This window comes from Triticum urartu, chromosome 4A (assembly GCF_056163025.1).
Source record: "Triticum urartu cultivar PI428250 chromosome 4A, HENAU_Tu73, whole genome shotgun sequence".
In the NCBI taxonomy this organism is placed as follows: Eukaryota; Viridiplantae; Streptophyta; class Magnoliopsida; order Poales; family Poaceae; genus Triticum; species Triticum urartu.
The window spans coordinates 518484007-518555258 of NC_141876.1; the positions used below are offsets into that span (position 1 = coordinate 518484007).

Sequence of the window (71252 nt, forward strand, 5' to 3'; positions counted from 1 at the left end):
AAAACCACATCTAAACAGAGGCTAGATGAAATATTTATTACTAAACATGAATAAAAAAGCAAGGAACAAAAATAAAATTGGGTTGCCTCCCAACAAGCGCTATCGTTTAACGCCCCTAGCTAGGCATGATGATTTCAATGATGCTCACATAAAAGATAAGAATTGTAACATAAAGAGAGCATCATGAAGAATGTTACTAGCACATTTAAGTCTAACCCACTTCCTATGCATAGGTATTTTGTGATCAAACAACTTGTGGGAGCAATAATCAACTAGCATAGCGAGGCAAAACAAGCATAACTTCAAAACTTTAAGCACATAGAGAGGAAACTTGATATTATTGCAATTCCTACAAGCATATGTTCCTCCCTCATAATAATTTTCAGTAGGACCATGAATGAATTCAACAATATAACCATCACATAGAGCATTCTTATCATGATCTATAAGCATAGAAAATTTACTACTCTCCACATAAGCAAAGTTCTTCTCATGAATAATAGTGGGAGCAAACTCAACAAAATAATTATCATGTGTGGCATAATCCAATTGAAAACTAAAATCATGATGACAAGTTTCATGGATATCATTATTCTTTATAGCATACAAGTCATCACAATAATCATCATAGATAGCAACTTTGTTCTCATAATCAATTGCAACATCTTCCGGAATAGTGGATTCATCACAAAATAAAGTCATGACCTCTCCAAATCCACTTGCATCAATATAATCATCATAAATAGGAGGCATGCTTTCATAATAATAAATTTGCTCATCAAAACTTGGGGGACAAAAAATATCATCTTCATCAAACATAGATTCCCCAAGCTTGTGGCTTTGCATATCATTAGCATCATGGATATTCAAGGAATTCATACTAACAACATTGCAATCATGCTCATCATTCAAATATTTAGTGCCAAACATTTTAATGCATTCTTCTTCTAACACTTTGGCACAATTTTCCTTTCCATCATACTCACGAAAGATATTAAAAAGATGAAGCGTATGAGGCAAACTCAATTCCATTTTTTTGTAGTTTTCTTTTATAAACTAAACTAGTGCTAAAACAAGAAACAAAAAGATTCGATTGCAAGAACTAAAGATATACCTTCAAGCGCTAACCTCCCCGGCAACGGTGCCAGAAAAGAGCTTGATGTCTACTACACAACCTTCTTCTTGTAGACGTTGTTGGGCCTACAAGTGCAGAGGTTTGTAGGACAGTAGCAAATTTCCCTCAAGTGGATGACCTAAGGTTTATCAATCCGTAGGAGGCGTAGGACGAAGATGGTCTCTCTCAAGCAACCCTGCAACCAAATAACAAAGAGTCTATTGTGTCCCCAACACACCCAATACAATGGTAGATTGTATAGGTGCACTAGTTCGGTGAAGAGATGGTGATACAAGTGCAATATGGATAGTAGATAAAGATTTTTGTAATCTGAAATTACAAAAACAGCAAGGTAACTAATGATAAAAGTGAGCGTAAACGGTATTGTAATGCTAGGAATCAAGGCCTAGGGTTCATACTTTCACTAGTGCAAGTTCTCTCAAAAATAATAACATAATTGGATCATATAACTAGCCCTCAACATGCAACAAAGAGTCACTCCAAAGTCACTAATAGCGTAGAACAAATGAAGAAATTATGGTGGGGTACGAAACCACCTCAAAGTTATCCTTTCTGATCGATCTATTCAAGAGTCCGTAGTAAAATAACATGAAGCTATTCTTTCCATTCAATCTATCATAGAGTTCGTACTAGAATAACACCTTAAGACACAAATCAACCAAAACCCTAATGTCACCTAGATACTCCAATGTCACCACAAGTATCCATGGGTATGATTATATGATATGCATCACACAATCTCAGATTCATCTATTCAACCAACACAAAGAACTTCAAAGAGTGCCCCAAAGTTTCTACCGGAGAGTCAAGACGAAAAAGTGTGCCAACCCCTATGCATAGTTTCATGGGCGAAACCCGCAAGTTGATCACCAAAACATACATCAAGTGGATCAATAGAATACCCCATTGTCACCACGGGTATCCCACGCAAGACATACATCAAGTGTTCTCAAATCCTTAAAGACTCAATCCTATAAGATAACTTCAAAGGGAAAACTCAATAGCAAAGCTCACGATACATCAAGATTGTACCACCTCAAGAACACGAGAGAGAGAGAGAGAGAGATCAAACACATAGCTACTGGTACATACCCTCAGCCCCGAGGGAGAACTACTCCCTCATCGTCATGGAGAGCACCGGGATGATGAAGATGGCCACTGGAGAAGGATTCCCCCTCCGGCAGTGTGCCGGAACGGGTCTAGATTGGTTTTCGGTGGCTACGGAGGCTTCTGGCGGTGGAACTCCTGATCTATTGTGCTCCTCGAAGTTTTTAGGTTATATGGGTATATATGGGAGGAAGAAGTACGTCGATGGACCTCCGGGCTGTCCATGAGGCAGGGGGCGCCCCCCCCCCCACCCTCGTGGGAAGCCCGGGACTCTCCTGGTCCATCTCCGATACTCCGTGGGCTTCTTCTGGTCCAAAAATAAGTTTCGTGAAGTTTCAGGTCAATTGGACTCCGTTTGATTTTCCGTTTCTGCAATACTCTAAAACAAGGAAAAAATAGAAACTGGCACTGGGCTCTGGGTTAATACGTTAGTCCCAAAAAATATAAAAGTGTTTAATAAAGCCCATAAACAGCCAAAACAGATAATATAATAGCATGGAACAATCAAAAATTATAGATACGTTGGAGACGTATCAGTAGGTATGGTGGCTATTTGAGGAAGGTATATGGTGGGTGTATGATACAGGCGAAAGGTGCACGGTATTAGAGAGGCTAGAAATGGTGGAAGGTTGAGTGTGCGTTTAATCCATGGACTCAACATTAGTCAAAAAGAACTCACATACTTATTGCAAAAATCTATTAGTTATCGAAACAAAGTACTACGCGCATGCTCCTAGGGGGATAGATTGGTAGGAAAAGACTATCACTCGTCCCTGACCGCCACTCATAAGGAAGACAATCAATAAATAAATCATGTTCCGACTTCATCACATAACGGTTCACCATACGTGCATGCTATGGGAATCACAAAATTTAACACAAGTATCTCTCAAATTCACAACTACTCAACTAGCATGACTCTAATATCACCATCTTCATATCTCAAAATAATCATAAGGAATCAAACTTCTCATAATATTCAATGCACTTTATATGATAGTTTTTATTATACCTATCTTGGATGCTCATCATATTAGGACTAATTTTATAGCCAAAGAAAATTGACATGCTGTTCTAAAAGACTCTCAAAATAATATAAGTGAAGCATGAGAGATCAATAATTTCTATAAAATAAAACCACCACCATGCTCTAGAAAGATATAAGTGAAGCACTAGAGCAAAATTATCTAGCTCAAAAGATATAAGTGAAGCACATAGAGCATTCTAATAAATTCCGATTCATGTGTGTCTCTCCTAAAAGGTGTGTACAGCAAGGATTATTGTGGTAAACTAAAAAGCAAAGACTCAAATCATACAAGATGCTCCAAGCAAAACACATATCATGTGGTGAATAAAAATATAGCCTCAGGTAAAGTTACCGATAGACGAAGACGAAAGAGGGGATGCCTTCCGGGGCATCCCCAAGCTTAGGCTTTTGGTTGTCCTTGAATTTTACCTTGGGGTGCCTTGGGCATACCCAAGCTTAGGATCTTGCCACTCCTTATTCCAAAATCCATCAAATCTTTACCCCAAAACTTGAATACTTCACAACACAAAACTTAATCAGAAAATCTCATGAGCTTCGTTAGTGTAAGAAAACAAACTACCACTTTAAGGTACTATAATGAACTCATTATTTGTTTATATTGGTGTTAAACCTACTATATTCCAACTTATACATGGTTCATACCCCCGATACTAGCCATAGATTCATCAAAATAAGCAAACAACACACGAAAAACAGAATCAGTCAAAAACAGAACAGTCTGTAGTAATCTGGAGGTTTCGAATACTTCTGTAACTCCAAATATTCTGAAAAATTAGGACATCCTAAATAATTTTTATATTGATCTACTTCAGTTGGAATTCGTATTTTATCGCTCTCTGGTAAAAAAATGAAAATTATTCTCGTGAGCGCATACTTTATGTTTTTTCAGCAAGATCAAATAACAGTCACCCAAGAAGATCCTAAAGGCTTTACTTGGCACAAACACTAATTAAAACATAAAAAACACAATCATAACAGAGGATAGATGATTTATTTATTACTAAACAGGAACAAAAATAAAATTGGGATGCCTCCCAACAAGCGCTATCGTTTAACGCCCCTAGCTAGGCATAGAGATTTCAATGATGCTCACATGAAAGACAAGAATTGAAGCACAAAGAGAGCATCATAAAACACATGACAAACACATCTAAGTCTAACATACTTCCTATGCCTAGGCATCTTATAGGCAAACAAATTATCAAGGCAAGCAAAAACTAGCATATGCAAGGAAGCAGAAAGAAACAATAGCAATCTCAACATAACGAGGGGTAATTTACTAACATGAAAATTTCTACAACCATGTTTTCCTCTCTCATAATAATTACATGTAGGATCATAATCAAATTAAACAATATAGCTATCACAACAAATATTTTCAACACGATCCACATGCATGTGAAGTTGTCACTCTTCTAAAATAGTGGGATTAACATTAACTAAAGTCATGACCTCTCCAAACCCACTTTTCTCAAAAATTGCATAGGATGGAACATTCTCCAAATATGTGGGATCTAAAGTTGACACTCTTCCAAACCCACTTTAAATAATATTGCAAACACTATTATTAATCTCATATTCATCATGGGGCTTAAATAAATTTTCGAGATCATAAGAAGCACTATCACCACAATCATGATCATTGCAACAAGTAGAGGACATAGCAAAACTAGCATCACCAAGCTTAGGGTTTTGCATATTATTAGCACAATTTACATCAATAGAATTTATAATAAAATCATTTCAATCATGCTTTTTATTCAAAGATCTATCGTGAATCGCTTCATAAAGTAATTCATCACACTTTTTAGATTCACGAATTTCAAGCAAAACCTCATAAAGATAATCTAGTGCAGTCAACTCACTAGCAATAGGTCCATCATAATTGGATATCTTAAAGAGATTAGCAAGTGGATGAGTATCCATAAACTTTTAGCAAGCAAAGATGCAAGCAAAAAGAAGGTACACGGTAACACAAGCAAACAAAAGATCGAACGGAAGAAGGGCGAAGAAAAGGGCAAAGGTGAAGTGGGGGAGAGGAAAACGAGAGGTGAATGGAAAATATTGTAATGCGAGGGAGAAGAGTTTGTGATGGGTACTTGGTATGTCTTGACTTGAGCGTAGATATCCCTGGCAACGGCGCCAGAAATCCTTCTTGCTACCTCTTGAGCATCCGTTGGTTTTCCCTTGAAGAGGAAAGGGTGATGCAGCAAAGTAGTGTAAGTATTTCCCTCAGTTTTTGAGAACCAAGGTATCAATCCAGTAGGAGACTACACGCAAATCGCCTAGTACCTGCACAAACAATCAAGAACCTTGCAACCAACATGATAAAGGGGTTGTCAATCCCTTCACATCCACTTGCAAAAGTGAGATCTGATAAAGATAATAAGATAAATATTTTTGGTATTTTTGTTGTATAGATTGGAAAATAAAGATTGCAAAATAAATAAATAAATAGTAAACTAGAATTATAGATCGGAAACTTATATGATGTAAAGTAGACCCGAGGGCCATAGGTTTCACTAGTGGCTTCTCTCATGATAGCATATATTACGGTGGGTGAACAAATTACTACTGAGCAATTGATAGAATAGCACATAGTTATGAGAATATCTAGGCATGATCATGAACATATGCATCACGTTCGTGTCAAGTAGACCAAAACGATTCTGCATATACTAATATTACTCCACACATCGACCACTATCCAGCATGCATCTAGAGTATTAAGTTCATAAGAACAGAGTAACGCATTAAGCAAGATGAAATGATGTAGAGGGATAAACTCAAGCAATATGATATAGACCCCATCTTTTTATCCTCGATGGCAACAATACAATACGTGTCGGTTCCCTTTCTGTCACTGGGATCGAGCACCGCAAGATTGAACCCAAAGCTAAGCACTTCTCCCATTGCAAGAAAGATCAATCTAGTAGGCCAAACCAAACTGATAATTCGAAGAGACTTGCAAAGATATCAAATCATGCATATAAGAATTCACAGAAGAATCAAATATTGCTCATAGATAATCTTGATCATAAACCCACAATTCGTCGTATCTTGGCAAACACACCACAAAAAGTATTACATCGAATAGATCTCCAAGAACATCGAGGAGAACTTTGTATTGAGAACCAAAGAGAGAGAAGAAGCCATCTAGCTAATAACTATGGACCCGAAGGTCTGCGGTAAACTACTCACGCTTCATCGCAGAGGCTATGGTGTTGATGTAGAAGCCCTCCATGATCGAATCCCCCTTCGGTAGATCGCCGAAAAAGGCCCCAAGATGGGATCTCATGGGTACAGAAGGTTGCGGCGGTGGAAAAGTGGTTTCGTGGCTCCCTTGGATGTTTTCAGGGTATAAGAGTATATATAGGAGAAAGAAGTAGGTCGGTGGAGCTACGAGGGGCCCACGAGGGTGGGGGTGCACCTACCCCCTGGGCGCGCCCTCCGGCCTCGTGGCCGCCTCGTTGCGTCTCTGACCTCCACTCCAAGTCTCCTGGATTGCGTTCGTTCCAAGAAAGATCCTCGCGAAGGTTTCGTTCCGTTTGATATTTCTTTTCTGCGAAACACTAAAATAGGCAAAAAAAAACAGCAACTGGCACTGGGCCTCCGGTTAATAGGTTAGTCCCAAAAACAATATAAAAGAGCATATTAAGGCTCATTAAACATCCAAAACAAATAATATAATAGCATGGAATGATCAAAAATTATAGATACGTTGGAGACATATCACCGAAGGACTGGGGGGTACGGCCCCCACGGAGACCGGCGACGGGGGCCCCGGTCAATCCGACCCACGGCCGCATACTACTCCGGAGACCCAAACGGCTCCGGAGTCTAGTGAGCGACTCCCTGCAGGGGTAGGGGGAGCGGCGTCCTCTGTTAATCCAAAGGCGCCAAATATCATGGCGGACGTTCTACAAAGCGCATCCGTCCTGGACGAGCACCGCATCCTGATGGGTACGGTGGCTGATAAGATTCAATTTGCCAAGAGCGGGCTGAACGAGGCCTTATCCAGCCTATTAGCAGGCTTCGACGTACACAATGTAATATTTTTGATCATTTTTTACGAGAAATATGCATGTATATAGATAGTAGCACCTGAGACTCTGTTCAGTTTTTTTGAAAGAAAAGCGAGCAGAGGATCAATAGTCGGTTGTCAGGTGGTAACATGCTATTTTATTTGGATTAAAACATGCCTCCCTGTTAGCGGCGACTGCCCAGTCAAGGGAAATTTCCGAACTCAAACAAAAACTAGAGAGAGCTGATGAGGACCTAGTCCTTGTTAACAAACAACTCGACCAGGCGCAAGGTATAAAATATTCTTATTTTATGCCTATTTATGTCCATATTCTATGGGATTTCCAAAGCTGCAATGTGCGTGTTTTGTGCAGATGGTGCCGCCGCGGTGAAACCCTCAGGGGTGAGCTTACCCAAGCCAAGGAGCAAGCTAGGGTAAGCAACGCGGCCGCTGATAAAGCGGCTGCGGACTTGACGGCTGAACAGGCCGCTCGGCGCCGTTTTGAGGAACGGGTGACCGATGTGGAGCAGAAGCTCGAGGACACCGCCCACAAGTACGAGTCCTTAGAAGAGGAAAATAAGGCAAAGGGGTCTGAACTCGCCAAGGCCCTTCAAGACACCAAGGAGGCGCGGTCTGAGTCCCGCGCGGTGCGCGAGGAAATCCGTCAAGCCGGACAGATAGCGGCTGGTAAGCCCTTTCCGTTATAGGCTAAACTTGGGGATCGGGGGTATGCCTTGCTTAATCGACTATGGAGTTCTCCAGACGCATATGTGGATCTGCCGAAGAGTGCTGCGGACGCCGCCCAATTCTTCCGGGCCCAGGAGGGGTATGCAACGGAGAAGTTGTTCTGGTCGCAGTTTGCAGGGCAGGAGCGTCCCGCACTGTTAAATGACCAGATGGCACAATTGGCGGAGCTACACAAGATGTCTAGCGTGGCCATGAAGGACGTAATAGTCTGGTTGTAGCCGACCGAAGCCGTTCCGGACAGCTACTTCAGCCTTGTGCAGCGTCTCGTCGATGCGCTACCCCAAATTAACGCCGTCAAGAAGTGGTCCTGCATAGAAGGAGCGCGAATGGCCTTAGCCCGTGTTAAGATGCACTAGGTGAAGATGAAGGCCGAAAAGGTGGTAGTTGAGGGTCCGCCCGAAAGCAAGGACCACTGCACACCGGAGCGCTATTTTGAGGACTTAAAAGGTGCCCGCCTTGTAGAAGGCCAATGCTCGAAGGATGTAGTGTTCGAGTGAACGAGTTCGAACTATTCAGGAGTTTGTATTATGAACTAAGGCTTTTGTAATATATTTGTGCCTTTATGAAGGGTTGTATCCTCCTGTGCGGCCGTTTTTTATATCTGAGAGTTCCCAGTCGTTGACTTCCACCCCCATGTAGATACTACTAGGGTGTTCGGAATTGCGCATGGCTACACTTATACCAACGTCTTGGTCCATGAAGGAGGTGTCAGCGCGGTGAACCAGGCAATCAGACTATGCAGTTTTATTGCTCTCACTTAGCCATAGGAGTTTGACAATGGGTCTACAAAGTAGCCCCTGGTGTGTACGCAGCCATCCCAATGCGGATGCATTGCATATGTGACCGGAGAACGGTCCTTCGTGTAATACGGAAACAATCGCTAAGGATTTTAATAAGTCGTCGAGTGGCTGACCAGCTCTCGCCACATCATGACAGTCAGTTTTTGGCTTTCTCTACTAAGGTGCTTAACAGGACGAACCGGAAACACAATCGTAGTAGTTCTCCATTTACTACCCTAGACAATCAGATAGAACATAAGGTAGCAAACACAGGAGCCGGGCAACCCAACTATTGACCAAAGACATGATTCGGAGCCGATGCATATACTGCTGAGTTCGGGACGCCGAATTGTGCTATGAAACTGTTCGGACTTTTTGTTTGGCAACATATGTGTTGCCATATAGAGCCCATGGCAATTTGTGACGAGGTGTGTGCGTGAGACAACTAAAAATACAGAATAAAGTCTATAAGTAAAGACGATACCGAAGAAGAATCTGGTTTACTAGAATCTAGTTGATACGTCAAAACATAATCTTACAGAGGGTACCATAATCACCAAGGTCATTTTACATGCCGGGGGTCTAAGGCTAAAGAAAAAGCTTTATACATGTTCTTGAGTGAAGTTGTCATCTACAAAGTCCTTTGCACCTTCCTGTCACATGTCTGCGCCACTTACGTCTGAGTAAGAAAAGATTCCTTGAGAGGAATGGTTTTCAACTATTTGTACGGAACCAGGCTCGGAGAGAGTCCTTATGAGTCCGTAGGATGAGCGGGTCTTAATGCACCTATGGTAAAAGATAAAAATAATTAAAGAAAAGGGGAATGCCATATAGGGCAAAGCCGTACTGTAGGCCTGTTCGTATTGTGCCTCCGCTAATGCCCAAGGTACTTTGAGTGCGTAATTATGCACGCGCGGTACGGCTTTCACAGATATACATGGAGATCGACAGAGGCAAAGCTGCTAATCCAGCTCTGGAATTGCCGAGCTATTAGTATGCGGAATTGGCCGGCCTTGTGTAATAGAGTCCAGCGGCTTAATAGCCCAGTCAGCGGCCCGCCTCTTAGGGATATGTGTGATATATCATATTCACTGTTTTTACCTCAGGGGAAATTGCTTATGTCCCCCTGTGTTCGGTTGACGAGGCTCTTGGTCATCGTCGTCGCTAGGCGACCCTTTCCCCTTGTGTTCGGCATTGAGTTTGTCGGCCTGTTTAAAGACCCAACCATTTCTGTTGGTGTGATTGGCGGGCTTATCGGGGGTGCCATGAATCTGGCAAGGCCGATCAAGTATACGGTCTAAGCTGGATGGGCCATCTCTATTTGCCTTGAATGGCTTCTTGCGTTGACCGGGTTTGGAGCCACTGAATCCGGCGTTGACCGCCGTGTCTTGGTTCCTTCGTTATTGTTTCGATGCTTGTGCTTGTTGCGTCGTGGCTTGCCATTGCCGTCCCTGGGTTTGGAGGTACCAGGGTCGCTGGTGCTATTGCTTCTACGAGCAAGCCAGCTATCCTCTCCCGCGCAAAAGCGGGTCATAAGTGTGGTAAGGGCTGCCATGGACTTCGGCTTTTCTTGGCCGAGGTGTCGGGCGATCCATTCATCTCGGACGTTGTGTTTGAAGGCCGCGAGGGCTTCGGTGTCCGAAAAATCCACAAACTGGTTCTTTTTGATTAAGAACCTGGTCCGGAGTTGTCGGGCTGATTCTCCGGTTGCTGGATTATGTGACTAAGATCATCGGCATCTGGGGGCCGAACATAGGTACCTTGGAAGTTGTCTCTGAATGCATCCTCCAAGTCTTCCCAGCTACCAATAGAGTTTTCTGGTAGGCTGTTCAGCCAGTGCCGTGCTAGCCCATTGAGTTTTAGGGGGAGGTACTTGATGGCATGTAGATCATCACCGCGTGCCATGTGAATGTGGAGAAAAAAAAATCTTCAATCCATACTGCAGGATCTGTTGTGCCATCGTATGATTCGATGTTGATGGGTTTAAACCCTTCTAGGAACTGGTGCTCCCTTACCTCATCCATGAAGCGTAGGGGGTGTGCGGAGCCTCTGTATCGGGCAACATCACGGCGTAGTTCGGATGAAGTTCGTATGCGGTTTTCGGCCCTGGTGGGGTTGTGTTTGTCACACCAGGCCTGATGGACGTCTTCTCGCACTTGGGCATGCCCCCTTGATCCATAGATTGACCTGGTCTGGCCAGCTCTATTGTCTAGGTCCTAACGTAGGTCATAAGTGTATCCCCAAGCTGTTGTTTCTCTGCTTTTATGGCGAGGTGGTGCGAGCTGGTATTCGGCTTGAGTTGTCGTTCTGTCCCGGCCACGTGGTGGTCGGTCAGGTCCGTCAGCTGCGTTACGCGCGGGTGGTATGGGCTCCCGCGCCTCATCGTCGAATTGGGGTAGCAGTTTGCGCTTCGGGGACTCTTTGTTGGGCGTTCGAGGCCGTATTCCTCAGCTGCCAGGACATTAGTCCATCTGTCGTTGAGCAGATCTTGATCAGCTTGAAGCTGCTGCTGCTTTTTCTTTAGGCTTCTTGCAGTAGCTATTAGCTGGCGCTTAAAGCGCTCTTGTTCGAGGGGTTCCTCTGGCACGATGAAATCTTCATCGCCGAGGCTCACGTCGTCCTCGGAGAGTGGTAGATAGTTGCTATCCTCCGAGTCTTCGTTCCCTGCTTGATCGTCAGGGTCAATTTGCCCGTCCTCCCGATCATCTTGTTCGGATGTTGGTTCAATGGGGTCTTCTTGGTCTTTGGCGTTTTCCGGAGTGTCATCGTCTCCGGTGCCGGTATTGATGTCTTTTCCACGACGCGATTTAGAGCGGCGCCTCTCACGTTGACGCTTTGGTGGTATCTCGGGAGGTTCGTCCTCGACGGGATCCTTTTCATCATCGCCATCACCTGCTTTAGGTGTGCCCACCATGTACACGTCGTATGAGGAAGTGGCCGTCTAGCGTCCAGTGAACAGCGGGTTTTGGACCTACTCCTCTCTGGCATCGTCGTCCATACCGTCGATGCCTCGGAGGCATAGTCGAGCATGTAGGTTAGATCGTCGATAGTGGCTATGAAGTGGGCGGTGGGTGGTAAGTAAAGTTCCCTATTTTCATCCCCTAGTCCGGGTTGGGCATAATTTGGAAGCGGTTCCTCTATGATAGCAAGGGATCACATTAAGTCCAAAGCCTCGTTCAAGAGCGAGGTTTGGATGGGGACAGAAGTTCCTGGGCCGAGCTTGCATGACACGGACTTCAAGGATTCAGAGCCAGTGTCCGGAGAAGAGTTCGGTCTTGAGATGGCCACCGGTGACACTATTCTCTCCGATTCTCCAGTGTTGAGCTCTATGGCCGTAGAGGGTCCGGCGGGCTCTAGGCTCCCGTCTTCAGACCTGGTGACGCGCTCTGGATCTGAGGCCGGAGCGGCGGCTGGGGCCGTGAATCATTGGAAGATCAAGTCTCCTCGGATATCAGCGACATAGTTCAAATTTCCAAAACTGATCCGGTGACCAGGGGTGTAGCTGTCGATCTGCTCTAGGTGATCAACCGAGTTGGCGTGCAGTGCGAAGCCGCCGAATACGAAGATCTGGCCAATGAAAGCACCAATGTCGGTGTCAAAACCGGCAGATCTCGGGTAGGGGGTCCCGAACTGTGCATCTAAGGATCTAGGGTAATAAGAGGCATGGGACATGATGTTTACCCAGGTTCGGGCCCTCTTGATGGAGTTAATACCCTACGTCCCGCTTGATTGACTTTGATGAGTATAGGGGTTACAAGAGTTGATCTACCACGAGATCGTAATGGCTAAACCCTAGATGTCTAGCCTGTATGATTATGACTGCCTCTACGGACTAAACCCTCCGGTTTATATAGACACCGGAGGGGGCTAGGGTTGTACAGAGTCGGTTTACAGAGAAAGGAATATTCATATCCGCACGCCAAGCTTGCCTTCCACACAAAGGACAGTCCCATCCGGACACGGGGGAAAGTCTTCTATCTTGTATCTTCGCAGCCCATTAGTCCGGCCCAGGTTACACAGCCCGAACGCCCAAGGACCCCCTAAACCAGGACTCCCTCAATGTGCAACACCGAGAGGGCCTAGAGATACCTCTCCGATACTCGGAGTGACAAATCCTAATCTTGATCTATGCCAACTCAACAAACACCATCGGAGACACGTGTAGAGCATCTTTATAATCACCCAGTTACGTTGTGACGTTTGATAGCACACAAGGTGTTCCTCTGGTATTCCGGAGTTGCATAATCTCATAGTCAGAGGAACATGTATAAGTCATGAAGAAAGCAATAGCAATAAAACTAAATGATCATTATGCTAAGCTAACGGATGGGTCTTTTCCATCACATCATTCTCTAATGATGTGATCCCGTTCATCAAATGACAACACATGTCTATGGTCAGGAAACTTAGCCATCTTTGATTAGTGAGCTAGTCTATAGAGGCATACTAGGGACACTCTGTTTGTCTATGTACTCACACATGTACTAAGTTTCCAGTTAATACAATTCTAGCATGAATAATAAACATTTATCATGATGTAAGGAAATATAAATAACAACTTTATTATTGCCTCTAGGGCATATTTCCTTTAGTAATACCCCTTCTCCCCGCTGTAATCTCTACTTAAACATGGTGCTCAATGCTATATATTATTTCCCAATGATGTATGGCTATCCTATGATGTTTGATTAGATCCGTTTTGTCCTATGGGTTAATTGATAATCGTGATTGGTTTGAGTTGCATGTTTTATTATTGGTGATGTCCTATGGTGCTCTCCGTGTCACGCAAGCGTGAGGGATCCCCGTTCTAGGGTTTGCAATATGTTCATGATTTTCTTATGGTGGGTTGCTAGAGTGACAAAAGCTTAAACCCAAATAAGTGGGTTGTTTGCGTATGGGAGTAAAGAGGACTTGATACTTTAATGTTATGGTTGGGTTTTACCTTAATGATCTTTAATAGTTACGGATGTTTGCTAGAGTTCCAATCATAAGTGCATATGATCCAAGGAGAGAAATTATGTTAACTTATGCCTCTCCCTCATATAAAAGTGCAATAACGATTACCGGTCTAATTATTGATTGCCTAGGGACAAATAACTTTCTTATGACAAAAAGCTCTGTACTAAAACTAACTTAGTTGTTTCTTTATCTAAACAGCCCCCAGTTTTTATTTACCTGCTCTTTATTATCTTGCAAACCTATCCTACAACACCTACAAAGTACTTCTAATTTCATACTTGTTCTAGGTAAAGTGAACGTCAAGCGTGCGTAGAGTTGTATCAGTGGTCGATAGAACTTGAGGGAATATTTGTTCTACCTTTAGCTTCTCGTTGGGTTCGACACTCTTACTTATTGAAAGAGGCTACAACTGATCCCCTATACTTGTGGGTTATCAACAGCCCTGTTGACTTCTAACGCCATGCTGATGTCATACTGATGCAGTAAATGAATTTTTGAATTCAATTAAATCTGTTAACTCCAGAAATTGTTTAAAACTTTGAAAATTAATATAAAATAATATGTAACTCGGATGAAAATACTTTATACATGAAAGTTGCTCAGAAAAACGTGGTGATTCCAAATACGCACTCTGTTCGTTTGCCACATGTCCCTAGCATAGCGAACATGGAACCGCCCCCTCCGTTTCACCTGTCCGAAAATGCCAAACTCCGGGAATAATTTCCCGGATGTTTTCCCCCTTCGCCGTATCACCTAATACTGCATTAGGTCACACCTAGCACCGCTTATTGCCATGTCATGCATCGCAATGCATCTGTTTGCATTCTATTCATTGTTTCTTCCCCCTATTCTCTCTGGTAGACTTTGAGACTGACGTCGATGCTCCTAACGTTGACTACACCCCTGACGACCCGTCCTTCTCCGCAGAGCTTCCAGGCAAGCAAAACCTCCTTGATCATCCTGATACCACCTACTCCTTCTCTCTACTGCTTGCATTAGAGTAGTGTAGTTGTTACTGTTTCATCGGTTTGATCCTATACTACTGCATAGCCTGTCTTTGCTACTACTGTTGATACTTTTACTTGCAATCCTAAATACTTAGTATAGGATGCTAGTATTCCATCAGTGGCCCTATATTCTTGTTCGTATGCCATGCTATATTATCGGGTCATGATCACGGCGGGTATTGATCACGGGTATATACCATTGGGTAACGCAGTAATTTAAAAAAAATCCTACGCACACGCAAGATCATGGTGATGCATAGCAACGAGAGGGAAGAGTGTTGTCCACGTACCCTCGTAGACCGTAAGCGGAAGCGTTATGACAACACAGTTGATGTAGTCGTACGTCTTCACGATCGACCGATCCTAGTATTGAAAGTACGACACCTCCGCGATCTGCACAAGTTCAGCTCGGTGACGTCCCATGAACTCATGATCTAGCAGAGTGTCGAGGGAGAGCTTCATCAGCACGACGGCGTGATGACGGTGATGATGATACTACCGGAACAGGGCTTCGCCTAAGCACCGCTACGATATGACCGAGGTGGATTATGGTGGAGGGGGCACCGCACATGGCTGGAAACAATCAACTTGTGTTTCCTAGGGTGCCCCTTGACCCCGTATATAAAGGAGCAAGGGGGGAGACCGGCCGGCCCTAGTGGCGTGCCAAGGGAAGAGGAATCCTCCTCCTAGTAGGAGTAGGATTCCTCCTTTCCTAGTCCTACTAGGAGGAGAAGGGGAAGGAAGGAAGGAAGGAAGAGGAGAAGGAGAAGGAAAGGGGGGCGCACCCCCTCCCTAGTCCAATTCAGACTCCCTAGAGGGAGGGGGCGCGGTTTCCCCTTGTGGGCTGCCTCCCCTCTTCCCTATGGCCCATGAAGGCCCAACTTTCCCCGGGGGGTTCCGGTAACCCTCCGGCACTCCGGTTTTCTCCGAAATCGCCCGGAACACTTCCGGTGTCCGAATATAGCCGTCCAATATATCAATATTTTTGTCTCGACCATTTCGAGACTCCTCGTCATGTCTGTGATCATATCCGGGACTCCGAACTACCTTCGGTACATCAAAACACATAAACTCATAATACCGATCATCACCGAACGTTAAGCGTGCGGACCCTACGGGTTCGAGAACTATGTAGACATGACCGAGACACGTCTTCGGTCAATAACCAATAGCAGAACCTGGATGTTCATATTGGCTCCCGCATATTCTATGAAGATCTTTATCGGTCAAACCGCATAACGATATACGTTGTTCCCTTTGTCATCGGTATGTTACTTGCCCGAGATTCGATTGTCGGTATCCCAATACCTAGTTTAATCTCGTTACCGGCAAGTCTCTTTACTCGTTTCGTAATGCATCATCCCGCAACTAACTCATTAGTCATATTGCTTGCAAGGCTTATAGTGATGTGCATTACCGAGAGGGCCCAGAGATACCTCTCCGATACTCGGAGTGACAAATCCTAATCTCGATCTATGCCAACTCAACAAACACCATCGGAGACACCTGTAGAGCATCTTTATAGTCACCCAGTTACGTTGTGACATTTGATAGCACACAAAGCGTTCCTTCGGTATTCGGGAGTTGCACGATCTCATAGTCATAGGAACATGTATAAGTTATGGAGAAAGCAATAGCAAAAAACTAAATGATCATCGTGCTAAGCTAATGGATGGATCAAGTCAATCACATCATTCTCTAATGATGTGATCCCGTTAATCAAATGACAACTCATGTCTATGGCCAGGAAACATAACCATCATTGATTCAACGAGCTAGTCAAGTAGAGGCATACTAGTGGCACTTTGTTTGTCTATGTATTCACACATGTACTAAGTTTCCGGTTAATACAATTCTAGCATGAATAATAAAAATTTATCATGATATAAGGAAATATAAATAACAACTTTATTATTGCCTCTAGGGCATATTTCCTTCATATACATATATACTCATTACACATGATACAATGTTGTGACTAAAGTTGGTCGGCTCGTAGAGTACCCGCGAGTGATTCACGGACTGGGGACTGAAAGGACTTGTTTCCCGACGACCCTTCGAGTGGATCTTTGTGGCGGAGCGATGGGGCAGGGTGAGACCACCCAGGAGAGAGGTGGGCCTGGTCCCTGGTCGTTGTCCGCAGTTACTTCAAAATAACCCGCCTAACGAGTTTGGATATTTGATCCAAGTTGGTCGTTGACCTATACACACTAACTACCACGCGGGGCAAGATATGGGAAACCGGCATCGTAGTATCAGCCAAAGCTTTCCAGACGTCAGTGACTGAGCGACACGCTCCCGGGTGGTCCCCGTAAGCACCTGCCTTGTAAAGGAGGTTGCCATAACTGATCCCGGTCGCCCACGCAACATGCAAGAGTGCAAATGATGATGGGCCCAAGACCCCTGCACGCTTATGATGTAGACCGGCGTGCTGGCCTCTCTGTTGAGCCTAGGTAGGGTTGCGACGTGTTGATCTTTCAAGGTCGGGCATGACCCAGGAAAGTGTGTGCGGCCAGAGTGATCAAGCGTGTTGGGTAATGTGGTGCGACCCTGCAGGGAAGTTAATCTATTCGAATAGTCGTGTCCACAGTAACAGGACGACTTGGAGTTGTATTCCGACCTCTTACAACTAAAATCGAATACTTAATAAAACACACCTAGTTGAGTTCCAGATACAACCCGACGATCGCTCTCTCACAAGGTGACGAGGAGAAGATCGTCGGGTAGGATTATGCTATACGACGTTACTTGTTACTACCTCAGCTACTCTCTTCTATATGCTTCAAGATGAAGGCTGTCAGAAGTGTAGTCTTTGATAGGACTAGCTTCTCCCCCCTTCTTATTCCAGCATTCTGCAGTTCAGTCCACAAATACTACGCCTTTATTGATACCGATGCATATGTAGTGTAGATCTGATGTCAATCTTGCGAGTACTTTGGATGAGTACTCACGGCTGCTTGGCCACCTCTTTTCCCTCTATACCCGGTTGCTGCAATCAGTTGGCAGATCCCAGGAGCCAGACGCCACCGACGACGATTACCACTGCTTCGACGGTGCCTACTACTACGTGCAGACCGCCGATGACCAGGAGTAGTTTAAGAGGATCCCAGACAGGAGGCCTACGCCTCTTCGATCTGTATCCCTGTTTGTGCTAGCCATCTTATGGCACCTTGTTTAACTTATATATGTACTCAGATATTGTTGCTTTCGTTGACTCGTTGGTATCGAGCTTTTGTATTCGAGCTCTCGAGGCCCTTGGCTTGTAATATGAAGCTTGTATGACTTTTATTTGTGTTTAGAGTTCTGTTATGATATCTTTCCGTGAGTCTCTGATCTTAATCTTACACGTTTGTATGATTAGTGTATGATTGAATCGGGGACGTCACAAGTCCGGACTCTCGCTAAGCTCCCCCACGTTTGTTTTCGGTTTGCGAGAGAAATCGCGTCCGGATCGCGCCGCGGAGCGACACAGGCGCGCGTTGTATAGCTTCCGCAGTCCCAACAAGTATGGAAGGGTTGTGTGTCCGTCTTGAAGATGTCCTAATCCCTATGTCAGCCCATTAAGTCTTCGCGAAGTCTCAGTCGACTGAGTCCTAGACAGACCTTTAAATTTTATACCGTCGGCAATAGTTGCAGAAGTCGAACTTTCCATTCATATAGTACATACTAACCTAGGCTTCTGGTTTGGGTGGAATGTAATGACACCAGCCGGTAATTTTACCGTAGTCGACGCAAGCTTCTTCTCCACCGTTGGCAACACGGTTGATGGAGAGAGCCGCCACCCAGCTAGCACCGACGGCGAGCTCACACGCAAGCGACCACTGGCGCGCGCGCACAAGTATTCAGACCAAAAAGCAATCACCAGATCAACTTATCAGCAGGAAAATTATTCGGGAGTGCTTGGCCCGGCGACCGGCGTAGCTCAGGCCGTCCTTGGTGGCCTAGCTTGTCCTCGGTCGAGACATAAAATAAAATGCATGGCGCGTGCACCACTCTCACTGTCACCGCTACTCTGACCGACCTCCGCAACCTAACTTTCCCACGGGTTCCATCGTCCCTCTCCTTCCTTCCTCGGTGCAGCTCCTTTCCACACAGACGTCTTCTTCTTCCCCCGGGAAAAGGAGGTCGATGGAATGCGTAAACTAGGGGTGGCACGAAGGCGACGCAGGCGGGCGGGCCATCATCCCCCGGGAAAAGAAGCGGGCCAGGCTTTCCATTGCTGACCTCTTTTATTCAGAGAGAGAGAGAGAGAGAGAGAAGGCCTCCTAGTGACTAGTGAGTGACCTATATCCTCGACTTGTATACTGGTGAACGCACACCGCACCACCGCGCTCCCGCTGCAGCCGGAACTTTTCCTGGCCGGCGAGCCGCCAATGGCGCGGTGACACGGCGGACGGGGCGCCGGTGCGCGGCCCGGTGTACGGCGGCGACACGCGCGGGCCTGTGCTGGCCACGCGGCCCGCGACTAAACAAGGATTTTCTCCTAGCTATTGCGACTCCGACCTGGACTCCAGAGCTAGCGAAAAAGGCAGCGGGAATCCAACGGACCCTCGAGCCGTCGCGCGACCGCAAGTACGCGCGCGTGAATCGTGCCTCCGGCCGTCCTCTCACGGCGCTTATTAATAGGGGCCACGAGCCAGGGTGGAGCAGCAGCCAGTAGCTCCCTGCACTCAGCGCCCAAGAGTGCAAGTGGAACCAAAGACACACACGGCCAGCTAGCTCGGCACCCAGTCGCCGGCCGCTTCGCCACTTCAGGCCAGAGGTACGCAAGCGCATGCTTTGATATGGCTTCTGTCTCTGCTTCTGCTTGATCGTTCTTACAGGTAGCTAGATCATCGATCGCATGTCGATATAGTGCTCTTCGGACGGGAGCTCGACCAATCGTAAGAACATAGCTAGCTAATGTCTTCGAGGCATGGCTGAGCCGAGCCCAAGCATAGTGATCGACGGTGACGTGTTGCACGGCAGGCCGTGATGCGTAGTTCTCAATGTACCGACGTTTTAGCTAGAGTAGGTGATCGTTAAACGTAACCAACCATCCGAGCAAGTGCAAGTGTTTTCCTAACCACAAATTGGCCCGGTCGAGAGGTGTCTCTGTCCACGGTGTACGCTTCGACTGTGATCGATCGTTGCACTACAAGAAGCTAGGATACTAGACTAATCAACCACTCTACACACATGCAGTCGCTCTATGAGGTGGATTACTGTCTTTTTTTGGCGAAGATATGCGGTGGATTACCACGCAGGAGTAGAACTTGGTTGTATCCTTCTGCGCACTCTGCATGAGTCTGCCACGTACTACGTAGTTGACCAAACAATAATGCATATATATTGATATATGCACACATAAATCAGAAGTAAAAGCCATGCAAAGCTGCATTTCCGGGAATATAGATGCTGTGCCAGAGAAGCTTAACCGATTGATAGCCATATTATTCGCGCGTTTATCTGCACCTTTAAATCTTCTTTTTCACGCTCCGTCGGGTAGTGGTTTTCTAAAGTTGGCCGGCACCAGTCCAAAGCTGGCCTGGTTGCTGTTACACAAGAAAGAGCGATCAGGGTAACCACACGTCAGTAGATTCAGATATCGTAGACGCCTTTTTTGTTGCTCCATTTCAACCAAGCACTCCAAAGCTGGCAGGCACCACCTATCAGCATGGTATTAGTCTCCGAAAGCTGCTTAACTTGCCGATGACGCAGCTCGCATTCCACTCCCCTTTTGTTGGATACATTTATAAACAGTTCGATCGGGATATATATAATGTGACATTTCTTGGCTTTTTTGCTTTTAGAGTGGCCAACATTCGGGATAAAACCATCTGATCAAGCATTGCTTATTTGTTTGTCTGCTAGTGATAATACTCAAATGTACGGACTACGGATGCAGAAGATGATAAGAGCGGAGTATATGTGACTGGTCAAATACGCACTAGACAGAACACTTGTAGTTTTGTTACTGCAGTTGTTTTCTCGGTGTGTTGATTGGTTTTATACAGAAATTTTTCAAATTCATGGATACTGTTTCGGGCTATTTTGTTCACTGTGATTGTGATAGCTGGGCCAACTCGTGTCTTTTTAGTAGTACACTTTTTTGCAGTCACAACAAACAAGATTTAGTAAAAACATACAGAATATATACAAATATGCAACAAACACAATACAACTATGATTGTCATGCATAAGAGGAACTTGGTGATACTTTGTACCAGAAGCTTTAAGAATATAGGAATTATAAAAAAATAGTCATGCATATAAGAGGAACTTGGTGAGCATGATGATCAAACCCTGGCTGGCCCAACATAGATGGTGCTAGCCAGTAAGCCCTAACTTTATTTTGGAATCACCAGGTATGACAAGTTTTGTCGAGCATTAGTATCACATCTTATGCTATGCATTCTCCCCCAGAATTGTTTGTTGTGGAGCTTCAATTCAATGGTCACATCTGTCTATTTCTAGCCTTATCCTTGAAGCACTATCTTGGGCAAGATATTCTTGAGGAAACTTATAGTGAGACTGAATGCCAGGTATTTGAGTTAAATTTGATTATCACAAAAAAGAAGTTAATTTTTTAGCAGTCTATTTTAACACATTCTCTGGAGTCTGAATCGTCTGTCGCAACTCTCAGATGTATCTAAGCATAGGGCATAGAAACACCGCAACTTCGATATGACATTGTTATCCATGAAAACAAAGTCTCGCACTACCGTGTTCTTTATTTCTGGTACAGATGGTTGGCTTCTCTTGTTGTAGTTAACCATGCCACCTGAAGATGGCACAAAAGGATAGCAATGTAGCCGTAGAGAATTTTGTTTCAAGAACAATATTGGTATAGTACATGATTATTTTCTCTTTATTCAATGTTGTTGTTTCTTCCATCCTTTCATTCTAATGCTTAGACCTTTTCACACTCCCTTGACTCTCGAACCGGTCTTTGTTCTCAACGCCACTAAAAATTTCTAACGTGATACGACAAACGATATGCTGACACCATACTATCGTACATGTCGTACACTAAATTTGCTTTTATCACTGAGTCGTTTGCCTTTTGAGTTTTGTCAACATACAATTAGATGACTCCAACCTGATACACAAATTATGGTCAAAAGGAGCAAGGTTACTTTGCTAGCCAATCAAAAGTAGAAAGAGCAACGTACCAACTTATATATGTATGATTGGAATTATTTATGTAAGTGGTCAGTCCAAACTGCTAGTGGCACATCAGCAACATAATCACAGCACCAATACATATTTATGTTTGATGTTTTTGTGGCTTAAGATCAGATTGCTTTTCATAAAGGTTGGCGATGAACTATGTTTGATGTTTTGTGGCTTAGTTGCCACGGGGTACACTAAATGGTTGTAGTATATTTAATACTCCCTCCGTCTCAAAATAAGTGTCTCAACTCTAGTACAACTTTGTACTAACGTGAGACACTTGTTTTGGGACGAAGGGAGTATGTGAATCTAGCCAAGTCATTTTCCTGAAAAGGACATGGACCAGAAATGTAGAAAGTAAATTTGGCACTTAGTTGCCACTACACAACACATATTTTCGCTGTTCAATACTTTCCCAAGTTTCCAAAAATTGTGAAAAAAATGGTGAATGCAAGTTAGCTAACTGTTCAACACAAAAAGAAACGAATAGTGTGCGAGTTATCTAACCAAAAAACATTCTTTTTTGTACTCCCTCTGTAAACAAATATAAGAGCGTTTAGATCACTAACATGTCATGTGAGTCAAACTTTTTGATTAATGTGTGTCAGTCCACACGGCATAGCATGACTTACTACATGCACACATTATTTCACACTATGCATACGACACCTTTGCGTCCGATTTTCATACAAAACTGCGATCGATGGTTGCAGCCCATGAAGCGATGGTCATGGATGACTGTTAACATGTGTTGTAAAGAATAGAGAGAAGTGCATATTTCAACCCTGAACTTTTACCCTAGTCTAATTTACAACCCTGAACTTTAATACCGTTTAAATTACAACCCCCAAGTCTCAAAACCGGTCAGGATTCAACCCTCTCCTCCCTGTTGACCGGTTTTGACCTAGGGTGACCAGTTTTGACTAGTCAACGGGTCCAATCAGCATGCCACATCAGATTTTTTTTTCAAAATTTCAAGAAAAACTAAATAAAAATCTATAAGATCAGGGAAAATATAAAAAGGCAAAATTCCGAAAAAATTATTCGCGAAAAAAGCTAGGGAAAATAAAAAATGATTTTTTTCTGGAATTTGAGTTTTTGGGTTTTTTCTGGATTTTTTTTTGGAAATTCGTTCTTTTTTTTTCCGTGTTTTTCGGAAATTGGATTTCTTATTTCTTTTCCTGGATTTTCTTCGATTTTACAGGTTGTTTCCTTGGAAATTTTGCATTTTTTGCTGATGTGGCATGCTGACTGGACCTGTCAACAGAGAGGGGAGGGTTGAATCCTGGCCGGTTTTGAGAGTTGGGGGTTGTAATTTAGATGGTATTGGAGTTCGGGGTTGTAAATTAGACTAGGGCAAAAGTTGAAGGTTGAAATATGCACTTCTCTCTAAAGAATATCGGATAGAAAGAGTCATATGTTAGGGGTGCTCATTTCACAATTTTTTTGGAAACTTGGAGATTTGTTTTTGAATAATTAAATGTAGTGGCAACTAGTTGCGCAAAAATTCACTCTCGAAAATGAAGCGATGGAGGCGCAAACTTATGGCATACTAAAAGCCTCACATATATTGTAGCTTTCCTGAGGGGACTGCATTATATTTACTCGCTTGCCATTGATGAGGAATAATCCAGAATCTTGTGTTACCATTTGGTATATTCAAGTGTCATTTTAGTTCTACAGATGTTTGGAGTATAGTTCACTCCATTGAATGCATATTCGCCTCTCCTTTCCCCAATGCTAGATGGGGGAAATTGCCTATAAAAACATGATGACAAGTAGTCTCAGCGATATATCCAAATAAGATGGGAGGGACTCCTGTCATCTTTCTCATTGGAAAGAGTGAAGAGAGAAATAGCCACGAGTAGTTGGGAAACCAAGATGGCTGCCCCTTTTCGTCTTCCCACCTTGAAGAGGAGGAAGATTCTAGTATAAACAGGGCAAAAAGCAGACTAGAATGGGGTGGCTAAGGAACGCAATTGGAAAACCACTACCCTAGTTCTTCAAAGCCAAACAACCATGCATGTGATATGTAAAAAAAAATGCTACTTCTAAATTACTAGTGGGTAACCCATAAGCATGCACTATCTTGTAACCAAAATTATAGTGAACTTGATGTTAGAATGGCCCAAACTACACTAGAATCGCTATACATCTGTAGTTTGAGTACTACCTTTAGTAAGATGATCTTTCACTGCACGGACATAATTTGTTACATGAGCATGGATGCAAGAAATTAATTCGTGACAGTAGTAAAATTACTATGTTGCATATCTAGAGTAATATATAATATCACATCATTTGCTTTGTATGCTTTAAGGTAGTCTTCCCGGTGTGAAAAAAGAGAGTTGGTAGCTCTCTCATCGTCTAGGTCTCGAGCTAGTTGTTCCCCTGCCATACTCAAAACGGGCGTTTATCCAAACATTCGAGATCCCCTCTGCGAGAATCGTCACGCTGAAGCTTCATCATGATCTTTAGGCGTCCTACAAGTGGTCAGGGTGTTGGGCGAGACCCCCAAAATCCTCAGCTTTTTGCCATGCCGCCTTGCCGCGGCCCATTGTTGATCCGAATCTCTATCATGTTACTTGCATCGCACCGGACGACGCGGCACGTGGGAAATTAACCATTGGCGTGCAACTACTGGCCCATCGCATGCGACACTGTTGTTCGATGGGCGAAGCAAACTAAAGCATGCCATTGCCGTACGAGAGATGAGGGGGGGGGGGGGGGGGGGGGGGGGGGGTTCCGATAACAGAAACTCTTTCCGGCCGGTCGAGACGATGATCGATCGCCCATGCCGCCTACGCCGGCCGGCGAGGCCGTACCGTACGTATCGCCGAGGCCATCCCAACGGTGGTACGTATGGCAGTTGCCGGGACGGCACTGACGGGTCGACGACGGCACCGCTGGGTCGATCGCCATGTCCACTAGCTTGTGCGTTCGATCACGCAACGTAACGGCACCAACCAATACCACGCCCGGCCGGAACCCCGGCCAGCCCGGCGCGGCGGCGTCCCGCACACGCATCCCGTCACGCGTTCCGGCTGCATCACGTCGACCCCTCGGCTCGCCGGGCACTCGGCGATCGGAGCGTTCCCGGCGGCCGGCCCTGGAGCACGGGCGTTCCGCTCCATTCTCGTCGGCAGGAGCATGCACCTCGTGCAGCTCGCCGTTGCCTCGCCGCACGCGTCGCCAGCCGGCCGTAACGCCCGGCCATGTCGCGTTGCGCCCCGGCCCGGTCGTCACGGCGGCCGGTCGCTTTCCTGCTCTTGTAACGAAAAAAACTCCGATTCCTTTCTGTTTTCGCCTTTGCTTGCGCTGCATGCACACACACACACTGACCACACGCACACATAACCGCACGCACGGCACGAGCTGATTCCTTCCTCCATGTCAGCTGATTTATCTATCTTTTTTGTTGTTGAGAAAAGCTGATGTATTTCTTGTGAGAAACATTTCACCGTTGGAGCACGTCGCCACATCTGAGGGACTGGCTGACACGCCCTGCCCCCGTTCGCCTTTCCATGTGACAGCTGCTGATCGGTTTCCGTATAAGTAGGGGCGAGCTGCCGCTTCTCCTTGTGCTCTCATCCCTCCTCTCACGCACAGTCCTCTGCGCGAGCACGTATACCCTGAACGAGCGAGCCATCAGTCAGTCTCAGGCAAGCATCATACCTCTGTGTATGGAGGAGGGCGCGGCGGCGAGCATGGCCGTGGGGGAGAAGCGGGTGGCCGTCGACGTTCCCGCAGACGCTGCCGCGGCGGCGAACGGGCACGGCCCGGAGGAGAAGGCCGTGGAGGAGCTGCCGGCGCCGTCTGCATTGTCCGGCTGGCCCAGGACGACAGGGATGTACCTCTTCGTCATGAACATCAGGTTCGCCCTCGTCCCATGCATCTCGTCGATTTCCTTCCACCTTAGCGCCCGAGTACGTCTGTCTTGGGAGTGCTCGTGTTCCTCACGTCTGATGTGCTTAACTGTAACCTGTCGCAGGAGCGTCTTCAAGCTCGACGAGCTCGGGTCAGAGGTGCTGCGCATTGCGGTGCCGGCGTCGCTTGCCTTGGCCGCCGATCCCCTCGCCTCCTTGGTGGACACAGCATTCATCGGCCGTCTAGGTAAATACATATCACCATACAATCAACCTATCTATCTATCTGTTCATTACGCAATGAAGAAGAAACATCTATGAGTCGCTGTTGCTGCACCATCTTGACTTGTGCCGCGACCTCGCGGCGTTCGCGTCTTGCGGAATTTCCGCGGGATAGATGGAGCTTCTCAATAAATTTTCACCACGGATAGGGCTTCTCAATTAATTTTCACCGGCAGTCCTGATTTTAGGCAGTCGTACAAGGGAATTTCCCGATATGTGCCACCTTTGCTGTTTCTGTCAGTGGATAGTCCCTACTTCAGTTTCCGGTTTGTCAGTTTGGCAAAGTAACCGACTTTGCTCTACAGTACCGATCGCTTGATTTGGACATGTAACTGGCTCATTTGGCGCCAAAAAACCCTCCACGAAGTGCGCGCTGGAGAATTTTTAACCTTTGCCGACAATTGCGCTCACCTTCTTTTTCTGTTTTTTGCTAATGGTCATGGCTGATAAATTGCTCGTTTCTTTCCTTTGATTCGGTTACATTGGTGTTTTTATATACTTATATAAAAGATCTAAAGTAACAGTATTTTCGCTTTTTATTTGTTCTTTTGTGCATCACAAGGGCCTCTGTTCCGAATATTCCTTTGCGTGCCACTAGCAATTTCTCGTTACACAATTGGTTAGCCAGGCACATGCTGAGCTCATTCTCTTCATTTTGTTACCTTGAAATAACCATTCGTCCGTTTCATTTCTTGTCGAGAGGCGTCACCGCAGCCCCATTTTGATTTTTTTCCGTTTTGAGTGTGTTCCCCCATTTACACACAAAAAAGTATGATTCTTTTGAAAGATATTCTCATTTTTTCTGTATTTTTAGTATGCCAGGTCCTTGGCTTTAGTTTTCAGTTGCAAGCAAGTCACAAAAAAAATCTGTAATCTTTCAGACATCTGTTCTCATAGTTGTCTCACATTACTTTGTGTGTTGTAAGAGATAGGCTGCTGCTACTGCTCTGAGATTTAACGCAGTAAATATGTGCACGATTTTTCAATGATCAGGTTCGGTGGAGATAGCAGCTGTTGGTGTTTCTATTGCCATATTTAACCAAGTCTCCAAAGTCTGCATCTACCCGCTCGTTAGCGTAACAACATCATTCGTCGCTGAAGAAGATGCCATCATTAGCAAATACCTAGAAGAAAATAACAGCAAGGACCTTGAGAAAGCCGCTCATGTGCATTCAGATGCTTGCAATGTGCCCGCATCTGGTACCGATTTCTCGCAATACACCTGGTTTCATATAATTCCTAAACGGTAATTTGGTTTGACCTCAGGACTGAAGTATTCTTCATGAATCCCTATGTGGAACTCTGTTTTACAGGTGGTGAGACGCCGGTGTGCGCTAATTCTTGTATACCCACAGAGTGTGCTGATCTCTCCAATCAAGGGTGCAAGAGAAGGTACATACCTTCTGTGACATCGGCTCTAATTGTTGGCTCATTTCTCGGGCTAGTCCAGGCCGTGTTCCTCATCTTTTCGGCGAAAGTTGTGTTGGGCATCATGGGTGTGAAACATGTAGGTGTTGTTACCTTCTCTATCTGTCCAAGTTTATCTTACTTCTGTAGTTTCTTGCTATCCATGATGATGATTCATATTTTCATCTGCATCACACTATTCCAGGACTCACCAATGCTAGAACCTGCGGTTCGATACCTAACGATCAGATCACTTGGCGCTCCCGCTGTTCTCCTGTCTCTGGCAATGCAGGGTGTTTTCCGAGGCTTCAAAGACACAAAGACACCGTTGTATGCTACCGGTAAGAATATCTGGCGATGATTTACATTCTTTCAGCTGGAATATGGATATCTGTTTTCAAGGAAAAATATCTGAAGCGTTACTAACATTTCCTTGCAATTTCTTTTGCAGTGGTTGGAGATGCAACAAATATCATCCTAGACCCAATTTTGATGTTTGTTTGCCACATGGGTGTCACTGGTGCAGCAGTTGCTCATGTCATTTCCCAGTAGGTTTCACCACTATACCAGTAGCATCTAGAGCCTATGTGTTTCAGTCCGTCCTAACAACTCCCCATCCATCTTTTTCTTCAGGTACCTGATAACCATGATCTTGATATGTCGGCTCGTCCAGCAAGTTGATGTTATCCCACCGAGCCTTAAATCCCTGAAATTTGGGCGGTTTCTTGGGTGTGGTGAGATACAGTTGGAACCCTGGAACTGGATAACATCTCTCATTGTCACTGATCCCCTGGAAATGGCTCTGAAAGTGCTCTGTTTTCTTCAGGATTCCTGCTGCTCGCGAGGGTGGTAGCGGTGACATTCTGCGTCACTCTGGCGTCGTCGCTGGCAGCCCGCGACGGACCAACCATCATGGCGGCCTTCCAGATCTGCTGCCAGCTCTGGCTCGCGACGTCGCTTCTCGCCGATGGGTTGGCCGTTGCTGGACAGGTCAGATTGCCATGTCATATTCCCATAGATTAATTAGTCCATGAGAAGCAGCTTCAGTAGAGACTAGATAGAGAGTGTGCTAAACTGGGGCGTGTTGTGGATGAGTTCTTGCAGGCAGTGCTCGCAAGCGCGTTCGCCAAGAACGATACCAAGAAGGTGATTGCCGCGACCTCTCGTGTTCTGCAGGTTTGTCACAGTTGATTCTTGCCACTTCTCCCTTTTTTCCCCCTAGAACACGCAAAAGGTTCGCATTTCGGTTCATCGAGAAGAAGAGGCTAATGGCGATCTCTTTTCGCCTTGCAGCTGAGCATTGTTCTGGGGATGGGCCTCACGGTGGTGCTTGGTCTCTTCATGAAGTTCGGCGCCGGCGTTTTCACAAAGGACGCCGCTGTGATCGACGTCATCCACAAAGGCATCCCGGTAAGAGCCTTGCTGTTCAAAACATGAGAACTCCATACGAGAGATGACTATTTCCCAGGATTCGGGCACTGAATATAGCTGCTCTGTTTGGGATGTTCAGTTCGTCGCCGGCACGCAGACGATAAACGCCCTGGCGTTCGTGTTCGACGGCATCAACTTCGGAGCACAAGACTACACCTACTCTGCATACTCCATGGTACCGTAGATCCTTCCACAGCAGCATCAAAATTTTTAGCTCTGAAACTTGTCCCGAGACTGAAATTGGATCCCATGGAAACCTTCAGGTTGGGGTGGCGTCCATATCCATACCGTGCCTGGTGTACCTCTCTGCGCACAAGGGATTCATCGGCATATGGGTCGCATTGACCATCTACATGAGCCTCAGGACCGTAGCCAGCACCTGGAGGTATGAACGATACTATGCTCCACCCTACCCCCCCTCCTCATCACTTCATCAGTACCTCCATTTCTACGGTATCCCCGGCCCTTTTCTAGTGCCGTTCACAGGAGGAATGTTTTCAAATCCTGCTGAAAATTGAACTGTTCTCTGTGAAATCCTTGCAAAATATGTGTTCCATAATCTTTCAGCTATGGCTCATCAAGGCTTTGTGACTGATGTCTGCAGGATGGGGGCAGCGAGAGGGCCATGGGCTTTCCTCCGGAAGTGATGGATCGGCTCCCGAGATTGATGGCGGCTTGTCTACAGTGCAGGGCTGGTAGATAGCCATATGCATACGCTCGTTCCATGTAATTAGAATAAGTGTAGTACTGTGTTGCTGTTTTAAGCTTGGGGTATTGGAGTTAGATGGGGCTTATTGCTTTGCTTCGCGGCCGTCTGCCTTTTGTTGGGGGAGAGAGAGGCTACTCTGATCTTGTGATTCATGTCCTTGTTCTGTGCCGGAGATGGCGATTTAATTGGACCAGTGCTCTGTAAAAATCATACTACATTGATACATTGGTCTATCCCTAGTTATGTCATTTTTCCTCTCTTAATCCTTGTATCGAATGTACCCGAGACCATTCTTCTTGCCGAAGATGAGGTTTTGTTTTCGAGCTGGGAAATAAAATTGTCTTCACGGAAAAAAGATTGTCAAACAAACATCCAAGCTGAAAATGAGTAATACAGTAGTACTCCTACTTATGTTGTTATGCGCCACTTTCAAGGCATTCTACACTCTTAGGTCGGAACAGAGGCTGGGGGCTGAATGCATTGCCTGCCGCCATTTCCTACTTCAGCCAGTGAATGTAATAAACGTTTTAATAATAACTAGCCGCAGGGCTGAAAGCAGTTACAACTGGATACTACACTTTGGTCTGCCTGCCACAACTCACAACTGCAGTTGCAGGAACTCAAGCTCTTAAAGTATGTGCATTCTGTCTGAGAAGGCATTATTTGTTACCTTTGTGTTTGGGCTATGTTGCCTATGTTGATGGGATTACAATCTTAGGCAAAGAACTATCCAAGATTACACACACAAAAAAAAAGTACTAAATTGCAATGTTGCAAGAACTTCATATCGCATACATCATACGTGGCACACCAATTTCAGTATAAGTGCTACAGGTATACATCAGCAATTTATGTCACGACTTATGTCAAAATTGGGAGTACAAACAGCATGCGTACCAGGCACCTGCAGAAATTTTGGGTCCACTGGAAGTCTGAAACAATGAAATTTGGGTGTCCACAGATAACATTTACGAGTCTGAAACTACGCTTCTAGCATTGCTCGAGTTTATAGCCTGACAGCGAACAATGGAGACATCAGGCTCCAGATGTGAATGGGCTGCATATCATGCGATCCTTATCGTCCAATCATCTACAACACGAACATTGGGCCTCCTGACTGTTGGCGCAACAGACTTTGAACCACTCCTTAAACTAATCGGTCCCAGATCAATTTCCACTTCTTGGTTCCCAGGTTCAATGATAGCCTTCTTTGCTCCCGATGATAACCCAAGCACTATAATTCTTTCAATCACACACTCAGTTGAATACACCTTCTTGCCCAGACTATCAGGCGCAATATTGATTGAAGTTAGTTTATTGTCTGCAAATACAAAACGCCGATGGATGAATGCCCCTTGCTGATAATCATAACTTTTCCCATCATCCACATAAAGTTCACCTTCTGCAGAACCCGAGCTATTGAGGGCTATCACCTGATCATTGCAAACATACAGAGTTAAATAGTCTACTTCAGAGAATAAACCACACTAGTATGTAGCTAGTAGCTACATCAACCAAACAGATTTGCATGGTCATATATTTAGCTAGTTTTGCGTTTGCAGAAGTAATGCATGTGCCCAATGCTCAATTCTAGCGATGAAATCACAGCAACCCCTATCCAACAGACCAATGAGCCTAATAATTTAACAAGCATTGCAATATGATGTATAGTTGATCCTCATAACTACATCGACTAATCTGGAAGGAGCTAGCTAAGGTTCACAAGCAACATGTCTTTAGTAAAGAAAAAGGTTCACATGCAACGTCTTTAGTAAAGAAAAAGGTTCACATGCAACTTTTCATTGGTAAAAAATATTATGAAATACCAGGTAGATATTAACACTTTTAATGACTATTTGCACATCACCAAGAGAACTATTAAATGGGATTATGAGTTACCAAATAGCAAGATGTTTACACAGGCAAACATGTTTGACATACCAGGGTGTATGGATCGTTCACCATCTGAGTAGAACTGCGCCTGAATCTATCCTTTCTTGGCACAATTGTGCCTGACCTTTGGAAGCTTGGTATGCTATCTTCTGAAACTTGCAGCTTGTGTGACACACTTCCCTTGTATGGTGATCCATTTCTCAAGTCATACCATAACTCCGTTCCAGGAAGGTAAACCGACACTGATTTCTGGCCCTGCATGAAGTTATTATATTAAAATGCATGCTGCATTTTCCAGCAAAATATGAGTGATTTAGAAAAAAAATGCAGTATCACTACTCACCTCTTCGTAAATTCCTTGGGCCAAAATGCTTGGCCCAACCATAAAAGCCTCACCATTATTATATGTTTCCTTGTCATCAGGAAATTCCAACCACAAAGGACGCATAACAGGAACACCAGTTACACTAGCCTCTTGGAACAGAGTGTAATAGTAGGGCAACAATGAATACCGCATATGTATTGCCTCCCTCATGAGGGCAGTTCTTCGCTCTCTGTAGTAAGTACAATGAGTATGTTAGCCTTGAAACAAATATCAATTATAATCTACTTTTCCAAACTAAGTTATCAGCTTAAATTTTCTAGATGATAGTGTGAAGTCACGTCATGGTAATAAATTTTCCTCAATTATCAGCCAGTTCTTTAATATATTTTCTCAGAGGGGATTACCAGCCATGTTGAGAATTTCCAAGATAAACAAAACTCTACAAATTTAATTATTTGTGGCATTACCCAAATAACCATGGCTCCCGCCTCTTGGTGTCATGGTGAGCATGACCTCTAAAGAAAGGATAAAAAGCTCCTACTTGGTACCAACGCACCAATAGGTCAGGCTCAGGATTGCCAAAGAATCCACCAACATCCGCACCTGTCAAAGGTTCACATGTTAGTAAGGCTTTTAACATCAGGATTATGAGGTGAAGTTGTAATATAGGTCCACCTACCAGAGAAGGTCATGCCAGTAAGACCAAGAGTTAAAACCATCGGAATAGAAGATTTAAGGTGATCCCAATCTGCAGTGTTGTCACCGGTCCAAACTGCCCCATACCGTTGACTTCCAGCAAAGAAGGCCCTTGACAAAACAAAGGGCCTGTCTTTACCCTCACCTCGCTTGAGAAGCCCATCTGATGTAGCCATATGGAAGTAGTACCCATATGCATTGTGCAGTTCTCGATGTTCAACATCACCATTATGTAATGCATCCCTAGGCATGGTGACCTATTGAAGAAGATTGATTCATGCATAAAATGTTTCAGTTTTTCTGTAAACCTCGCCTTCACAAGATAATGCATAGGCATATTGCAATTCAGAAACATACCTCAGGGCCGTTGAAGACTGATGGCTCGTTCATGTCATTCCAAATGTACAGCGTTGGAGTTGATCCCTTGTAGTTTTGATAGGAGAACTTGTCAGCCCACCAGTCCCGTATTTCAGGATTCAACATGTCAGGATATGATGATGACCCAGGCCAGCACCACCCATCGTAGTCCTTCCCGCTTGCATCTTTAACATAGTAACCTTTGGCAGTAGCTTCCTCATGGATGTGGTAACCACTGTCCCTCTTCATATGTGGGTCTACAATAGTTACCATCTTCCTCCCCTTATCTGCTATCTTCCGCTGCATCTCCTCTGGGTTCGGGAATGTGGAACGGTCCCATGTGAAATATCGCTTGCCATCAGTGTGTTCAATGTCGAGCCAGAGCACGTCATATGGAATATCATGCTCATCAAACCCAGCATCCACTCCAGCAACATCCTCCTCGTCCCTGTAGTTCCACCGGCACTGGTGATATGCCACTGCAAACTGCTGTGGCATGGAGGGCGTACCTGTAACACTGATGTACTGCTTGATCACATCCTTCGGCTCGGAACCAACAAAGAAGAACGCATCAACCACACCAGCCTCAGCCATCCACAGCGTGTCAATTCTCCCATTCTCCGTTGATGCTGCGCCATCCCACCCTGGTGCAAGCACATCAATCTGCATCTCCGCGGCATTAAGCCAGAAGAATCCTGAAGATGCACTTGCACCATGTGCAATCATGAAGGGGATCGACCCATACAGCCCAAAGGGCGATTCGTGGAGATACTCGAACACATCGAGGTTGAAGAGGCGGTAAGGCTCGGACTCCTCAACCCCCGGGCCGCGTGTGGGACGGAGGGCGAGCGATGTGGAGCCGTGCTCGGGGAGGCCATACACGAAGTCGGCACCATAGAAGGAGACGTCGAAGGTGATCGACTGCGGGCCGCGGGGGCGCGTGTCGGTGTGGCTCCTCAACTGCTCCTCCCAGGTCTCGCCCTCGGGCTTTGACTCCTGCAGCGGCTCGAAGTCGAAGAGGCCGTGGGAGTTGAAGGAGAGCACGGGGTCGCCCGAGCCAGCTCGGCGGACGGTCAGCTCGAAGGGATCGTGCTTGACGACGACGTCGAGGTCGGAGGAGAGCGCGACGGTGGAGGCGCCGCCGACGGTCTTGGGCTTGGAGAGGTGGAGCGCGCGGGAGTCGACGTCGGGGAGGAGGACGTCGGGGACGTGGAAGCGGCGGCTGGGCGGGGTGTTGGCCGAGTAGTCCTCGTCGATCTGGAGGCGGAGGGCGTGCGGGGGCAGCGCGGAGAGGCGGAGGAGGAGCGGGCGGGGGCGGGAGGGGTGGGAGAGCTCGGCGGTGAGGGAGCCCTCGGGGGAGACGGCGAGGGAGCCGGCGACGAGGGAGAGCGGCGCGTCGAGGGAGTGCGGGGCGCGGGTGCGGGCGCGCTTGCAGAAGGGGGTCTGGTTGCAGTTGCGGAACTCGTCCCTCTTCCAGGCGAGCGCGGCGGGGGAGGCGAGCAGGAGGAGGAGGAGGGGGACGGCGAGGGGGAGGGCGCGCGGCCGCGGCGGGGGATCCATGGCCGCGGCGTCGGATCTGGTCTGGACTGTGGAGCAGCGAACTCCCTCTGCCCCTTTGCTCCCTCGGCCGGAGTCTTTGCAGGACTGGGGGTGGGGGGATGACTCGCCGTTCGTCGATGGGCCAGCCGCCGAATTGGGAGCGTAGCGGGCCTTGTAGGGGCCGTGTGGTAGATTTTGTGCGTCTTGGCAGGCCTCCGGAGCAACAGCGCTCTCATTCCTTTCTCGTCGTGCTCGCGAAATCAAGAGATAAGAGAAAGATGTTTCTATAAGGCTTTACAGAGTTCAGTGATTCTCGGCCGTTGGATCGCTATGCTTGATGGATTTTGGGCCGTTGGATCGAGAGGTGGGAGGATCTGGGCCGTCCGATCTGGAAGAAACACTGCTGTAATGAATAGTAATGGCAACAGAATGTAAATACCATGCCCCCATCAGGGCATTTTGGTCATTTTGCGTGGTGGGGGTATAAAAGGGCCGGGCGCTCCTGTGACGGAGACCTAGCCGCCGCCTCCTCCTCCCGCACCCGCTCGTCCCTCCCCCTCCTCCTCTACGCCTCCTCCACCCTAACCCTAGCAGCACCCCACGCCGCCGCCGTCTCCTTCGCCGAGCCCGCCAGACCCCCGCCGCCCACCTCCCCTGCGCCGTCGCCGTCGTCCACCACCACCGCCACCGCGGCCCCATCCTCTTTCCATCCCCGCCGGCCCCAATCCCCTCACCTTCTCTCCCGTGGCCAATGGATTCGCCCCTTGGGGGGTCGATTCCTCCGAGCCGACGGTCTGCAGGGCCGGCCGAGAGCGGCACGTACCCCGTCAGCGCGTCGGTGGCGACGGCCCCGCGGGTCGAGGCTGGCCCCCAACGGCGCTGGCGCTGCGTCGGGTACTTCCTTTGCCGGCGCCACACTCCACCCCTTCTCCTCCGTGTTCCTCTCACTGCCTATGCCGCAGGTTCCTCTCCCTTTCCCTCCCTCACTCTCTCTCTCTCTCTCTCTTTCTCTCTCTCTCTCTCAAGGCTGACTTGCGGCTTGATCTTGTTTTTTAGGTTGCTGCTCGCGGTTGGTTGCAAGGATAGGTGTTGCCGTGGTCAATTTCTCCTAGGAAGGTTTGTCTTCAACCTCTGAAGGTTTGTCTTCGACTATGCTCCGAGAGGTGTGACGGTCTGAGAGGATATAATGGGATGGCTCCATATGCTAGAGTGCTTGGTAGCCTGTTGTTAACTCCTGCTCATAACTCATCAATTTGTTTTATATGTGTGCATATGGACAAATTAGTGGGCATGATTTATATGTGTGCATATGGCCAAATTCGCTAGGAACAGAGTGACCCCTTTCCTTTCCTTCCGTTTGGTTTCACTTCGTGCCATCATTTGATTTGTCGACGGGCACAGAAAGAAAGGGAGGACAGAGTGCTTCTTGCCTAAGTTAGTGTTATATTTTTTTGTCTGAATTTTAGTTTACATGACACGACACCCAGTGGCATATAGGATGTTTTCAACTGTTTTTCGGGGCAAATGACAATTATAATAATTAAAATGACCCCATTGGTAATATCTGTTATCTCTTTAATTAAGCCTTAGAAATCAAGACATGTGATAGATGATGTGCGGGTTTTATTTCAGAATATTGTTAGCCCAACATGCATGATATTCGTGAATTAGCCACATGTATATTAGTCCCAACTCCCAAAATGACCTCTTTTGACTATAGATGGTACCACTAAAATATTTTGAACAACATCTAAATTTCTCATTTGCTTCTCTGTTTACATGACCCACGATGCACTTGATTTTCAAACTAATAGATTTGGAAACAATAATAGTTTTGGTTTGTTTTTATTCAACAGCAGTTGCATATTCTTGCTATAATATGTGATATAGTCTGTTCTGACTATCATGCTTCTTAATTTCCAACATATTAATCCAACAATTACAACATAGCCTGATAGAGATTCTTATCTTTCACTCATTCTTTGGTTTAATTTTTAACTTGGCTGTTTTCATGGTTTGTTTGTGCAGCCATGCATCTACAGGATGGTCTGCCCATTGCTTACACATGTGAAAAGCGAGTGACGCATGTCAAGCTGCTGGGAGCTCAGGGCACGTTCATCAGCTTCAGCTGCATCAGTGCAACTGTAAGTATCTTTGAATTTGTAGTCAACTGAATACAAAATCTCAAGTGTATATTTTTCTTCTGACATGTTTATTTCGGTTGTGTGTGCTTTTGGCTTCTAGGAAAATGCAGCGCTGGTCGATGGTCCTGCTGCCCTCTTGTCCGACATACATTTATTTATGTATTTGACGCACCTGGTTAGTTCATGTTGTTATGATGTTCAAGAACAACCAGATACTGTAGTTAGTATTCTACTCTACGTAGCCTCTTTGTCCTGGATAGTACTGAGGACGAATGGTAAATCTATATATGTGAGCTCAGGGTCTTCATGGTGATGCATGTGTTTGCTGCTATTTGGCTTTTGCATTTATTACTTCTGTTTGTGATTCATCTAGGTGATGTGCACTCTACATACGATTTAGACCAACCGATGTGGACTCTACATGCATCATGAAGCCATTCTTTTGCATGCACATGATGTAGATGTTTAGGCTCTCCGCGGTTTGGGAAGTTCTTTAACAGACCTCTGGTAGATTTTCTGATGTTTAGCAACACATTTCTGCAGGGTTCCACATGCTAACCTCGGCAAGCACATACAACAGGGTCGTCTTCCTCTCTGGCCGCTTCCACACCGTCATGGATGTCGCAGATCTCATCCTCGAGAAGCTCCTCTACCAGGTACAAACATTCAGATTCACGCCGTCTCCCTCTCCCTCTGCATCTCTGTAAAAATAGGGTTAACATTTCGTCAGAAATACACTCTGTTAACTGATTTGGTTCCTTCTGTATTGACCTGCGCAAAATAGGATCAATGAAACCATTGATAGTAATCAAGAGTATAACTATATGCTCGCTTCATGGTGCTTTACCTCAAGATGTTTGATATATTCTCATATTGTACGTTTAGCTTTTTGGTAATTACCGAATTGTTTTCTTTTTCAGTGTTCTGCGGTGATGGAAGAGGTTCTAATGATCTTCCAGCCAGGGAGGAAGTGAACTCACAAAAATATGAGGCAGGTGACATGATCCGCTTGCAGCAAATCTTACTTGCTCCCTATCGGGAATTTTTCTTTTCACATGTTGTTGAGTAATGGGAAAAAAGTAACGATGCAAGTTGAGTGATTGATAATTAGTATATTATAGGTCCTGATTTCATTGTTTAAAGTCACAATGCAGTCATGCTTGAGGTGGATGTGTATAAAATTCTGTAACGACTGTATGTTGCTGCCAACATGTGCTTGAGTTGCTCATGTTATCCTAAATGGCACTCCTTAGGATTTCTTGAGCTGGTAAAATTATAGCGGCTGTCCAGCATATACGGTTGGTCGCCTTGGCCTCAAAATGTGCAGGTCAGGCATCTCCCCCTTTTAGATAAAAGCAATAATACCAACTTCATTAAGCTTTTGAGGTCGATTCGCCTTTGCCAAAACAGGAGTGAAATATTTCTAAAAACAAAATAGAAGTATAATTAGTTCAGCCTAAAAACTACTGTGCAAAAGGGGCTTTCAGCGGGTGTCATCATCCTCAGATTGGTGCGACAGAGCCACGCAGTCGAGTCAGGCCAGTCATAAGTCATAACCCATGGCCATTATCGAGGCGTAGCTGAGTTGGGGTAGTCGAATAGATCTGGCCTTTGCTTATTCGGATATCATCCTCTCCTCCCCTTTGCCTATTCTTATTTTTCATTTGATTTGCGCGTGCATGCATGAGGTCTCGTCTCATCTCTGCTTGTGTGCAGGAAGGCCATGGAGTAGCTGCTTGGTTCAAGGGCATGCCGTGGCTGCTCCCTATGTAGAGCGCGTGGACGGAGGAGCTGACCCTCCTCACGCAGCCAGGCCAGATGCAGCGATGGGTATGATTCATGGCTGCCTACTACTGCCCTCCCTCCCTCCCTCTCCCACTCAGATGTGAGTCGGATTCACCTTGCAACTGTACAGGCAGTATGAACTGCAAGTAAAATTGATGGTTCAACTTAAATTTGACCAAAACTGCAACATCCTCCATCATCCCCCTTTGGATGTTCAGCATACAGAGAGTTCATTGGCACACGGATTGCTGAATTTGAATACCGTCATTGTAATCAACTTTATGTAGCAAATTTAATCGTCCCTGTTATGTTACCCTACAACACCCTCATTGTTGTCATGTTACCTTGCAAAGTCCTCTCATTTTAGTCCCAACGTCTCTTCATAGTGATTTAACTGACAGATATTTGAGCTGGGCTTTTTACTATACTTCTGGTAGCTGATTCTCTTCACCAATTTTCATCAGGTCTGTACTCTGAGGGTTACTTTCATTTGCGTTGAAAGCTATGTGGGTCATTTGTCACGGCCACAGATGCGGCCCCGGAGCTGTCGGGTTAAGGTGGAGGCCTGAGTAGCCGACATCTACTGCGTCCTCTTCGACGCCGTGCCCAACGCCAAGTCTGCCATGTAAGGGGCCCTCATGCACGCTCCATATCAGTACTTCTCTTTAGCTACTAGCCTGTTGTTTGCCGTGTTTGGGAGTGGCGGGTTCGGGTGTGAGAGATGGGCTTCAGGGTTTGGTAGTTCCTGCGGAGATCGGATATTCTGTAAAGGGATATGTGTTGTAGTCTGGTAGTTCTTGGTATCTTTTCCAAGGGATATTGTTGATAGTTGCAGTCTGGTGATAGTTGCAGTCTGGTGATTGTTTTTATCTTTTAGAAGGGATATTACTTCTACAGAAAATGGCCAAGAGAAGTTCAGTTCAAGCTAAGCATACAATTTCTGAATTAGATAAAGCTGCAGATAGAAAAAATACCACTTCTCATGCACCAAGTGATCCCCAGAAGGTAGGTTATAGTGTTCTACTGCATGACAGGCTGTGTATTTTCCTTTATAAGGAGTAAAGTTTTCCTAACATAATTCATGCACGTGGCTCTGCGATTTTGAAGTATCCTCTGTTCTGTTTCTTGTAGAGCTGGTTACATTCCACCTAAGGTCTATTCAGCAAACATGTTTGGGTTTGTAATGTCTGATTTAATTCTACAAGATAGTTTCATGGAAGTTGATTCGCCTGTGATAGATTACGCTCTGTACCAGTTCGGCACCAGCGGCGCCGTCGTCGCCGTCGCCACCACCGTTACGCATCCGCTCGGTCAGTCAATTGCGCAGGGTTTTTAAAAAAGGTTGTCCATCTTGAACCGTAATCTGTTCGACAGTGTTTTTCTAATTCCCTAGGAAATTATTAGTCATTTTTGTGTTTGGAGATACACTGTTAAGGTGACTAATAAACTTTCCTCCTTTTACAATGTACAGTTCATATATAAGTTCATATATTGTTTTGTTCACATGTATATGAGATGCACGGTTATGCCTAATACCTGAAACATATGAACTGAGAGACGTTCTTTTCTTCCTGGACATGTTGTTATCTATCTCCTTTGGTATGGCATCTCCTTTTATATTATTTAACAAAATTCTTTGCTACCAGTGAAATATCCTAAACAATCTGGAAAATGTATAGCTCAAATGGATATATATATATATATTATTGTGCTGCTGATCTATTTACTTGATTGGCTCTTCGACGGACGTCTCCTTCACATGTGTCTTTCTTCTACCTTTTTTGCTGACCGGTTGTTCTCGCTACTCCTTTTCAGTTCTTCATGTGTACAGGAAGAATAGGAAGCAAAAAAGGGAGGTGAGGAGGACTTGTGTACACATGATTAGGTCGGTCATGGATTTGTGTAGCTAGCTAGCTAGCATAGCTAATCTTATGTGGCTGATGCACAAATAGATCGAGTGGCACTTTAAATTTTCTCCACCTAATGATTTTCTTGTTATTTCCTTCTGAATACTTAGCCAAGCACTGTTTCATTCATGTGAAACTCAAGATTTGATAGTGGCAACCTCAAAGAGATAGTGGTGCATGTACATATCTCACAATTTGACAAATAGTTAAATTCCCTATATTTTAGTATTTCTTTCTTATTCCTATTTCTGGTGACTAAACTGAATTTCTATCCTTTTGCTCCCTGAGTTCTTGATGGAATCAACACTCAGTTACACGAATCTGTTTTAATTTGTACGGATTTGAAGGAGCTTTTATCATTTCCATCTATTTTAACTGCAAGTATATTCAGCTGTATTTTTTATTTCGGTTTGCAAAAACTGGCGTCGGTCATGCTCTTGAAATCATTACCACGAGTTATATTTGTTGATTTCTTATAGTTTATGTATTTCTCAGAGCTTGTTACCTATTTATCTTAAATGTTACCTTGCTTTGGCATTTCAGAAACATTGTAGTTGCTTATTTGTATTCTATACTTTTGGGTGATTTTACCAGTACCTTGCTTATGTTTGTACAGTACTATTGGATATCTGATGGAGCTTTCATTGTTGTACTGCTTATTCCACCCCTGGCTTTGCTTTCCCCTTTTCTGGCTGGTCTCGATGCACTTTTCAGCCGAGGACCCAAAAGATATCCCGTGCCCCATATTTCTACACTTGTAATACTACTTCTGTCCCTGTCGAGTTCGATATGGATATGCCCCAAAATGTATTTTTATTTTGTTAAACAGTTTAACGCAACTTAGTGATAAAATATGTCTTCTATTTATGTACTCTTCCTCTCAATCACCAATATGGTCCCAGTTATCCATGTTTATGCACGTGTTGTCTGCAGGTGGTTATGCTGGTTTTATCTTTCGATTGGTTGTTAGCCCCCTACAAGAGTTGCCACAATATGAAAAGGCTCCAAAAGGTGTCACGGTCAGGAATCTTTTTTCCAGGCATCCAGTGATGATCAGGTAACCAAACCATATCACAGGATGTGTGTTTGTGTGATCTGGCAAAGTAATGCTCTTCTTTTGTGGTATGTGGAAAGTAATGCTCTCTTTGTTTATTCATTTTTGGAGCCATTAAATATTTTTGCCCTCATAGTAGTTTTAGATGTTATGCCTTAGCATATTATATCAATGAGAAGTGAATGTGTTTTAGCTCGTATCTTCTAAATTAGTGTCTTCCACCGCATATCAGAAATTAATGGTTCATATCATGTTTTGTATTTCTGTTATATCATGTACTTCTTCAAAATTTGTATCTCAACCTAGCCTTCTTAGTGATAATTTTAGTGGAAGAAATTATATTTCTTTTCGAGTATGAGGACTGTTATTTATTAACAACAAGTATTTATCACCTTTAAAAAAATTAGTCTCCTTATTAACAAAAATACACTGATCCTATTCTATCACTATAATTTAGTTCATGTGCTGTAGGCATCACTGTCATTGCAATTCCTAAAGATATGGAATTCTCATACTAATGCCGCTAATATATTTGCTCAAGAGGTCTCAAATTGAAAGCTAGGCATACTCTTCTTCATAAATCGTGTTTTATAACCAGATCAACAAAGTTTTTGTATTTCATGATTGATAGATGAAGTCATGTTTGCCAATGTCACCCAAAAATACACTAATTATTTTCCATCCTGAGCTCATTTCCATGCCTGCTCTGGAATATTTTCCTACGGAGAAGATGGCCACAATACCAATTGGGCAGACTTTGTCAAGGCGGCAGGAATAGAAGAATAACATATACTCAGATAAGGATCTTCGCCTTCAAGATTATAAGGGGAAATTATTGCTCACTGTCCTGTCCATATGCTTTAGAAGGAAATCACAAGTGTATTTTCTATACAAAACCATCATGTGGTCATCTATATTACAAACTATTCACACCATATTCATATGGAATGGCACTTATGGCGGTAGTTGAATCAAAGCTATCTATCAGCACGCCTAACTATGGCTTTGTAGTTTTAGCGCATCCACTGCCACTGTGTTGGCATTTGCTCTCTAATGTTCCTGCTTGTACTACTAAACTTAATGTCAACTAATTAGCTTTTGCAATCTCATGGCTGCATTGAGCTTGATGTTGCCTTACTTTTGGGGCCGGTTAGTTTTTATAATCTCATGACTTTGTTGAACTCGATGATGTTACACTTCTAAAATGTTTGTTCTTTTCCATGAACCAGAAAATCGGTTGTTTTGTTACATGTGCTATACTTGCCTTCCTACTAATGCATCATGTAATTTGATCTTCCGCTGTTTGGCCATGTTGGTTGGACCGGCACCCTCGCGCCAAGGCGCGTTGTCGATCTAGTTAAAAGTAGGCTGCACCGAACAGCTGCAGTCTTCGCCTTCAAAGAAAACTAAACATGTCTGCCTCAGGTTTCTTTTCTCTTTAATCTCTCCTAATAATAATAATATATTATATATATAAACATATAAAAATAATAATATATAATAATATATAATAATAATAATAATAATAATAATAAAGCACGGATTGAGTCTTTGGATTCACCGTCGCGTCATTTTTTTGAAAAAAACCCTGTGTTTTACTGTAATTAACCCGCGCTACAGTTTTAATGCTAATAAACAGAGAAAACGTTTCGTGTGTTGGGCTTGGGCCTCGGCTCGGCCTTTAGGGTGAAAAAAAGAAGAAGAGCACGAACGAACCGGTACGGACGAGGGAAAAAACGCACGCCCCGTCTCGACCTCCAACGCGCCGCCGGCCCCCTGCCACGCTGCTGCGCACCGCCGGTCCCCGACACGCCGCCGTGCGCCGCTGCAGCCGACCCCCGCCACGCCGCTGAGCGCCGCCACCGCCTCTACGCCGTCCGCCGCCCCCACCCCTGCGGCTTTCCATCACCGGAGACACACGATGCCGGCGCCACACCATCCCCCAACTCCTCCCCCCTCCTCCTCTGCCTCCACCGCTCTTCAGCCGACCAACTCCCTACTGAGGGAGCCATGGAACTGGTTGGCCATGCCCTCGAGGTGCTCCCCGTCATCCCGTCGCCGGCTGCTGCTCCGGGCCCGCCTCCTCTCAGCTGACATCGCTGGAAATTGGCGGCACCGCCAGATCCCCCGTCTGAAAGTCCCCAAGTACCAGGTGCTTGCTCCCAGATCCGCACTATATACCCAATTTTTGCTTGATTGTGCAGATTTGTAAAAATTTCGATTTGGAGACGAGTTAGAATAACCTTGTGAATTATTGCTAACCTTGCAAGAGGCAGACAAGGAGGGTCTGATTGTTGCTGAGCCGAGCTCGTAAACGTCTCACTCATGTGGTTTTGTGCTATTCTGAATCTTCTTCTCTAAAGTGTGTTGTTTCAGTTTCAGACACAAATGTGTTGCGCTTGCAGTGCATACCAATGCATAGTTTACCGATGTGCATGCGTGTTCATTTGATTTCACTCCAGTTTACCGATGTGCATACGTGTTCATTTTATTGCACTTCAGTTTACCAATTCTTTTTACTAATCCAAGTTCAACATAATGTCTGTATTGTGCCCTCCAGACCTGAAAATTCCTACTTTTGGTTAATAAATCATGTTGTTCTCAAGACTCAACTATGGATGATCAGAACATTAGCAACCTTGAAGTAGCAGTTCTGTTATGTTCAGAATTTACTTAAAATTGAAATTTGAAAAGAGCATGAGTTTTGGGCTTTATTATTCACCAGGATCTTTTAGCGTGTGCCTGCAACCATAGCTTCCATCGTCATTACCTTAGGTTTTTCTTTTTTCCATATGTTCGGCAAAGAAAAGTCTTCTAGCGTCATTGCCTTAGTTTCTTTTCCATATGTATGGCAAGTAAAAGTGACATGCATTTTAAATCGTTGGAAGTAAGCTTTGATGTGTTGTGATAACAATTAATCATGTACCTTCATCTGCATGAAGAGATAAGATTTTTCATGATTTTGTATATCCTTCAGTTTCTTGTTGTAACCTGAAGAATTCACAAGCATTCATATGTAGAAGTGAGTAGAATTCATATGTAGCAGCGAGTCATGTTTGTATGTTTATACATTAGAGGTGTTTGTGCATGAGTCAATTGGTTGTAGCAGCAGGTAGCAAGTCTTCTCCAGAGTTGACAAAAAATATATTATTAGTGATTACTGCAACTCTTTTTTATTATTACAATTGATTTTCGCATTATCTGATTACTCCATCAATGAATCGCCATTTAATCGTATCTTTACATAAGGTTAAACTTCTATTTTTGTTTCCCTCAAGCATACCAGGTCAAGCATGGTAGAAAAGTTGAATGTTTAATACTTGTTAGATAAGCTCAGGTTCAGCAGTTTCAGAACATTTTCGATATACAAATAGTGCTTCAGTTCAAGAAGACGTGTTAGTTTTGAATTCTCCTTGTGAACACCTCTTTACTTCAGAGCATCTAAATAGTGATGTACCCACTGTAGTTAGGACTTAAGATGTATCAGAACTTTTAAAGACATTTTTCTATAGTTAGGTTAAGAGATATATGATGGTGATGCCAGTGGTTGTGCCTGCCTTATCCAAAAGCCATATATTTTTGCAAAATAGATTATTACTTGATGAGTTATTTCGAATTTGACCTCAAAAGTAAAGTAATGATGAATCAGGAACTTCATCTAATCGTCACCCTAAAGAGCATACTCCTTATGTTACTATTTCTTTCCCTAATGATGAACCAGGACCTCCATTTAATTCTGACCCTAGATAGCATGCTCCCTCCGCTACTATTGTTTATTTAATGGCTGGCCAAATGAGCTGCAGGAGCAAGAATTGCAGGATCAAAACAAAAAACCGGGGAAGAATATAATGTCAGTGTGATTTGTTGCCAACGGCAATTCTCCACTGGAGCTCTATGTACAGCAACAGAAAGTATGACTTCTTCATGAAAACATCTTGATCCTTATTTTTTCGTACTACTATTCTATAGTAACAAAACACACCATCAAGTTAGGATATCTTGGTCATTTTTCTGTTCTGTAAAACAAAACATGTTTAAAGGATTATCAATTGTGGCTGAAAACCTGTACATCCTTTGCTCCTCTAGAAAATGGAGTTTAGCCTTACAAAGAAGAAGCAGAAAAGAAACTCGGAAGTCCACCTTATGCGCCTCTGCCTGTATGTTTACAACTTCCAAGTGGCCAGATTTTATCAGTTGTTGATAGATGAAAGACCAACCAATTTATGCCTAACATTTGTGTCTCTACATTTATGCACTACCATTATAGAGCTCAAGGCATCAGCTGCAGCACCAAGCATGCCAAGAAGTTTGCCTATGGTGAGTGCATGTTGGGTTATGTGTTCGTGGCTTTCGCCACGGTCATTTTGTCCGTCATCCTGTAGTGTTGAAGGTGTTCTGGAGACACTGGTTGGCGTGGCGTTCACCAGTTAACGGTACACCACACCGTCACCGCCACCGATGGCATCACCAATGTCCGTCGGTCGAGGTTCACGGCATTGTAACATTGAAGACAGAGTTGTGTGCTCTGGTTTGTACATTGGAGTGGCCCATGACTACATTGGTCAGATTGTCCTTCTTTGCATATACGTACTTCTCAAGCAGATACGGCCCAATCAAGGGCTCCTCTTTGATGAAAGGAGAAGGATGAAGAAGTCAAGCTATTGGAGAGGTCAATTGAGGAGCTCGAAAGTACTTTATTTGCTCTCAAAAGTAGCTTTATTCAGTTTGAGTGAATTTTGTGGCCTAAGTGTTGTAGCTATTCATTTTTCCATGCATTCTGAATGTTAGTACACATCCATGTTGGTATAGAACTCGTGTTGTTATGCCTGCGTTATCACAACAACTTTCCCAGTTTTTGTGCATAAACATACATATGTGGACTAAACTCTTTCCCTTATTTTTTGTTACTTGCTCAGCCAATACATATGTATGCTAATATAGTTATTTTCGTATACTTCTAATCCCAGAAAACACAATACAAATCCTAAAAGAAGTTATTTTTTGTAATTAAAATTGCTAGCAATGACCTCTGTGTTATACGTTATGAAACATCCTATGATCTGAACATCATGAGCCTGCCTGGAAACACACATTAGCATTGACCATGAAAGAATTTTTCACTAAGAAAAGAGAGACTGATTCTTGGGCATTTTTCTCCTGTTGCAACGCACGGGCCCTTTTGCTAGTACCCTCTAAATCGATTCAAGAGATATTGTCCGTACGTCATGAACTGATGACATTGCACAGATTGCAGATTCAATCTAAAAATATATACTAAAACCGTTGGGATGATACACATGCATGTAGTGTATATGTACGAAAGATCCAGGGTGAGTAAAAACAAGCCATTCATACATCAGAGGAGAGAACGGGTTCTCCATGTGGCTCTTGCATTTAATTTGGAGCTGTGGCAACACGCGGTCCTCCAACCCCGGCCGTTTCAACCTAGTCTTGGCACTACATTAGAGGAGAGGACAAGTGCTACATGCGGCATTTACGGTCCGATTTGGAGCTATGGCAAGGCGTTGTCCTCCAAACCCTGTCGTTTCAGCCTAGTGCACTACAAATTTAGTGCGGCCATCATTGGCACCACATGCTTCCTCCCACCTCCACGCAGACGTGTGTTCCTCAAGTCGAACCCAGACATCTTGAGCTCAAATTCTGCAACACACATCAGAACCTGCAGGTGATGGAAGCGGCCCTGAGGGAGCATTGTATATGTTACCACATGTCCTAGCCTTTATAGGATCTTAAAGTTAGGCACGCGTGCTGTTTCTTAGGGACTTTAGTTGACCCCTCTCATAGCAGGAACTCTGTGGCACTAAGTACTGAGATCAATACAGATATAACTCAACTTAATTAGGCCACCACCACAAGGAGGCCCTGGACATCAGGGTTGAATACCAAAAGCAGTTTAGGCCAAAGCTCAAGTACCTATTGCCGGTAGAACGCATACACTTGGATGCTTCTTCTTCCATTGGTCGCTTCCCGCCATGGGTCTGCCTCATGCCAAGGAACCACGATGGCGTTGGATTCACAGCAGCAGCGTTGCCCTCCTCAAAATCGCCAACGTCGAGCCTCAGGTCGACGGCCTCAAGGATGCGTCCCCTGGGCGCGCCATGGCACGCGAGGCCCAGTAGCAGGAGCCACTCTGCGTCCTCCTCATTGAACTCGCCGGCGCCAAGCCTCTGGTTGACTGCCTCATCCCGCGCCCGCAAGGTAGAGCTTACGCCTGCCCTCCAATAGCTGGTTGCACCTTGCCGATTTGAAGGACTTCAATCTGATTGGTTTCTGTCTCGTGGTTGCATGCGAGCAGGAAATCGAGCCAGGGTTTTGTGAGAAGGAAATCGAGGGGATTGGATTTACCGTGCCATCCTCATTAAAAGAGGGGAAGGATTCAACCAAAGAAAGGGAAGGAGATCGGGTTGGATCAAATAGGAAGAGGAAGGAGATCGACAAGGGAGAAGGAAGAACGGAATCGGAGCGATGGAGAAAATCGGGTAGACCCCGACATCGTGCAAATACGGTTTGTTTAGGAAAGATTGTGCTCTTCTCGTTTATTTTAAATCTAAGCCAATCTTCATAATTAACGCAAAATCGAAGAATATAAAGGGGTGATGTATGGATAATAATGAAAGCCTCTGTCCTTTATTATTAGGTAAAGATAGGGGATTCCACCTACTCCCGGTGAGTGATGATATTGCGTATGGGGTTTACCATGTATTGTGCACCCCCACCAAACCCAGCCTAGCCCACACGGTGGCATCTAGGTCCTTTCGTGTTCAGCATATTTCATCATTGTTGCACTTTGATCCTATGTGCTTGAGGTGTCCGGAGGAGGAAACTGAGGATACGGTACAATGTATGCTAACTAACAGAGCCCTAGACTAGATGGTTCTAATGGTACGTTTCTGAAGGAAAAAATGGTGGTGATTTGTCAAAGATTAATTCATCCAATTGCACAAGGACCTTTACAAGGGAAACCTTAATACTGGGAGTATTAGCACTACATTTGTCACTCTCGTTCCTAAGAAAAGCAATCGGAAACTACCTCAAATTATAGGCCCGATACGTCCATTTTGCATCATGTTTTTATATTGATATTTAATGCATTGTGGGCTGTTATTAAACATTATATCACAATACTTATGCCCATTCTCTCTTATTTTACAAGGTTTACATGAAGAGAGAGAATGCCGGCAGCTGGAATTCTGGACTACAAAAGGAGCAAATATTAGAGACCTATTCTGCACAACTCCAAAAGTCCTGAAACTTCACGGAGCACGTTTTTGGAATAAATAAAAAATATTGGACGAAGAAAGTACCAGAGGGGGGCCACCAGCCAGCCACAAGGGTGGAGGGCGCCCCCCGACCTTGTGGGCCCCTGGCAGGCCTTCGGTGCCCATCTTTGTCTATATGGTGTCTTTCACCCTGGAAAAAAATCAAGAAGAAGCTTTCGGGACAAAGCACCGCCGTCTCGAGGCAGAACCAATCTAGGGCTCCGACGGAGCTATTTTGCCAGGGAAACATCCCTCTAGGAGGGGGAAATCGTCGCCATCGTCATCACCATCGATCCTCTCATCGAGAGGGGGTCAATCTCCATCAACATCTTCACCAGCACCATCTCCTCTCAAAACCTAGTTCATCTCTTGTATTCGATCTTGGTCCCAAAACCTCAGATTGGTACCTATGGGTTGCTAGTAGTGTTGATTACTCCTTGTAGTTGATGCTAGTTGGTTTATCCGGTGGAAGATTATATTTTCAGTTCCTTAATGATAATTAATACTCCTCTAATTATGATTATGAATATGCTTTGTGAGTAGTTACGTTTGTTCCTAAGGACATGAAGTCTTGTTATAAGTAATCATGTGAATTTGGTATTCGTTTGATATTTTGATGAGATGTATGTTGTCTCTCCTCTAGTGGTGTTATGTGAACGTCGACTACATGACACTTCACCATTATTTGGGCCTAGGGGAAGGCATTGGGAAGTAATAAGTATATGATGGGTTGCTAGAGTGATAGAAGCTTAAACCCTAGTTTATGCGTTGCTTCGTAAGGGGCTGATTTGGATCCATATGTTTCATGCTATGGTTAGATTTACCTTAATACTTCTTTCGTAGTTGCGGATGCTTGCGAGAGGGGTTAATCATAAGTGGGAGGCTTGTCCAAGGAAGGGCAGCACCCAAGCACCGGTCCACCCACATATCAAATTATCAAAGTAAGGAACGTGAATCATATGAGCATGATGAAAACTAGCATGACAACAATTCTCATGTGTCCTCGGGAGCGCTTTGCTTTATATAAGAGTTTGTCCAGGCTTGTCCTTTGCTAAAAAAGGATTGGGCCACCTTGCTGCACCTTAGTTACTTTATTTACTTTCTACCCGCTACAATTTATCCTATCACAAAACTATCTGTTACCGATAATTTCAGTGCTTGCAGAGAATACCTTGCTGAAGACCGCTTGTCATTTCCTTCTGCTCCTCATTGGGTTCGACACACTTACTTATCGAAAGGACTACGATAGTTTCCCTATACTTGTGGGTCATCAAGACTCTTTTCTGGCGTCGTTGCCGGGGAGTGAAGCGCCTTTGGTAAGTGGAATTTGGTAAGGAAACATTTATATAGTGTGCTGAAATTTATTATCACTTGTTACTATGGAAAATAATCCTTTGAGGGGTTTGTTTGGGGTATCTTAACCTCGACCAAAACCACAATTAGTTGCCCCTCAACCTATAGCACCTACTTAAAATATTTATTATGAAATTTCTTCGGCTATGATAGAGAAACTGCTAGCTAATCCTTATACAGAAGATGGAACATTACATCCCGATATGCACCTAATCTATGTGGATGAAGTTTGTGGATTATTTAAGCTTGCAGGTATGCCCGAGGATGGTGCCAAGAAGAAGGTCCTCCCTTTATCTTTGAAGGGAAAGGCACTGACATGGTATAGTCTATTGGATGATATTGGATCATGGAACTATAACCGATTGAAATTGGAATTTCATCAGAAGTTTTATCCTATGCATCTGGTTCATCGTGATCGGAATTATATATATAATTTTTGGCCTCGTGAAGGAGAAAGTATCGCTCAAGCTTGGGGGAGGCTTAAGTCAATGTTATATTCATGCCCCAATCATGAGCTCTCAAGAGAAATTATTATTCAAAAAATTTATGCTCGGCTTTCTCAAAATGATCGATCCATGCTCGATACTTCTTGTACTGGTTCCTATATGAAGAAGGATATTGAATTCAAATGGGATTTGTTGGAAATAATTAATCGCAACTCTGAAGATTGGGAACTCTACGAAGGCAAGGAGTCAAATATAAACCTTAAGTTTGATTGTGTTAAATCTTTTATGGATACCAATGCTTCGTGATTTTAGCACTAAATATGGACTTGACCCTGAGATAGTAGCTTCTTTTTGTGAATATTTTTCCACTCATGTTGATCTCCCTAAGGAGAAGTGGTTTAAATATCATCCTCCCATTGAAGTTAAAGAGTTGAACCTATTACAGTTGAAGAAGAAACTATTACTTATAATGTTGATTCTATTATTCCTACTGCTTATATTGAGAAACCCCCTTTCCCTGTTAGAATAAAGGATCATGCTAAAGCTTCAACTATGGTTAACAGAAGTAATATTAGAGCACCCAAACCTACTGAACAAATTAAAGTTGAACCTAGTATTTCTATGGTTAAAGATCTCTTGGTTGATAATATTGATGGGCATGTTATTTATTTCTGTGATGAAGCTGCTAGGATTGCTAAACCCGATATGAAAGGTAAACATAGACCCGTTTTTGGCATGCCTGTTGTTTCTGTTAAAATTGGAGATCATTGTTATCATGGCTTACATCATGTGGGTGCTAGTGTGAGTGCAAACCCTTATACCTTATATAAAGAATTTATGAATGATATTGCACATGCTGAGATAGAAGATATTGATGTTACTATTAAGCTTGCTAATAGAGATACTATATCACCAATTGGGATTGTTAGAGATGTTGAAGTCTTGTGTGAGAAGATAAAATATCCTACTGATTTTCTTGTTCTTGGTTCCCCACAAGATAATTTTTGTCCCATTATATTTGGTAGACCTTTCTTGAATACTGTTAATGCTAAGATAGACTGCGAGAAAGATATTGTTACTGTTGGTTTAGGGGATATGTCTCATGATTTTAATTTCTCTGAATTTCGTAGAAAACCCCATAATAAAGAATTACCTAGTAAATATGAAATTATTGGTCTTACTTCTATTGTCGTGCCTCCTACTGATCCTTTAGAATAATATTTGCTAGACCATGAAAATGATATGTTTATGAATGAAAGAAGAGAAATAGATGAAGTATTCTTTAATCAGGGACCTATTTTGAAACACAATTTGCCTGTCGAAATCCTTGGAGATCCTCCTTCGCCTAAGGGTGATCCCGTGTTTGAGCTTAAACCATTACCCGATACACTGAAATATGCTTATCTTGATGAAAAGAAGATATATCCTGTTATTATTAGTGCTAACCTTTCAGAGCATGAAGAAAAGAAATTATTGAAAACTCTGAGGAAGCACCATGCCGCTATTGGATATACTCTTGATGATCTTAAGGGCATTAGTCCCACTCTATGTTAACACAAAATTAAATTGGAGAAAGATGCTAAACCGGTTGTTGATCATCAACGGCGGTTAAATCCTAAGATGAAAGAAGTGGTAAGAAATGAAATACTAAAGCTTCTGGAGGCAGGTATAATTTATCCTATTACTGATAGTCAATGGGTAAGCCATGTTCATTGTGTCCCTAAGAAGGGAGGTATTACTGTTGTTCCTAATGATAAGAATGAATTGATTCCTCAAAGAATTGTTATAGGTTATAGAATGGTAACCGATTTCCGCAAATTAAATAAAGCTACTAGGAAATATCATTACCCTCTACCTTTTATTGATCAAATGCTAGAAAGATTATCCAAGCATACACATTTTTCCTTTCTAGATGGTTATTCTGGTTTCTCTCAAATACCTGTGTCGAAACAAGATCAAGAGAAAACCACTTTTACTTGGTATTTCGGTACCTTTGCTTATAAACGTATGCCTTTTGGTTTATGCAATGCACTTGCTACCTTTCAAAGATGTATGACTGCTATATTCTCCGACTTTTGTGAAAAGATTGTTGAGGTTTTCATGGATGATTTCTCCATTTACGGAACTTCTTTTGATGATTGCTTAAGCAACCTTGACCGAGTTTTGCAGAGATGTGAAGAAACTAATATTGTCTTGAATTGGGAAAAGTGCCACTTTATGGTTAATGAAGGTATTATCTTGGGGCATAAAGTTTCTGAAAGAGGTATTGAAGTTGATAAAGCTAAAGTAGATGCTATTGAAAAGATGATGTGTCCTAAAGATATCAAATGTATAAGAAGTTTCCTTGGTCATGCTGGTCTCTATAGGAGGTTTATTAAATACTCTAAAATTTCTAGGCCTCTCACTAATCTCTTGCAAAAAGATGTTCCTTTTGGTTTTGATGATGATTGTGTAGAAGAATTTGAAATACTTAAGAAAGCCTTGATTTCTGCACCTATTGTTCAGCCACCTGATTGGAATTTACCCTTTGAAATTATGTGTGATGCTAGTGATTATGTTGTTGGTGTTGTTCTAGGACAAAGAGTTGATAAGAAATTAAATGTTATTCAGTATGCTAGTAAAACTCTAGACATTGCCCAGAGAAATTATGCTACTACTGAAAAAGAATTTCTAGCAGTTGTATTTGCATTTGATAAGTTTAGACCTTATATTGTTGATTCTAAAGTAACTGTTCACACTGATCATGCTGCTATTAAATATCTTATGGAAAAGAAAGATGCTAAACCTATACTTATTAGATGGGTTCTCTTGCTACAAGAATTTGATTTGCATATTATTAATAGAAAGGGAGCTGAGAACCCCGTTGCAGACAACTTGTCTAGGTTAGAAAATGTGCTTGATGACCCACTACCTATTGATGATAGATTTCCTGATGAACAATTAAATGCCATAAATGCCTCTCATAATACTCCATGGTATGCTGATTATGCTAATTATATTGTTGCTAAATTTATACCACCTAGTTTCACATACCAGCAAAAGAAAAAGTTTTTCTATGATTTAAGACATTACTTTTGGGATGACCCGCACCTTTATAAAGAAGGAGTAGATGATTTTATTAGACGTTGTGTACCTGAGCATGAACAGGAACAGATCCTATGCAAGTGCTACTCCGAGTCTTACGGAGGACACCACGCTAGAGATAGAACTGCACATAATGTATTGCAATCCGGTTTCTATTGGCCCACTCTCTTTAAAGATGCTCGTAAGCTTGTCTTGTCCTGTGATCAATGTCAAAGAATTGGTAATATTAGTAGACGTTAGGAAATGCCTATGAATTATTCACTTGTTATTGAACCATTTGATGTTTGGGGCTTTGATTATATGGGAATTTTTCCTTCCTCTAATGGGTATACATATATTTTAGTTGTTGATTATGTTACTAAGTGGGTAGAAGCTATTCCAACTACTAGTGCTGATCATAACAATTCTATTAAGATGCTTAAAGAAGTTATTTTTCTGAGGTTTGGAGTCCCTAGATATTTAATGACTGATGGTGGTTCACATTTTATTCATGGTGCTTTCCGTAAAATGCTTGCTAAGTATGATGTTAACCATAAAATTGCATCTCCATATCATCCTCAGTCTAGTGGTCAAGTAGAATTGAGCAATAGAGAGATTAAATTAATTTTGCAAAAGACTGTTAATAGATCCAGAAAGAATTGGTCTAAGAAACTTGATGATGCTTTGTGGGCCTATAGAACTGCTTATAAGAATCCTATGGGTATGTCTTCGTATAAAATGGTTTATGGAAAAGCATGTCACTTACCTCTTGAATTAGAACATAAGGCATATTGGACTATTAAAGAGCTCAATTATGATTTCAAACTTGCCGGTGAGAAGAGGTTATTTGACATTAGCTCACTTGATGAATGGAGAACCCAAGCCTATGAGAATGCCAAGTTGTTTAAAGAAAAAGTAAAAAGATGGCATGATAAAAGGATACACAAGCGTGAGTTTAATGTGTTGGAAATATGCCCTAGAGGAAATAATAAAATTGTTATTATTATATTTCCTTGTTCATGATAATTGTCTATTGTTCGTGCTATAATTGTATTAACTGGAAACCGTAATACATGCGTGAATACATAGATCACAATATGTCCCTAGTGAGCCTCTAGTTGACTAGCTCTTTGATCAATAGATGGTTGTGGTTTCCTGACCATGGACATTGGATGTCGTTGATAATGAGAACACATCATTAGGAGAATGATGTGATGGACAAGACCCAATCCTAAGAATAGCACAAGATCGTTTAGTTCGTTTGCTAGAGCTTTTCTAATGTAAAGTATCATTTTCTTAGACCATGAGATTGTGCAACTCCCGGATACCGTAGGAATGCTTTGGGTGTATCGAACACCACAACGTAACTGGGTGACCATAAAGGTGCACTACAGGTATCTCCGAAAGTGTTTGTTCGGTTGGCACGAATCAAGACTGGGATTTGTCACTCCGTATGACGGAGAGGTATCTCTGGTGACCATAATGAGCTCAATGTGACCAAGGAGTTATTCATGGGATCATGTGTTACGGAACGAGTAAAGAGACTTGCCAGTAACAAGATTGAACAAGGTATAGGGATACCGACGATCGAATCTCGGGCAAGTAACATACCGATGGACAAAGGGAATTGTATACGAGATTGATTGAATCCCCGGCATCATGTTTCATCCGATGAGATCATCGTGGAACATGTGGGAGCAAATATGGGTATCCAGATCCCGCTATTGGTTATTGGCCGGAGAGGTGTCTTGGTCATGTTTGCATGGTTCCCGAACCCGCAGGGTCTACACACTTAAGGTTCGGTGACGCTAGAGTTGTAATGGGAAATTGTATGTGGTTACCGAAGGTTGTTCGGAGTCCCGCATGAGATCCCGGATGTCATGAGGAGTTCCGGAATGGTCCAGAGGTAAAGATTTATATATGGGAAGTTCAGTTTCAGTCGCCAAAAAGTTTTGGGGGTTATCAGTATTGTACCGGGACCACCGAAAGGTGTCCGGGGGTCCATCGGGTAGGGCCACCTACCCCCGGGGACCAAGTGGGCTGAATATGGTTGGGGAGCAGCCCCTTAGTGGGCTGGTGCACCCCCAAGGGCCCAAGGCGCCTAGGGTTGGAAACCCTAGGGGTGGGGGCGCCTCCCACCTGCTTGGGGGGCCAGCCCCCTCTCCCCTTCCCCCTATATATAGTGAGGGGGTGGGAGGGTAGCCGCATTGAGGGAGTCCTGGATTAGGGGGTGTCCGGATAGCCGGACTATACCTTCGGCCGGACTCCTGGACTATGAAGATACAAGATTGAAGACTTCGTCCCATGTTCGGAAGGGACTTTCCTTGGCGTGGAAGGTAAGCTTGGCGGTACGGATATGTAGATCTCCTACCATTGTAATCGACTCTGTGTAACCCTAGCCCTCTCCGATGTCTATATAAACCGGAGGGTTTTAGTCCGTAGAAAAACAATCATACCATAGGCTAGCTTCTAGGGTTTAGCCTCCTTGATCTCGTGGTAGATCTACTCTTGTACTACCCATATCATCAATATTAATCAAGCAGGACGTAGGGTTTTACCTCCATCAAGAGGGCCCGAACCTGGGTAAAACATCGTGTCCCCTGCCTCCTGTTACCATCCGCCTAGACGCACAGTTCGGGACCCCCTACCCGAGATCCGCCGGTTTTGACACCGACATTGGTGCTTTCATTGAGAGTTCCTCTGTGCTGTCGCCATCAGGAAGGATGCTTCATCCCGTCTTTAAAGACGACACCGTTGCTAAGGGAGCTTTGGCTGTCGGCCAAACTCTCCGGCTAGGTGGTTTCCTTATGACCGCCTGTTCGGCTGCTGCGCCAATGATGACCTCTCGGGTCATCGAAAGCAATCTTCACGTCCGCTCGGAATTCGCCGAGCAGCTAGATCCAATGGAGCTCTCTTCCCTAAATGAGCTCTTGGATCGCATCGCCGCCCTGGGAGTCGCTACAGATTACGACCAGATTGGGCCTAAACCCGATCTGAGAGAGATTAACTCTCCCCAGGTCACCCATCACATTGCCGTGGTAGAGGGACAGTGCGGCGACCCTTCATCTATCTTAAGGACTAGCTACGTCTGGATTCCCGATCCCTCCAAGCCGGATACCCGCAGAGGGGAGGACATCACTCAAGACCTGAACTTAAAGTCAGGCGATGGGCTAGATTCATTGGACAGCATCCAAGAATCCAAACTTCCGAGTTCGAAAACTCCTTGGCCCCTGGGTCTCAGATTGGGTGAGGTTTCGGATTTGATTCCACCCACCCACCCGTACATAAGTGATCTATCTAAAATTAGGCAAGAGCCTGAAGAAACAGTACATCATTACTGGGCCAGATTCCTCCCGGTTATGAATAGGATAAAGGACTGCCACGAGGAAGACGCAATTTCATTCTTCTGCAATAATTGCACGGACAAGGGAATCCTCAACGCCATAAGTCGCCGTGATATTACACGCTTCGCTAACTTGGCGTCCATAGTACGAAAGTACTGTGCGATGGAAAGCGCCTGGAAAACCGAAATAAAATTTTGGGACAATCCGACCCTGAATACAAACCCAGTCCGAAATAAAAGGGTGCATCATCGCCAGACACCCGGGTTCAATACCAAAAATCAAAAGCCCTCTACAGGGCACGGGACCGTACTAGAAGGATGGCTTAATGGACCCTGTAAAATTCACAGTGCAGAGGGCGCCACACCAACTCACAGCCTTAGAGCATGTTGGATACTCCGGCAGGTGGCAAAAATTGGCGAAGATCTCCTAATTCCAGAAGCCACAGAAAGCCACCCCAGAGACACCAGTACGGTATTAACAGTCTTCGAGACTTTCGCATCAAATAATATGCGAAAAAGAACACTCCGCAACCTTGCCGAAGTCTACCAAGTAGCAACAATAAACCCATGGAGTGACACGGCTATTACTTTTAACGCCAGTGATGAACCTAAATTTCGAACAGCCCGAGCACCAGCCGCATTGGTCCTCAGTCCAATAGTGGACGACTTTCGTCTTACCAAGGTACTCATGGATGGCGGCAGCGGATTGAACCTCATTTATGAGGAAACCCTTCAAAAAATGGAAATAGACTGGAACCGAATTGAGCGAAGCAGCACAACCTTTAGAGGAATAATCCCCAGTCGGGAAGCGCGCTGTACAGGAAAAATCACACTAGATGTGGTGTTCGGCACGCCGGATAATTACAGGTCCGAAGAGGTCACGTTCCAAGTGGCCCCGTTCAGTAGCGGATATCACGCTCTGCTATGGCGGGAAGCGTTTACAATCTTCCAAGCAATACCCCATTACGGGTACATGAAGCTCAAGATGCCCGGGCCTAATGGAATCATCACTCTCGCTAGTGATCCGGACATAGCACTCCGCGCCGAAAACAAGACAGCCGCACTGGCCCTCGAGGCGCTATCCGAAGCCCTAGCGGCTGAGGAACTGACTGCGCTGCGCTCCATGGTGAATAGGGACGATGTGATACTCGACAAAAGATCCAAGTCCACCTCCTTTAAACCGGCGGACAAAATAGTCAAATTCCAGGTCCATCCAATGGACCCCAATAAAACAGCTTCCATCGGGGCGCAGTTAAACCCTGATGTAGACGCCGCACTGCGAGAGTTCCTACGAGAGAACTCGGACATTTTCGCCTGGCACCCTTCAGACATGCCAGGAATCCCACGTAGGCTGGCCGAACACAGCTTAAATATCCTAAAAGGATTCAAGCCAGTCAAACAGGCTCTTCGGCGTTTTTCTGAACCTAAGAGACAGGCCATGGGAGAGGAACTAGCCAAGCTATTGGAGGTCGGATTCATCAAAGATATAAAACACCCGGACTGGCTAGCAAACCTGGTGATGGTACCAAAGAAGGACAAATCCTGGCGCCTGTGCGTTGATTTTAAAGACCTTAACAAGGCTTGCCCAAAGGATCCCTTCCCTCTCCCCCGCATCGATCAAATTATCGACGCTACCGCAGGCCACGATTCGTTGTGTTTCCTCGATGCATACTCCGGCTACCATCAAATAAAGATGGCAGAGTCAGACCAAGCCGCAACGGCATTCATCACACCATATGACCCATTCTGCTTCAACACAATGCCCTTCGGGCTCAAAAACGCCGGCGCAACATATCAGCGCATGATTCAGACATGTCTGGCAAACCATATCGGCAAAACAGTGGAGGCATACGTAGATGATGTGGTCGTTAAAACAAGACATGTCGAATCTCTAGTAGACGACTTGGGGCTAACATTCGATAACCTCCGAACATACGACATCAAGCTCAACCCAGAAAAATGCGTTTTCGGCGTTCCAGCCGGAAAGCTCTTGGGCTTCATTGTATCCGGTAGAGGAATTGAAGCAAATCCAGCCAAGATCCGAGCTCTGTCACAATTGGATATCCCGAAGGACCTCAAACAAATACAAAAATTAACCGGATGCGTGGCGGCTCTAAGCCGCTTTATCTCCCACTTGGGAGAAAAGGCCCTACCCCTTTACCGTCTCCTTCGGCGCACCGAACACTTCGAGTGGACGGATGCAGCCACGGCCGGACTCGATGAAATAAAAGCCATCTTGGCAACAAACCCAGTCCTGGCCGCGCCAAACATTGGCGAACCAATGCTATTATACATTGCAGCAACCCATCATGTCGTAAGCGCAGTGCTCGTCGTCGAACGAGAAACGGACGGACACAAATTCCCCCTTCAAAAGCCGGTCTACTATGTGTCCACTGTCCTTACTCCGTGAAAGTCACGGTACCCGCATTATCAAAAGATTGCGTATGCGGTATTTATGGCATCCCGGAAGCTGCGACACTACTTTCAAGAGTGTTCAATAACAGTAGCCTCGGAAGTGCCACTTAATGATATTATAAACAACCGCGACGCGACGGTCCGGATTGCAAAATGGGCCATTGAGCTCCTCCCGTTCGACATAACTTACAAGCCACGACGAGCTATCAAGTCGCAAGTTTTGGCTGACTTTGTCGCAGAATGGACGGGGGCCGAACTCCCTAAAGAGTACGACACATATTCAAACTGGGTCATGCACTTAGACGACTCCAAAATGTTGGCCGGTCTAGGGGCTGGCGTCGTTTTGACGTCCCCCACAGGAGACACAGTTCAATACGTACTCCAGATAATGTACACAGACTCCAACAATGCAGCCGAATATGATGTCCTTTTACATGGTCTCCGGATGGCAGTATCCATGGGCATTCAACGCCTAGAGGTGCGCGGGGACTCGAACCTTGCAATATCCCAAATAAATGGAGACTTTGATGCCAAGGATCCAAAAATGGCAGCTGATCGCAACGCCGTTCTAAAAATGTCAGCTTGGTTCGAAGGGCTCGAATTTCACCATATAGCCCGGGAAAATAATCAGGCGGCAGATGTCCTGGCACGCATCGGCGCAAAACGCGATGTAGTCCCCCGCAACATCTTCTTGGAAAGGCTGTTCAAGCCATCCGTAGTATGGGAAGGGGAACCCGGCAATAACAGCCCGGACCCAACTGCACTGCCCGACACCGAACACTCTGACATAATTGGAGGCTCTGCCAATGAAATACCATCAGCCCACGTAATAATGGCCGTCATCGCCTCATGGACAGAACCATTCCTCACCTACCTTACTAGGAAGGAACTCCCCGAGGACCAAAATGAGGCACGCTGCATAGTGCGGCGATCTAAAGCCTATAAATTCCATGAGGAAGAGCTTTATAAGAAAAGCACTACCGGAGTCCTTCAAAGGTGCATCTCCGAAGAGGAAGGGCGGAACCTCTTGGCTGAAATTCATGCCGGACTCGGTGATCATCACGCTGCAGCTCAGTCCCTTGTAAGCAAGGCCTTCCGTACAGGCTTTTATTGGCCGACGGCCCGGGCAGACGCCCAGGACTTAGTCCAACGATGCGTCGGTTGCCAGCTTTTTGCAAACCAAAGCTATATGCCACCCACCGCCCTCTAAACTATCCCCATCACTTGGCCCTTCACGGTCTGGGGGCTTGACATGGTTGGACCCCTTAAAGGCGGAACCCGCAAGAAAAAATACTTACTGGTCATGGTGGATAAGTTCACCAAATGGATAGAAGCCAAGCCTGTTAAGACGGCCGAATCCGGACCGGTGATAGACTTTATATCCGGGGTTGTACACCGTTACGGCGTCCCCCACAGCATCATCACTGATAACGGCATGAACTTTACGGCTGACGAGGTAAAACTCTGGTGCAAAAACATGGGCATCAAGCTCGATTATGCTTCCGTCTATCACCCACAAACTAATGGCCAGTTCGAACGTGCAAATGGTCTTATCATGAGCGGCATCAAACCCAGATTAGTGCGGTCCCTTAAGGAATCTAATACGCACTGGGTAGAGGAGCTCGACTCCGTACTCTGGGGGCTGCGGACCACGCCGAATCGCACCACCGGATACACACCATTCTTCATGGTGTACGGCGCAGAGGCAGTTTTGCCCTGCGACATAATTCATGACTCACCTCGAGTGCGCATGTATGAAGAAAGAGAAGCCGAGCTCGATCGGCAGGACAGTTTGGACGCCTTGGAGGAAGAGTGTGACGTGGCAAAAGCCCGTTCCGCATTCTATCAACAGCAGGCTCGAAGATACCAAAGCAGAGAAGTACGGGCCAAAAATTACAACGTTGGCGAATTAGTTCTACGCCTGCCGGACAGGAAAAAGGACAAACTCAAGCCCAAGTGGGAAGGTCCCTTCATAATTGACCAAGTCCTGACTGAGCGTACCGCCTGCGAGATACATCGGATAACCGACTCAAGCCGAACCCATGGAACGCAGCCCGTCTCCGAAGATTCTATGCCTAGCGCCGGACCCTGTGTTCGTCTCCTTCCTCTGTCCATTTTTTATATACTTTTTGTCTTACATTTTTCTCCTTCTCCCCCTCTCTCTCTTATATGGCCTTTAAAGGCTCATAAAGTGACGTGCTATCCGCGCTCATTAAACCTGGGGGCTTCTTTAAACATAAGCTTATTTATACGGGCTTCATGCCCAACACATGTGTCACACTTCCGCATGAACCTTTTATTCACCATTATATGCATCGATATGACTTAAGTTTTAGCCAAGCTGGGTTGCCTGGCTCCTGTGCTTACCCCTACGTTCCCGATTGTTCGGCTAGGTGGTAAAGGGAGCACCTCTGCGATTGTTACTGCCGGGTCAGCCGGATGTGTACCTCAGACTGGGTGAAGCCGAAAGCTAGCGTTCTTAAGGGAATATTCGGTCGGTGAACTAAAGATGATCTTTTTTTCACTTATTTATCTATATGCCCCCAGATGTTTTTCCTGTGTCTCTTTTCGCAGAATGGACATGCACTTTAGGGCATGCCTCCCAGGGAAAGGAACCCCTAACGGAACTATTCTCCCTGGAAGATGTTTCTTACTAACCATGTAATAGAACATAACTAGTTGGGCACTTGTCTGTTCAAGCACTAATTACCCCTACGCCTGGTCTCCATGCATACCCCGGTTCTTATATAACCGCGAGGGTATTTGGAGACACTCCGGACCGTCAGGTCCCGAGGTTGAAGCGAAAAGGTCGGCCATGACAAACGATCTACAATCCGGCTAGAAGGCATTACACATGTCAATTAAAATTACATAGTCAATCTGACTAATTGTATTCCTCTTCAATACCATCTAACAGGCTGTCTAGCTTACAGTCCTGTTGGGAGTACTTTGCGGCCAATTCTACTTGGCCGTATACTAAGCTCACAGGGATCTCCTTCCCATCGGGCCCCATGGGTCCGACCTCGGCCATGTGGTTTGGGTCAGCCTTCGTGTACCGCGTCTTCACCATGGCCCAGGCCTCCCTGGCGCCTTGACGGCAGGCCGACATCTTCCACAATCGGAAGCGCCGCCGCGCTCCCTTCAGCTTCTCTACAAGCTCTCCAAGGTCTTCGGGCATGGAGACGGATGGCCACAAGGCCTGGGTGACGCCTTGCATCACCTGCTGAACTCGCTCGTGCAGTTGTGAGAGCTCGGGAAGAAGGTCACCCATAGAACCGGGCATTTCCTCTGCAGGACGACCTGTTAGCATACCTACAGACATTACTCTGTTAGTCGACTTCCTCGCCGAACTCTTTTTTCAAAGTTCGTTTAAGCACTTACTAAATATGCCGCGTCGAAGCCGCTGATTCTCCTTAATGGAGTCCAACAGCTGGGCACGAACATCCTTCAGTTCAACGCCCAGCTTGGTGTTGGCATCTTGGAGATCATTCTTCTCTCGCCTCACCTTTGTCAGCACACTCTCACCAGCCTTCAGCTGGCGTAGGAGTTGTTGCTTTTCCGGATTTAATCCGGCGCCATCTGCAATTTCATTTGTCAGATTTGCACCCACGGCGCACTTCGCAAAATACTTATCTTTCGAAGCGTATATTACCAGAGGGGGTCTCCTTGGGCTCCCCTGCTGCGGCTAATGCGGCCTCAAGTCGGGCTTTGCACTCTTCCAGCTCCTGGGACAGTAGGGTATTCTTTTCTGTAAGAACCTGCATAACAAATGATCCTTAAATCAGTTATTCTAACTGTTTCAAGTCTTGGGGGCTACTGGTATATATAGTTACCAAAATTTTCTTACCCTTATGTCTTTTACATATTGCTCCGTGGCTCTAGCTAGACCATTTTGAGCGGCACAGAGGTACGCATCTCCCGAATTGAAGGCATCCAATGCCTCTTGGGAGAAACAAGCGTCGTGAAGAACTGTCCAGCGACGCCTGTGGTTCATGGCACTCTCCACCTCGGAATTGGTGGCAGACAGCCTGTCTGCATCCTCTGTCGGAGGAGCGTCCGGTGCGCGCCTTGTGTTCGCCTCTGCTTCCGGACCAGGCTTTGGAGCCTGGCTGGTGGAGGCGCGATTGGCAACCTCTCCGGATATAGTCCGGCGAGGTCTCTTCGTCCTGAAGAGAGCACGAGTGTTAATATGCCTTGAAGGAATAACACCTGGGAATAAGATGGCGCGCTATACCTTTGCGCCGGCATCTCAGTCTGGACCGCACTTCTTTTCAGCCCGCGGGGCCTTGCCACCCCTCTTTGGCTAGTCGCCGCAGGCTCGGCCTCCCGTCTCAAGGACCTCCCCTGCAAAACACGGTTGTCATACGACAATCGAAAACACGCGAGGATAGATCCCTTTTCAAAGTGCTGGGACTTCGGTCTCAGTTACCTGTGAGGCTGGGAGTAGCCCTGGGTAACTGGCCGTAATGGCCACCAAGGCGTTGTCATTGCTCAATTGATGAAACACCCCATCAATCAGCTCCACAGATAAGTCCGGATCCTCTTGAGAGGCCGGGTCGAGGGACCGTCCCGGATCCTCGGGTTGTGGAGGAGGGCTGTTTATTTCTTTAACAGCCTGGCGCAGTTCCTGCGTTGAAGTCGTTAGACTGAATATTTAACGACGGGAATACAAAACGGATGGGCAAGTAAAAGTGTCCACTTACCCAACTTGGGGGATTGTACATAGAAAATCCACCCTGTGGGTTGACGCGGAGAAATTCCTCCTCTTCTCCCTTGTACAAAGCGGACAAGATCTTTATTAGAGCGGCAGCCGAATCCGGCCCCTTACGGCCGTGGCGGGTGGCGTCGTCCTCCCCGTTGAAGTCCCACATGGGGTGGCCTCTATACTGAAGCGGCTGCACCCCTCGCATGATGCATGCGGCCATGACCCCGATCATGGTTAGTCCGGAATGAGCTAACAATCTTATCCGGCCCATCAGGTAAAGAACGTCCTTCTCGCTTTCCCTCTGAGGGCTCCGTGGACGCCAGCTTAGGCTCTTCTTTAGGGGAGCACTGTCGAACTCAGGGAGGCCAATCCGGACAGGATCCAGCAGCGGGACGTCCTCTATATAAAACCATTCCGAAGGCCAGTCCTCGGACGCCTTCTTTGGGGTTCCGGATAGTTATCCGGTCCCGGCGATGCGCCACACTTCGGCTCCGCCCACTTGATATATTGACCCCTTCTGAGAACGGGGCACAAGGCAGAATAGGCTTTTCCACAGCGTGAAATGAGCCTCGCAGACCAAAAACAGCTCGCAAAGGGCTACAAAGCCCGCGATATGCAATATGGAGGCAGGCGTGAGGTTGCGCAGCTGGAGGCCATAGAACTCCAGGAGCCCCCGGAGAAATGGATGAATTGGAAATCCGAGCCCTCTTATTAAGTAAGGGACAAGGCATACCCACTCTCCTTTGGAGGGATTGGGGGCGCTCTCCGCTTGCTCTCCGCCATTATAGGTGGCAAGTCCGGCTCGAACCGGGACCATATAGGCCGGGGGGAGAAATCCCTTGGTCTAGAGCGTCACTAGCTCGCTGTGTGGGATGGAGCATCTCTCCCAATCTCCAGGCTGAGGGCTGGAAGGACGAGAGGAGGAGCTGCGGCGGCCAGCCATGATAGAATGGACCTCTGTCGTGTACGCTCTGATGAATACTCGTGAAGGGGAGAAGGTGTGGTTTGGATCTAAATCCTCGTTCCCTTAAATAGGCGGCTCATTCACGCGGCTAGGGGTGTAAATGTAAAAACACCCTGACTTTTCGTATTCGTTTGACACGTGGAAGACGGCCATTATTGGGTGTAGAAGCCAAGGAGCGCTACATTTACAAGAAACCGAACATTATTCAACAGGTACACGGAATTTGGAGGAGAACCCTCCTTGCAATGCCGAAGACAATTTGCGCGCCGGACTCATCGCCATTGAAGCCTGGTTCGGGGGCTACTGAGGGAGTCCTGGATTAGGGGGTGTCCGGATAGCCGGACTATACCTTCGGCCGGACTCCTGGACTATGAAGATACAAGATTGAAGACTTCGTCCCGTGTCCGGAAGGGACTTTCCTTAGCGTGGAAGGCAAGCTTGGCGGTACGGATATGTAGATCTCCTACCATTGTAACCGACTCTGTGTAACCCTAGCCCTCTCCGGTGTCTATATAAACCGGAGGGTTTTAGTCCGTAGAAAAACAATCATACCATAGGCTAGCTTCTAGGGTTTAGCCTCCTTGATCTCGTGGTAGATCTACTCTTGTACTACCCATATCATCAATATTAATCAAGCAGGATGTAGGGTTTTACCTCCATCAAGAGGGCCCGAACCTGGGTAAAACATCATGTCCCCTGCCTCCTGTTACCATCCGCCTAGACGCACAGTTCGGGACCCCCTACCCGAGATCCGCCGGTTTTGACATCGACACGCACCCTTCCCCTGGCACAACCCTTTCCCCCTCCAACTCCTCCTCCTCCTCCTCCTCCTCTGTAGTGCTTAGCGATGCTCTGCTGGAGAACCACGAGCTCCACCACTGCTACCTCTTGAGCACTACGTTGGATTTCCCCGAAGAGGAGAGGATGATGCAGCAAAGTAGCGTAAGTATTTCCCTCAGTTTTTGAGAACCAAGGTATCAATCCAGTAGGAGGCTACACGCGAGTCCCTCGTACCTACACAAAAACAATAGCTCAACGCAACCAACGCGCTTAGGGGTTGTTAATCCCTTCACGCTCACTTACGAAAGTGAGATCTGATAGAGATGATAAATAATATTTGTTTTGGTATTTTTGGTATAGAGATGCAAAGTAAAAAAGTAAAAGCAAGTAAAAGCAAAGCAATAATAAAGTGATGGAGATTGATATGATGAGAAAGAGACCTGGGGGCCATAGGTTTCACTAGTGGCTTCTCTCAAGGGCATAAGTATTCTACGGTGGGTGAACAAATTACTGTTGAGCAACTGACATAATTGAGCATAGTTATGAGAATATCTAGGTATGATCATGTATATAGGCATCACGTCCGAGACAAGTAGACCGACTCCTGCCTGCATCTACTACTATTACTCCACTCATCGACCGCTATCCAGCATGCATCTAGAGTATTAAGTTAAAAACAGAGTAACGCCTTAAGCAAGATGACATGATGTAGAGGGATAGTTTCATGCAATATGGTAAAAACCCCATCTTGTTATCCTCGATGGCAACGATACAATACGTGCCTTGCTGCCCCTTCTGTCACTAGGAAAGGACACCGCAAGATCGAACCCAAAGCTAAGCACTTCTCCCATGGCAAGAACAACCAATCTAGTAGGCCAAACCAAACTGATAATTCGAAGAGACTTGCAAAGATAACCAATCATACATAAAAGAATTCAGAGAAGATTCAAATATTATTCATAGATAGACTTGATCATAAACCCACAATTCATCGGTCTCAACAAACACACCGCAAAAAGAAGATTACATCGAATAGATCTCCACGAGAGAGGGGGAGAACATTGTATTGAGATCCAAAAAGAGAGAAGAAGCCATCTAGCTACTAACTATGGACCCGTAGGTCTGAAGTAAACTACTCACACTTCATCGGAGGGGCTTGGATGATGATGTAGAAGCCCTCCGTGATTGATGCCCCCTCCGGCGGAGCTCCGGAACAGGCCCCAAGATGGGATATCGTGGATACAGAAAGTTGTGGCAGTGGAATTAGGTTTTTGGCTCCGTATCTGACCGTTTGGGGGTACATGGATATATATAGGAGGAAGAAGTACGTCGGTGGAGCTTCGAGGGGCCCACGAGGCAGGGGGTGCGCCCTAGGGGGGGCGCCCTCCACCCTCGTGGCTTTCTTGACGGAGGGTCCAAGTCTCCTGGATCTTATCAGATGAGAAAATCACGTTTCCGAAGGTTTCATTCCGTTTGGACTCCGTTTGATATTCCTTTTCTTCGAAACCCTAAAACAGGCAAAAAACAACAATTCTGGGCTGGGCCTCCGGTTAATAGGTTAGTCCCAAAAATAATATAAAAGTGGATAATAAAGCCTAGTAATGTCCAAAACAGTAGATAATATAGAATGGAGCAATCAAAAATTATAGATACATTGGAGACGTATCAAGCATCCCCAAGCTTAATTCCTGCTCGTCCTCGAGTAGGTAAATGATAAAAACAAATTTTTTGATGCGGAGTGCTACTTGGCATAATTTCAATTTAAATCTTCTTAATTGTGGTATGAATATTCAGATTCAAAAGATTCAAGACAAAAGTTCATGTTGACATAAAAATAATAATACTTCAAGCATACTAACAAAGCAATTATGTCTTCTTAAAATAACATGGCCAAAGAAAGCTATCCCTACAAAATCATATAGTCTGGATATGCTCTATCTTCACCACACAAAGTATTTAAATCATGCACAACCCCGTTGACAAGCCAAGCAATTGTTTCATACTTTTGACATTTTCAAAACTTTTTCAATCTTCACGCAATACATGAGCGTGAGCCATGGATATAGCACTATATGTGGAATAGAATGGTGGTTGTGGAGAAGACAAAAAGAGGGGAAGATAGTCTCACATCAACTAGGCGTATCAACGGGCTATGGAGATGCCCATCAATAGATATCAATGTGAGTGAGTAGGGATTGCCATGCAACAGATGCACTAGAGCTATAAGTATATGAAAGCTCAACAAAAGAAACTAAGTGGGTGTGCATCCAACTTGCTTGCTCACGAAGACCTAGGGAATTTTGAGGAAGCCCATCATTGGAATATACAAGCCAAGTTCTATAATGAAAAATTCCCACTAGTATATGAAAGTGACAGAATGAGAGATTCCGTATCATGAAGATCATGGTGCTACTTTGAATCACAAGTGTGGTAAAAGGATAGTAACATTGTCCCTTCTCTCTTTTTCTCTCTTTTTTGGGCCTTCTCTTTTTTATGGCCTCTTTTTCTCTTTTTTAATTTTTCGTCCGGAGTCTCATCCCGACTTGTGGGGGAATCATAGTCTCCATCATCCTTTCCTCACTTGGGACAATGCTCTAAAAATGATGATCATCACACTTTTTATTTTTCTTACAACTCAACAATTACAACTCAATACTTAGAACAAAATATGACTCTATATGAATGCCTCCGGCGGTGTACCGGGAAATGCAATGAATCAAGAGTGACATGTATGAAAGAATTATGAATAGTGGCTTTGCCACAAATACGATGTCAACTACATGATCGTGCTAGCAATATGACAATGATGGAGCGTGTCATAATGAACAGAATGGTGGAAAGTTGCATGGCAATATATCTCTGAATGGCTATGGAAATGCCATGATAGGTAGGTATGGTGGCTATTTTGAGGAAGGTATTTGGTGGGTGTATGATACCGGCGAAAAGTGTGGGGTATTAGAGAGGCTAGCAATGGTGGAAGGAAGGAAAGTGCGTATAATCCATGGACTCAACATTAGTCATAAAGAACTCATATACTTATTGCAAAAATCTAGAAGTTATCAAAGCAAAGTATTATGCGCATGCTCCTAGGGGATAGATTGGTAGGAAAAGACCATCGCTCGTCCCCGACCGCCACTCATAAGGAAGACAATCAATAAATAAATCATGCTCTGACTTCATCACATAACGGTTCACCATACGTGCATGCTACGGGAATCACAAACTTTAACACAAGCATTTCTCAAATTCACAACTACTCAACTAGCATGACTCTAATATCACCATCCTCATATCTCAAAACAATTATCAAGCATCAATTTTTTTTCTTAGTATTCACCGCACTCAAAAGAAAGTTTTACAAATCTTGAATACCAAGCATATTATTATTAAGCAAATTACCATGCTATTAAGACTCTCAAAATAATCTAAGTGAAGCATGAGAGATCAATAGTTTCTATAAAACAAATCCACCACAGCGCTCTAAAAGATATAAGTGAAGCACTAGAGCAAAATTATATAGCTCAAAAGATATAAGTGAAGCATATAGAGTATTCTATCAAATTCCAAATTGTGTATGGCTCTCTCAAAAGGTGTGTACATCAAGGATGATTGTGGTATACTAACAAGCAAAGACTCAAATCATAAAAGACGCTCCAAGCAAAACACATATCATGTGGTGAATAAAAATATAGCTCCAAGTAAGGTTACCGATAGAAGTAGACGAAAGAGGGGATGCCTTCCGGGGCATCCCCAAGCTTTGGCTTTTAGGTGTCCTTATATTATCTTGGGGGTGCCATGGGAATCCCCAAGCTTAGGCTCTTGCCACTCCTTGTTCCATAATCCATCAAATCTTTACCCAAAACTTGAAAACTTCACAACACAAAACTTAAAGTAGAAAACTCGTGAGCTCCGTTAGCGAAAGAAAACAAAAGACCACTTCAAGGTACTGTAATGAACTCATTCTTTATTTATATTGGTGTTATACCTACTGTATTCCAACTTCTCTATGGATTATAAACTATTTTACTAGCCATAGATTCATCAAAATAAGCAAACAACACACGAAAAACAGAATCTGTCAAAAACAGAACAGTCTGTAGTAATCTGTAGCTAGCTCAAGATCTGGAACCCCAAAAATTCTAAAATAAATTGCTGGACGTGAGGAATTTATCTATTAATCATCTGCAAAAAGAATTAACTAAATAGCGCTCTCCAAATAAAAATGACAGCAGTTCTCGTGAGCACTAAAGTTTCTGTTTTTTACAGCAAGTTCAACAAGACTTTCCCCAAGTCTTCCCAACGGTTCTACTTGGCACAAACACTAATTGAACACAAAAAACACAACCAAAACAGAGGCTAAATAATTTATTTATTGAATAACAGCAAGGATAAATATTGGGTTGTCTCCCAACAAGCGCTTTTCTTTAAAGCCTTATAGCTAGGCATAATATTTCAATGATGCTCACATGAAAGACAAGGATTGAAGCACAAAGAGAGCATCATAAGACACGTGACAAACATATCTAAGTCTAACATACTTCCTATGCATAGGCATCTTATAGGCAAACAACTTATCAAGGCAAGCAACAGCTAGCATATGCAAGGAAGCAGAAAACAAACAATAGCAATCTCAACATAACGAGAGGTAATTTAGTAACATGAAAATTTCTACTACCATATTTTCCTCTCTCATAACAATTGTGTGGTATCATAAGAAAATTCAACAAAATAGCTATCACATAAAATATTTTCAACACGATCCACATACATGCAAAGTTGACACTCTTCCAAAATAGTGGGATTAACATTAACTAAAGTCATGACTTCTCCAAACCCACTTTTATCAAAAATTTCATAAGATTGAACGTTCTCCAAATATGTGGGATCTAAAGTTGACACTCTTCCAAACCCACTTTCAATAATATTGCAAACACTATTATCAATCTCATATTCATCATGGGGCTTAAATAAATTTTCAATATCATAAGAAGAATTACCCCAATCATGATCATTACAACAAGTAGTAGACATAGCAAAACTAGCATCCCCAAGCTTAGGGTTTTGCATATTATTAGCACAATTGACATCAAGAGAATTTATAGTAAAATCATTGCAATCATGCTTTTTATTCAAAGATCTATCGTGAATCGTTTCATAAAGTAATTCATCACACTTTTCAGATTCACGAATTTCAAGCAAAACTTCATAAAGATAATCTAGTGCACAAAAATCACTAGCATTTGGTTCATCATAATTGGATCTCTTAAAAAGATTAGCAAGTGGGTGAGGATCCATAGATCTTAGGTTCTCTGTTTAGTAACAAATAAACAACTATTCTAACCATATGAGCAAACAAGAAGCAAGCGAAAAAGAGGCAAATAGAGAAAGAGGATAGAGAGAGAGAGAGGGCGAATAAAACGGCAAGGGTGAAGTGAGGGAGAGGAAAACGAGAGGCAAATGACAAATAATGTAATGCGGGAGATAGGGATTGTGATGGGCACTTGGTATGTTGACTTTTGCGCAGGCTCCCCGGCAACGGCGCCAGAA

At 44.7% G+C, this 71252-nt stretch overlaps 3 protein-coding genes and 2 long non-coding RNA genes across 8 annotated transcripts; 4 read left to right on the forward strand and 1 right to left on the reverse strand.

Annotated features, from left to right (window-relative positions):
• Positions 1-19303: 19303 nt before the first annotated feature.
• On the forward strand, positions 19304-29904 carry LOC125552482 (protein DETOXIFICATION 42). Of its 3 annotated transcripts, none has more exons than XM_048716057.2 (14): positions 19304-19568; positions 25393-25835; positions 25953-26074; positions 27103-27309; positions 27423-27616; positions 27722-27857; positions 27968-28064; positions 28150-28250; positions 28343-28506; positions 28621-28692; positions 28810-28926; positions 29027-29122; positions 29211-29332; positions 29552-29904. In XM_048716057.2, the coding sequence occupies exons 2-14, from the start codon at positions 25645-25647 to the stop codon at positions 29592-29594; spliced, it is 1662 nt and encodes a 553-aa protein (XP_048572014.1). In that variant the 5' UTR covers positions 19304-19568; positions 25393-25644; the 3' UTR covers positions 29595-29904. The 3 variants fall into 3 exon arrangements, with proteins under 3 accessions (XP_048572014.1, XP_048572011.1, XP_048572013.1); XM_048716054.2 differs by having other exon boundaries at positions 25495-25835; XM_048716056.2 differs by having other exon boundaries at positions 25521-25835.
• A 508-nt stretch (positions 29905-30412) lies between these two features.
• On the reverse strand, positions 30413-34610 carry RSW3 (Glycosyl hydrolases family 31 protein). Its single transcript, XM_048716053.2, has 6 exons — positions 32928-34610; positions 32554-32827; positions 32342-32477; positions 31893-32103; positions 31598-31804; positions 30413-31089 (listed from the first exon to the last, which is right to left on the reverse strand). Exons 1-6 carry the CDS (start codon positions 34485-34487, stop codon positions 30721-30723), a joined length of 2757 nt encoding a protein of 918 aa, XP_048572010.2. The 5' UTR covers positions 34488-34610; the 3' UTR covers positions 30413-30720.
• Positions 34611-34776: 166 nt separating this feature from the next.
• LOC147976373 (uncharacterized) lies at positions 34777-36786 on the forward strand. The gene is made up of 4 exons (XR_015601475.1): positions 34777-35428; positions 35523-35603; positions 36495-36610; positions 36711-36786. It is a non-coding gene; the product is annotated as an uncharacterized LOC147976373 (long non-coding RNA).
• A 1403-nt stretch (positions 36787-38189) lies between these two features.
• LOC125554065 (uncharacterized) lies at positions 38190-42532 on the forward strand. Of its 2 annotated transcripts, none has more exons than XR_015602137.1 (4): positions 38190-38440; positions 38860-39020; positions 39634-39736; positions 40211-40247. XR_015602137.1 is itself a non-coding variant. In XM_087519765.1 (4 exons), the coding sequence occupies exons 1-4, from the start codon at positions 39296-39298 to the stop codon at positions 41350-41352; spliced, it is 372 nt and encodes a 123-aa protein (XP_087375891.1). In that variant the 5' UTR covers positions 39040-39295; the 3' UTR covers positions 41353-42532. The 2 variants fall into 2 exon arrangements, 1 of the variants encoding a protein (XP_087375891.1); XM_087519765.1 differs by lacking the exons at positions 38190-38440; positions 38860-39020 and adding exons at positions 39040-39404; positions 41236-42532 and having other exon boundaries at positions 39601-39705; positions 40211-40251.
• A 532-nt stretch (positions 42533-43064) lies between these two features.
• LOC125552483 (uncharacterized) lies at positions 43065-49114 on the forward strand. Its single transcript, XR_007303631.2, has 3 exons — positions 43065-45267; positions 45443-45513; positions 45624-49114. It is a non-coding gene; the product is annotated as an uncharacterized LOC125552483 (long non-coding RNA).
• Positions 49115-71252: the final 22138 nt, after the last annotated feature.

What these genes read in the sequence shown, in the direction of transcription:
- LOC125552482 (XM_048716057.2), top strand. Translation starts at nt 25,645, where the DNA reads ATGGAGGAGGGCGCGGCGGCGAGCATGGCCGTGGGGGAGAAGCGGGTG. An exon ending in GTTGCTCATGTCATTTCCCA is followed by an intron (nt 28,065 to 28,149) that starts GTAGGTTTCACC and finishes CTTTTTCTTCAG; the next exon opens with GTACCTGATAACCATGATCT. An exon ending in TCATCCACAAAGGCATCCCG is followed by an intron (nt 28,927 to 29,026) that starts GTAAGAGCCTTG and finishes TGGGATGTTCAG; the next exon opens with TTCGTCGCCGGCACGCAGAC.
- RSW3 (XM_048716053.2), bottom strand. Translation starts at nt 34,487, where the DNA reads ATGGATCCCCCGCCGCGGCCGCGCGCCCTCCCCCTCGCCGTCCCCCTC. An exon ending in TACTGGCATGACCTTCTCTG is followed by an intron (nt 32,478 to 32,553) that starts GTAGGTGGACCT and finishes AACCTTTGACAG; the next exon opens with GTGCGGATGTTGGTGGATTC. An exon ending in CCCAAGGAATTTACGAAGAG is followed by an intron (nt 31,805 to 31,892) that starts GTGAGTAGTGAT and finishes AACTTCATGCAG; the next exon opens with GGCCAGAAATCAGTGTCGGT.
- LOC125554065 (XM_087519765.1), top strand. Translation starts at nt 39,296, where the DNA reads ATGGCCAAGAGAAGTTCAGTTCAAGCTAAGCATACAATTTCTGAATTA. An exon ending in AAGTGATCCCCAGAAGGTAG is followed by an intron (nt 39,405 to 39,600) that starts GTTATAGTGTTC and finishes TAATTCTACAAG; the next exon opens with ATAGTTTCATGGAAGTTGAT. An exon ending in CACCGTTACGCATCCGCTCG is followed by an intron (nt 39,706 to 40,210) that starts GTCAGTCAATTG and finishes ACTCCTTTTCAG; the next exon opens with TTCTTCATGTGTACAGGAAG.